Genomic DNA, 72,089 nt, shown 5'->3' on the forward strand with positions numbered 1-72,089 from the left:
GCTCAAGTATGGTATACTTAATGGAAGAACAATAGGTCGGTAGGAGTGGGTCCAATAGAGTGGGAAGTGTTAAAATCAGTGTTCCTTGATAGGTTCTTTCTGAGAGTTGAGTAAAGCTAAGGTGGGAGAATTCATTAACGTTAGGCAGGGTAGCATGAGTGTTATGGAATATGCCTGGAAATTTACCCAACTATCCAAGTATGCTCCATCTTTAGTGACAGATTTGAGGAATGAGATGAGTAGGTTTTTGATGGGTGTTTCCAGTTGGTAAGAAAAGAATGTCATTTGGCAATGCTCCATGATAATATGGATATCTCACATCTTATGGTGCAGCCCAAACAAATGGAGGATGAGAAACTCCATGACAAGAATAGGGTGGTGAAACGAGCTAGAATCAGTGTTGGGAATTTCTCCAATGCTAGATCAGATGGATATGGTCAACCTAGGACCCAACAGAGGCTTTCTAATCAAGTTTCCCCCAATACTCATGGGTACAATCAAGAGAGGGTGTCTAACCCTAAGCCTCAAAGAGGGAGTAATAGTGAATTTGTGTTACTTAAGACTACTTGCACTATATGTGGAAGGAAGCATTATGATAGGTGCCTAGCCGACAAGGATGGTTTCTATGGTTGTGGTAATGATTGCAACAAGATGAGGGATTTACCAATACTTAGGGCTAAATGGAGAGAGGCAAAGCAAGCTTCTCTTAGTGGTCCGGATCCAAATGCTTAAAAGAAAAACCATTTCTATGCACTCCGGTCTAGAAAGTACCAGGAAAGCTCTCTGGATGAAGACATTGGTATGTCGATAGTTTCCATATAGATGTAAATATTTTATTAAATCCCAAGCTGGCAAGGCACTGCCCTAGACCATGAGAGCTGTCACGGCTCGTGGTGCCATCCATGGTAGGGAGGCAGTAGCTCACCAAGGCTGCCCCAAGGTTGGCTCACCTTCATGAGCCACTTCACGGCTAGTGATGAATACCACGACTCATGTGAAGGCTCATGGGGTTGCCTTCACTGTATGGAGGTTTTGTAGAGGTAGCCTAGATACTGGTCAAGGGACAATGGGCACCTTCAAGGGCGGTGGTACCCTTGACGGCTTGTGAACACGGGCGTGGTCCCTGGGGACCCCACTTTAAAGTGGAGGTTATTTTAGGTAATTCCTTTTTAAGTTAGTATTAAATGGGCTGGTTTTGTATAGTTTTAATACACCTATATAATCTCTTTTAAGTCAAAAACCAACCCATTCAATTCATTTAATTCCCAACACCCGAATCAATTCCCAAAAGTTCATCCTCTCCAAAAATTCTCTCACTAGAACCCAAGGAAGAAGAAGAAGGAAGTTGGGGCATAGGATTAGAGAAAGGATTTTATTCTCAATTTCTTGTGGATTCATCACCAAGGTATGGTAGCTCTTCAGCCATGGAGCCCCTTCAAAACCCCCAAATGCAAAGCTAGAAATCCTAAAAGTTAGGGTTAGAATTCAATCTCATGGATTCTTTTCAAATTTGTTTTGAATGATTGAAATTTGTTTTATTATGGATAACTTGATGATTTTATATGGTTTTATGTTGAATTCCCCAAGAATCCATGAATTCCCCCTATTTTTCCAATTTGGATCTCAAAGTGTGGGTATTGATTGATATAAGGAGAATGCTATAGAATTGTGCATGTAGTAATTGAAACACTTGAATTTTGAGTTATTATCCATGTCTAAAGTAGTGAATTCTAGATGTGTTGATTGCATATGTTCTTTTGATCCTAGAATGACAAAGTATGAGAATTTACATGATTATGAAATATATGTAAATGGCAAGAATGGTAAGGCCTTGAGAGTGGAGCTAAGTTGTATGTTGAATTGTATATAGTAATATGGTGGAAGGTTTACCCACATGATCTATATTATGAATGTATGCATGTTCTTATAGAATCTATGTAAAGGCTATGAGTACACTTTGAGAGTGAAGTGTTAATCATTAGGTTGTTATTGTGGGTTGATTGAAAGGTTATTCTCATGAGCTCATAATGAAATTAATACGAAAGGTGTTCTCACATGGTAATGGTTCTACGGTTGAAAGGATTTTCTCACCTAATTGAATCAAATGCTAAATAGCCTTTATAATTAGAACATGGATGGTGATAGTTGCTCACACATGGTTTATATATTTATTTAGTGAATTAACTTGGAGATATTTTCAAGGATATCTTTTCATGAAACTTGAGTCGAAGTATTTACTTAATAATTATCTTGTGGGATTTAGGCCTAGCACCTAGTGGATATTGAAATGAGATGGAGGTTCCCACCTAGTTGAGTTGGAGCTTCCAAAATGGGAAATCTCACCTAGTAGAGTTCGGATTTCCCAAAGTATGCCTCATTAGATGGAAGCTTTCACCTAGTGGATTTTGGGTTTCTAGTACCAATCTCTGTATCCCAAAACTACTTTCCCCGTAGGAAAGTTAACTAGTGGATCCAACTAAGCTAACCAACCGGTTATACCAAGAGAGCTCTCCAGATGTAGTCAATGGTATGCTTAAAGTTTTTCTTCATGATGTCAATGCTTTGTTAGATCCTAGTGCTACTTTATCATTTGTTACGACATATGTGGTGATGAGATTTGATGTTCCCCCGGAAGTGCCATTACAATCTTTTTCTGTCTCTACCCCTGTTGGTGATTTGGTGGTGGCCAAGAAGGACTATAGTAGATGTCCCATTTCCTTATCCCATAGAATGATTTTGGTTAACTTGGTAGAGCTAGACATGTTAGACTTTGATGTGATTGTTGCTATGGATTGATTGCATGCATGTTATGCCTCCATTGATTGTAGGACTGGAGTGGTTAGATTCAATTCCCTAATGAACCTATCCTCGAGTGGAAGGGCAGAAATTCTATGCCTTGAGGTCAATTTGTGTCTTACCTTAAAGCTAGAAACATGATCTCGAAAGGTTGCTTTTACTACATTTTTAGGGTGAGGGATGTAGATTCTGAAATCCCTTCAAGTTGGTTCCCGTGGTTAATGAATTCGTGGAGGTTTTCCCTGATGATTTGTCGAGTATTCCCGAAGAGCGGGAAATATATTTTGGTATTGACCTCCTCCCAGATACGCAACCTATCTTTATCCCTTTTTATAAAATGGCTTCGGCGGAGTTGAAAGAGCAACTAAAGGATTTGTTGGATAAGGGTTTCATCCGACCGAGTATCTCTCCATGGGGTGCTCCCATGTTGTTTGTTAGAAAGAAAGATGGGTATCTTCATATGTGGATTCATTATCGCCAATTGAATAAAGTGACCATTAAAAATAAGTATCCTCTTCCAATGAAAGATGATTTGTTTGACCAACTTCAAGGAGCGAGTTACTTCCCTAAGATTGATCTTTGTTCGGGTTATCACCAATTGATGGTGAGAGGGGATGATATTCCAAATACGACTTTTAGAACGCAATATGGTCATTATGTGTTCGTGGTAATGTCGTTTAGGTTGACTAATGCTCTGGCGGCATTTATGGATTGGATGAATAGGGTGTTTATAAAATACCTTGATATGTTCGTAATTGTGTTTATTGATGATATTTTGATCTATTCAAGGAGTGAGAATGAGCATGTTGACCATTTGAGAATTGTGTTACAACTTCATCAGGACCAACAAGTACTCTTTGCAAAGTTTAGCAATTGTAAATTTTTGGTAAGGTCCGTAGATTTCCTTGGTCATATTGTGTCAAGAAAGGGTATTGAGGCAGATCCTAATAAGATGGATGCGGTCAAGGGTTGGCCTAGACCTCTATCTCCTTCCGACATTAGAAGATTTTTTGGTCTGGCCGGTTAATATAGAAGGTTTGTTGAGGGATTCTCTTCCATTGCGTCTCCTTTGATGGCATAGACTCAAAAGAAAAAGCTAAATTTGTATGGTCGGAAGATTTTGAGAAAAGTTTCCAAGAGTTCAAAGATAGACTTACTTCTGCTCTGGTATTGACCTTATTGGAAGGTACAAATTGTTTTGTGGTGTATTGTAATGCTTCTAGAGTTGGATTGGGATGTGTGCTTATGCAAAACAATAAGGTTATTGCCTATGCTTCAAGGAAACTTAAAGTCCATGAGAAGAATTATCGTACATGTGATCTTGAGTTAGCGGTGGTTGTTTTTGCCTTAAAAATATGGAGGAATTATTTGTATGGGGTCCATGGTGATGTTTTCACCGATCACAAGAGTCTACAATATGTGTTTTGTAACACCATGTATCCGGAAAAGACCAAAAATGCAGATTTTGAGAAGTTGTAGGTGTTACCCACGGACCGTAGGTCAGACCACGGCCCATGCTGGTGGTCCGTTGTTCACAACTACAGCCCCTCCCCAAACCTAGATCAGAAAATTGGCTAAGTCTCGACCCACGAACAGAGCCACGGTCGGTAGGCCAAACCACGGTCCGTGGTCTGTGTCCTTGGATCGAGCCCCTCTTCACCCAGCCTCTGACGCGAACGACGGCTGATCAGCACGGAGGGTCGTTCGATCCACGGTGCATAGGTCCGATCGTTGGTGAAGGTTAGCGCCAATTAGGGGGAAATTGTTGATTGGATAAACTTCAAATGGTCATCACTCCCAGCACAAAATAAATTATGTATCCCATGACGTATGATATGATAGATAATTAAATCCTCTTTCCAATGCCACTGAGTTTGCTAAAATCTTACCTCTGAGTAAAAAGTTATGTTCGTTTTAGTGAAACCATGTCGGGTAGTCTTGACCTGCGACCCCAATCTATGGACTGTAGGTCCCGTCTATCGGTCAGTCCGACGGTAGTTAAGTCACGGGTCTTTTGGTCTTTTCCTATTTTGTTGGACCCCTAAGCTACATCGTTTAGACTCTAAATTATGAGGTTTTAGTTAGTTTAAGCCTAGAAATATAACTAGAACTTACCTAAGTAAAATCAGTAATCAAAACTTAGAAAAATTAGAGCGTAAGAGAAGAAGAGAAGTCAAGACGCTAGTTCAAGAATGCAACAAAGTTTCATTAGATCCAGCCCCGAAATCGAAAGAATTTTTTCGTGGAATTCGTCATCAGGGATGTGGGATTTAACTAGTGGGTTCCTTTCACCCATTAAGTCCCTAGTTTTCGGTTAGTTTCTTGATTCCCTTATTATGATTAGACCTAGGGTTTCTTGAATGTTAGAACTATTATGTTCTTAGCTATTAGAATGATCCAAATCAGATTAGTAAGTTAATATTTAGTTTATTGCCTGAATTTCAGAACCCTAGCTGTGTATTTCTTTAGTTCTTGAATTACACATGCTAGGTTAGATATTTCTATTATTCAGTTATACATGCCTCAATTATTAATGCATCAATATCAGTTAATTATTGCATACTCAGTTTGCATGTCCAGTTTGAGCTATCCAGTAACTTACAGAAATTTACTCATAATGTGTTAATCACTTAATCCATTTGGAGTAGAATAATACCGAGTTGGACTAGGGTTCAACGTACCAAAATAGTCCCAGAACTACAAGCCACGTAGGTTGTAAGTCCTATTTGTGGGCATCATTTCAGTGATCACACCAGCATGCCTATATCTACCTCTGGCAGGGTATACTGGGTCCTCTCGATGGGGCGTATACAACGGACTCCACATTTATCTCATGTGATTTTATTATCCGTTATTAGTATCTCCTACAGTTTAGTCAGATTCTATTGCATTGACCATGTATCAGTATATTCAGTATTCAGTCTCAGCATGCTATAAATTAGTCATTGCATTCAGTTATCTCAATATTCAGTATCTATATCATGTTCAGATTATATCAATACTCATTTGCTATGTTTAGTTATATGTTATTTCAGTTTTATTCTATCCTACATGCTCAGTACCTTTCAAGTACAGATGCATACTTTGCGCCACATCTTCTCGTGATGTAGGTTTAGATTCTCAGCATCCAAATCACACTTCGATCGGTTCCCGATCTCCAGTTCAATAGAATCAGTGTGAGTCCTCATTCTCTAAGGATAATAGTCATGAGTTTCTTTTATGTATTTTTAGACCTTTAGTTTCAGTTTTCCTAGACTTAGCTTGGGCCTATCCCATCATTTCTAGTTAGTTAGATGCTATTTTCAGATATAGTTAGATTCAACTTAGTATTGAGTTAATATCTTCTTTGTATTAAACTCATCAGTTTTCATTTTTCTCAGTTATAGTATATAGGTATTCCCCATCGTTTCATTTTATTTATGATTTATCTTCCGCATCAGTTTATTATCTTTAGTATGCTCGTGAACATGCCATCAGAGTTAGCTTGGGATCACTTGTGGTCCTAGGTCCCGTGTCCGTGTCTCGAGGGTAGTTCGGGGCGTGAAAAACTTAGTATTAGAGCATTAGGTTTAGAATTCCTAGGATTTTTGAAAACCCACATTAAGTATAGTCCTTTTCATGAGTGTGAAGTGCACCACATCCAATGAAAATGAGGCTGCAAGGTGTTTTATGAAGAATCTTCATTTTCTTGTTACTATTATCGTGCGTAGGGTATGATCTAATTCTATTCTAACTCGACGTTTTACGTTTCAGTGATCATGCCTCTCCGTAGAGTTAGGCTAGGAATGCGAATACCAAGAATGCAAACACAGCTCCTCCCGTCCCAGATAAGGAGGTTTCTAATGTAGAATTTAGGAATGCCATTCAGATGTTGGCTCAGAGTGTGGCCAACCAAAACAATCAGCTGGCTCTAGCTCAGGCAAACACTAATGTAGGGTTAGCTGCAGCCAGAGTGCGAGACTTTGTTAAGATGAATCCGCCAGAGTTCTTAGGATCGCAGGTTGGAGAAGATCCCCAGAATTTCTTGGATGAGATCAAGAAGATCTTTGAGGTGATGCAGGTCACTGGGACTGATCGAGTTGAGTTGGCATAGTGTCATTTGAAATATATAGCTCATATCTGGTATACTCAGTTGTAGGAGAATAGGGGTAAAGATGCAGCTCCTATTACTTGGGATTGTTTCAGTGAAACCCTTCTGGATAGGTTTTTCCCCAGATAATTGAGAGAAGTAAGGGCCCAAGAATTGATGAACTTAAGGCAGGGTAACATGAAGATCCAAGAGTATGGGATTAAGTTTAACCAACTCTCCAGGTATGCTACTTACAGGGTTGCTGATTCCAGGGCTCAGGTGAATAAGTTTATGTATGGAGTGTCAGACTTAGTGAAGAGAGAATGCAGGAATGCTATTTTATTGGGAGACATGAACATCTCTAGACTCATGAGTCATGCTCAGCAGGTGGAGGGTGAAAATCTTAGGGAACATGCTAAGGAGAGTAAGAAAGTGAGAACAGGCAACTATGACTATTCTCCACAGAAATCGAGTGGTGGAAATCACTTGCAGAGTCAGCAAAAATTTTCAACTCTAGCTCCTTCATCATCTAGTGTTCCATCCTCGAAGTTCTGGAATAATAAAAAAGGTGGAGCATCAGACTCTAAGTATCAAGGGAGTGTTATAGGTACCAAAACTTACCCAACTTACCCTAAGTGTAGTAAGAACTATCCGGGCGAGTGTCTTTCAAGAAAAGAAGGATGATTTGGTGTGGTTAGTTTGGTCACAGGTTGAGGGATTGTCCTTCTAAACAAGGTCTAGGAGGCAATGCTAATCGAGCCCAGTCTACAACTTCAACAGCACCAACAGGTCGCCCAACTAAGCAGGGTAACTCTTCTGGTATAGTGGCGGACAACGCCAAAATAGGCTCTGTGCTCTTCAGGCTCTCCAGGATCAGGAAGATTCTCCTCATGTAGTCACTGGTACGTTACGAGTCTTTGATCTTGATGTTTATGCTTTATTAGATACAAGGTCTACTCTTTCTTTTGTAACTCCTTAATAGCAGTCCAATTCAATGTTAGTCTAGAAACTCTCCCAGAACCTTTCTTAGTCTCTACTCTAGTTGGTGACCCAGTTATATCTAGACGGGTATACATAAATTGCCCTGTCACAGTCTCTCAGAAATTCACCTCAGCAGATCCTGTAGAGTTAGAAATGGTAGACTTCGATGTCATTCTAGACATGGATTGGTTACATTCCTGTTATGCCTTAATCGATTGTAGAACTAGGGTTGTTCGTTTTCAGTTTCTAGAGGAACCAAACTTAGAATGGAAGGGTAGTAGCTTAGCGCCTATGGGTTGATTCATTTCATACCTTAAGTCCAGAAAGATGATCTCTAAGGGTTATCTTTATCATCTAGTTCGGGTTGAGGATTCATGCTCCAAAACCCCAACTCTTGAGTCAGTTCCTGTGGTTAATGAGTTTCCAGAAGATCTTCCCGAAGTTCCTCCCGATAGGGAAATTGTCTTTGGAATTGATCTCCTTCCAAATACCCAACATATCTCTATTCTTCCTTACAGAATGGCTCAAACTGAGCTTAAGGAATTGAAATAGAAGTTGAAAGACCTTCTAGATAAGGGTTTCATCAGAACTAGTATTTCGCCATGGGGTGCACCAGTGCTGTTTGTGAAGAAGAAAGATGGTTCTCTCAGAATGTGCATTGACTATCGGCATTTGAACAAGGTCACAATAAAGAATAAGTATCCCATCCCCAGGATTGATGACTTGTTTGGCCAACTTCAGGGTGCTAGTCATTTCTCAAAAATAGACCTCAGATCGGGTTATCATTAGTTTAAAGTCAGAGATACTGACATTCTGAAGATAACCTTCAGAACTCGGTATGATTATGAATTTGTAGTCATGTTATTTGGACTAACCAATGCTCCTGCAGCTTTCATGGATTCGATGAACAGAGTGTCCAAGTAATACTTAGACTTATTGATTATCGTCTTAATTGATGATATCCTCATTTACTCTATGAATGAGGAAGAACATGCGAGTCATTTGAGAGTTGTTTTGCAAACTCTCAAAGATCGCCAGTTAATTGCAAAATTTAACAAGTGTGAGTTTTGGTTACAATCAGTTGCCTTCCTTAGGCATATTTTGTCTAGTGAAGGATTTCGAGTAGATTCCCAAATTATAGAAGCAGTGAAACAATGGCCCAGGCCTACCTCTGCTACAAATATCAGAAGTTTCTTGGGTCTAGCGGGCTATTACAGACGGTTCGTGGAAGGATTTTCATCCATAGCCTCACCATTGACTAGGTTGACTCAAAAGATGGTCAAGTTTTGATGGTCAAATGATTGTGAGAAAAACTTCGCATAATTGAAAACTAGGTTGACTACAACTCCTGTCTTAACTCTACCAGAGGGTTCAGATGGTTATGTGATCTATTGTGATGCATCCAGGGTCAGTAGGTTGGATGTTGATACCGTGAGGTAAGGTTATAACTTATGCTTCCAGACAACTTAAGGTACATTAGAAGGATTATATGACTCATGACCTCGAGCTTGCAGCAGTGGTGTTTGCACTCAAGATTTGGAGACACTACTTGTATGGTGTTCATGTAAATGTGTTCACAGACCATAAGAGCCTCTAGTATGTATTCACCCAGAAAGAGTTGAATTTTCGCCAGAGAAGGTGGCTTGAGTTCCTCAAAGATTATTATATGAGTGTGCATTACCATCCCGGTAAAGCGAATGTAGTAGCAGATTATCCATGGGTAATGTAGCACATATTGAGGAAAAAAGAAAGGAGCTATCGAGGGATTTTCATATACTTGCTCGCCTAGGAGTTTGTCTTATGAGCATATCAAATGGTGGTGTATTGGTTCAGAATGGGGAAGAATCTTCTTTGGTAGTGGAAGTTAAGGAAAAACAAGACAGCGATCCGATATTACTTGAACTCAAGGGTGCAGTCCACCAACAGAGAGTTGAGGCTTTCTCCCAAGGGGGATATGGTGTGCTTTACTACCATGGTCGATTATGTGTTCCTAATGTGGGTTAGTTGATACAGTATATTCTTGCAGAGGCCCATAACTCTAGATATTCTATTCATCCAGGTGCCACTAAGATGTACCGCGATCTATGGTAAGAGTATTGGTGGAATGAAATGAACAGAGATATAGCAGATTTTGTGGCTAAGTGCCCCAATTGCCAGAAAGTCAAGGTAGAACATCAGAAACCAGAAGTTATGACTCAGGAGATTGACATTCCTACTTGGAAGTGGTAAGTGATCAACATGAACTTCATCACAGGTTTACCTCGTACTCGCAGACAACATGACTCCATTTGGGTGATTGTTGATAGGATTACTAAGTCTTCTCGCTTTTTGGCGCTCAAAACTACAAATTCAGCAAAGGATTACACCAAGATTTACATTAATGAGATTATGAGGTTGCATGGTTCCTTTGTCTATCATCTCAGATAGAGGTCCTCAGTTTACCTCTTATTTCTGGAAGTCATTTAAGAAAGGTCTTGGTATTCAGGTTAATCTTAGCACCGCATTTCATCCGTAGACGGATGGTCAGACAGAGCGTACCATTCAGACCTTAGAGGACATGTTGAGAGCTTGTGTGACCGAATTCAACGATAGTTAGGATGAGCACCTCCTCATATTGAATTTGCCTACAACAATAGTTACCATTCCATCATTCAGATGGCCCCTTATGAGGGATTGTATGGGTGTAGATGTAGATATCCTGTGGTCTAGTTTGAAGTAGGTGAAGCAGCCTTGAGAGGGTCAGATTCAGTCCATTATGCTATGGAGATAGTGCAACTCATCAGAGATATACTTAAGACAGTCCATAGTCGCCAGAAGTCTTATGCAGATGTAAGGAGAAGTGAACAAGAGTTCCAAGTTGATGATTGGATTTTCCTGAAGGTGTCACCTATGAAAGGGGTGATGAGGTTTAACAAGAAAGGGAAGCTCAGTCTTATGAGTTAGAGTTGCTAGTAGATTTGGCAGCAGTGCATTCGGTCTTCCACATTTCACTATTGAAGAAGTTTGTGGGTGATCCAGCATTCGTAGTGTCATTAGAGAGTGTGGCTGTGAAAGATAGTCTCTCATTTGAGGATGTACCAGTTGAGGTTCTCGATCGTCAGGTTAGAAGGTTGAGAAATAAAGAAGTCACTTCAGTCAAGGTTTTTTAGAGCAGTCAGTCTGTAAATGGAGCTACTTGGGAAACAGAGGCAGCCATGAAGTCCAAGTTTCTTCGCCTCTTTCCTTCCGATTCTATTCCAGCTTGAGGTAATAGTTCCTCTTTAGTTTTTTAGACATTGATGCTCTAATTCAGTCTTAGTATTTTGTTCCTTCAGTCTGCCTTGCATTTTTAGCGTATTTGCATATTCTTGGAACTCAGTTCAGTCAGAAATCAGTTTCTAGTACTTAGTGGTAGGGATTGCAATTTCTTCCCTCCATACTCAACTAGTTTAGTCTTCATTCGACGACGAATGGTTCCAAGGGGGAGATAATGTAACACCCTGTATCAGAAACAGACCAAAAAATTAGATTTTGAGAAGTTGAAGGCGCAACCCATGGTTGCCACCCACGTACCGTAGGTCAGACCACGTCGCATGCTGGTGGTCCGTCGTTTGCCACTGCAACCCATCCCCAAACCCAGCTAAGAAAATCAGTTAAGTCTCGACCCACGAATAGACCTACGGTCCGTAGGCCATACCACGGTCTGTGATCTGTGTCCGTGGATCGAGGCCCCCTTTACCCAGCTTCTGATGCGAACTACGGCCGACCAACACTGAGCTTAATTCGATCCACGGTCCATAGGTCTAATCGTTGGTGATGGTCAGCAGCCAGTTAGGGGGAAATTACTAATTGGGTCAACTTCAAATGGTCATCACTCCCACCACAAAAAGAATTATGTGTCCTATGACCTATGCTATGATAAATAATTGAATCCTCTTCCCAACGCCATTGAGTTTGCTAAAATTTAACCTCTGAGTAAAATGTTATGGTCGTTTTAGGGAAGCCCTGTCGGGCAGACTTGACCTACGACCCCAATCTACGGCCCATTGGTCCCGTCTGTCAGTCACTCCGACAATAGTTAACTCAGGGGTCTTTTGGTCTTTTCCTATTTTGTTGGACCCCTAAGCTACGTCGCTTAGACCCTAAATTATGAGGTTTTTGTCATGTTAAGCGTAGAAACATAACTAGAACTTACCTAAGTAAAATCATTAATCAAAACATAGAAAAGTTAGAGCGTAAGAGGAGAAGAGAAGTCAAGAACCCTAGTTCAAGAACGCAACAAAGTTACAGTAGTTCCAGCCCCAAAATCGAATGATTTCTTGGTGGAATTCGTCACCAGGTATGTGGGATTTCACTAGTGGGTTCCTTTCACCCATTAAGTCCCTAGTTTTCAGTCAGTTTCTTAATTCCCTTATTATGACTAGACTAGGGTTTCTTGAATGTTAGAATTATTGGGTTCTTAGCTGTTAGAATGATCTAACTCAGATTAGTATGTTAATATTCAGTTTATTGCATGAATTCCAGAACCCTTGCTATGTATTTCTTTAGTTTTTGAATTACACGTGACAGGTCAGATATTTAGTTATAAATGCCTCAGTTATTAATGCATCAATATCAGTTAATTGTTGCATACTTAGTTAGCATGGGCAGTTTAAGCTATCAAGTAACTTATAGAAATTCAATCATAATGTGTTAATCAATTAATCCATTAGGAGTAACATAATACCGAGTTGGACTAGAGTTCAGCGTACCAAAATAGTCCCAGAACTACTAGCCACGTAGCTTGTAAGTCCCCTCTATGGGCATCATTTCAGTGATCACGCCAGCATGCCAATACCTCTGGCAGGGTATATTGGGTCCTCTCGATGGGGCGTATACATCATACTCTAGATTTAGCTCATGTTGTTTTATTATCGATTATTAGTAGCTCACACAGTGTAGTCAGATTCTATTGCATTGGCCATGTATCAATATATTCAGTATTTAGTCTCAGTATGTTATAAATTGGTCATTTTATTCAATTAGCTCAGTATTCAGTATATATATCATGTTCAGATTATATCATTGCTTGTTTGCTTTGTTCAGTTATATGTTATTTCAGCTTTATTGTATCATGCATGCTCAGTACCTTTCAACTACTGACGCATACTATGTGCTACATCTTCTCGTGATGTAGGTTCAGGTTCTCAGCATCCAAATCACGCTTAGATCGGTTCTCGATCTCTTATTCAATAGAATCAGTGGTGAGTCCTTATTCTCCGAGGACAATATTCATGAATTTCATTTTAGTATTTTTAGTACTTTAGTTTCAGTTTTGCTAGACTTAGTTGGGGCCTGTCCCAATATTTCTAATCAGTTAGAGGCTATTTTCAGACATAGTTACATTCAACTTAGTATTGAGTTAATATCTTCTTTGTATTAAAATCATCAATTTTCACTTATCTTAGTTACAGTATATGGGTATTCCCCATCTTTTCATTTTACTTAAGATTTAGCTTCCGCATCAGTTTATTACCTTTAGTATGCTCGTGATCATGCCAACAGGGTTAGCTTGGGATCACTTGTGGTCCTAGGTCCCGTGTCCGCATCTCGGGGGTAGTTCGGGCGTGACATGTTTAGTCAAAAGGACTTGAATCTTCACCAAAGAAGGTGGCTAGAACTCTTGTAGGATTATGACATGAGTGTCCTGTATCACCCCGAAAAATGTAATGTGGTAGCGGATGGTCTTAGTGGATTTCAATGGGTAGTGTTGCTCATATTGATGAAGAAAAGAAAAGGTTGGTTCGTGATGTTCATAGGTTGGCCCAACTAGGTGTTCAACTAGTGTATTCCACCAAGGGTAGTGTCATGTTCCATAATGGTTCCGAATCGTCCTTTGTAATGGATGTGAAGTCTAAACAAGGTCATGATCCCATTTTAGTTGAGTTGAAAGACGCTTTACTTAATAAATCCATCGGGGCTTTCTCTTAAGGGGGAGATGGGGTGCTTAGGTATCAAGGCCGTTTATGTGTTCTGAATATCAATGACTTGAGGGAACGAATCCTAGAGGAAGCCTATAGTTCTAGGTATTCTATTCACCCGGGAGTCACCAAGATGTACCGTGATCTACGGGAAGTCTATTGGTGGAATGTGATGAAGAAAGATATTGTGGAATTTGTGGCCAAGTGTCCTAATTGTCAACAAGTGCAAATTGAGCACCAAAGGTCGGGAGGTTTGTCCCAAGACATTTCTATTCCTACTTGGAAGTGGGAAGATATGAACATGGACTTTATTGTAGGTTTTCCACGTACTTGGCGACAAAATGACTCGATATGGGTAATAGTGGATCGAATGATCAGTCCGCCAATGTCATTCCCGTCAAGGTGTCCTACTCGGTGGAAGAGTATGCTAAGTTGTATTAGAGAGAGATAGTGAGGTTACATGGAGTACCCTTGTCTATAATTTCTCATCCAGGTACCCAATTTGCTTTAAAGTTTTGGAAGTCATTCCAAAAGGGGCTTCGTACAAAGGTGAAGCTTAGCAAAAATTTTCACCGCAAACAGATGGGCAGGCAGAGCGCACCATTCAAAATTTGGAAGACATGTTGAGGCAATGTGTGATAGATTTTAAGGGCAATTGGGATGACCATTTGCCGTTAATTGAGTTTTCTTATAATAGCAATTATCGCTCGAGTATCAACATGGCTCCCTTTGAGGCTCTCTATGGTAGGAGGTGTAGGTCTCCTATATGATGGTTTGAGGTGGGAGTTGGTCCCCCTAGGTTTGGAGTTGGTGCATGAGGCCATCGAGAAGATTCAGATTATTAGAGAGGGGTTGAGAACAACCAAAAGTAGGCAAAAGTCCTACGCCGATGTTAGAAGGAGAGATCTTGAATTTGAGGTTCATGATTGGGTTTATTTGAAGATCTCACCGATGAAGGGTGTTATGAGGTTTGAGAAGAAGGGGAAACTTAGTCCCCATTTTGTAGGCCCATTTAAGATTTTGAGGCGTGTCGGCAAGGTTGCATATAAGTTAGATTTGCCAAAAGAATTAGCTATGGTGCATCCGGTGTTCCATGTCTCAATTTTAAAGAAATGTGTTGGGGATCCAACATTCGTAGTTCCGTATGAAGAGGTACCTGTTGAGATCTTAGACCGCCAAGTCAAAAGGTTAAGAAACATGGAAGTTGCCTCCGTGAAGGTGTTGTGGAGGAATCACTTAGTTGAGGTAGCTACTTGGGAGGCCGAGGCGGATATGAAGTCCCGATATTATCATCTTTTTCCTTCTACTCCTATTCCAGCATGAGGTAATGAGTTCCTCTTGAGTTTCTTGTTTTGGGAGTCATGTGTGTAATCTGTGCTTTCCATGATTTCTCTTATGCTATGCATGTTTATGAAACCTTATATTTAGAAACAAAATGAGTTCTTATTATTGATGTTCCTTATATTGTTATGCATTGAGTATATTTTTCCTATTCAACTTCATGAGATGAATTGATGGACATGCTTTTGATATGCTTTTTGAGAGTAAATTTTATATAGGGTCCATGAGATTTTGTTGAGTAGGCTTTAAATCTTGGAGTAGGTAGTTCTTCCTAAAACATGAGAAATGTTGAAATTCATGCATGATAGGTTATTGGATGTCGTTCATACTTCCTTGTGTTGCATTTGAGTATGTTGGGTTGGAGCTGATGTTTCCTCCTTATTTATGTGCATTGCATTGATTAGGTTGGGTTGTTAGTTTCTCTCCTACTCTTTTAGAACCGGTTTAAATCTTATTCGAGGACGAGTGGTCCCCAAGGGGGAGATATTGTAACGCCTCGTATCCAAAAAGAGGCATTTAGCAATTTTCTAAATGTTATTGCACCCAATCACGCCGGCCACCCACGGCCCGTGTAGTGGACCACGGACCATAGGTGTGGTCCGTGGTTAGAGCCCCAAAAATTTAACTTTCTAAATCTGATCGACAGTCCACCAGGATGGTCCGTGGGTCATACCACTACCCATCAATTGGGTTCGTCGTTGGGCACTTAGAAATGGTCCAAGCATGGATCACGGAAGGGACCTACGGACCGTAAGTCGGTCCACGCCCCGTGGTCTAGTGGACGTAGGTCAAGGCCAAATTCTCTGACCACCAACCACAGCTCACCTAGACAGACCATAATTGAGTCTTTTCCTAATTAATTAGTTCTTACACTATGTCATTTTAAATATATTTTGAACTCCTATTTAAGCCCTTTTAACCAAAATTCACCCCATTTAATTCATTTTTCCTAAATCCCAAAAGAAATATAAAACCTCCTCTCAAATATTCTCTCTCTAGAACTTGAAGAAGAAGAAGGAGATTCAGCTAGGATTTGAAGCTAGGGATCCAAATTCTCCATTGACGACTAGTAATTGGAGTTAATGTATGGTAGTTTTCATCCATGGAGTCCTCTCAAAATCTCAAATTTCAAATGATAGAAATACCCCTTTGTTTGGGTTTGATTCCATAGTAATGGGTTCCTAGCAAACTTGATTCTAATGGTTGAATTATGTTATTATAAGCATGAATTGATGATTTCCTATGGTTTTTATGATGTATCCCCAAGAACCCATGAAATTCCCATATTTCTCAATTGTTATGTTATAATGTGGGCCTTTGTTGATGAATGATTAATTTTATGAATTGATGCATGAAGTGATAGAAGAACGTGAAATATAATGAAATCCATGTCTAATGATTGAATTCTAGATGTGATGCTGGAAAGCAAGTTATGAACCTTGGAAGGGTAATTTATATGAGATTATGCATGTTTTCATGAAGTCTATATATATGCTTTAAGAACAATTAGGAGTAAAGTGTCAATGATTATGCTAATTTTGTTGTGATAATTGAAAAAACATTCTCCTGATCACATAATGAACATTATGTGAAAGGTTTTCTCACATAATGATGATTCTAAGAATGAAAGGCTTTCTCACCTAATGGAATCTAAGTTTTACATGTCGACATGGAGGGTGAAAGGTTTTCTCACACATGATCTAATGATCTATCCTAATGAACTAACTTGGATTGGTTGTCAAGGACATCCTTCCATGAGACATGAGTTATGTAAGACTTAGTAAGTACTCTGTGGGATTTATGGTTAGCACCTAGTGGATATTGAAATGACATGGAAGCCTTTACGCTAGTTGTGTCCGAGCTTCCCATGTATGTCTCATGAGATGGAAACCTTTTATGTTAGTTAAGTCCGAGTTTATAGTAGCAATCTTCGTATCCCATAAATATGTGCCCCCATGGGTTATTTAGCTACTAGATACGCCTAATCTAAGATGTTCATGGTTCTACCTTAGGCAAGTAGGACAACCCTTTTTGGTGTGGGTAACACTAGGTGATCATATTATAGCTCACGTGGTCTCATGTCGGCTAAGGCTACTTCTCACAATAACAATATGAGTAATGAACTGTGGTTACTCAAGAAGCTTTGTTTATGAGTGCAAAGGTTTAGAAAGATGATGCTGACTGATGTTGTCTGTGATTAAAACTTATAACTTCTAAATATCTTATATGATGTTTAAACTTGGCAAATTGCATGCTTTGAAATGAAATGTTCCTTTTTGCATGTTTCAAGGATTTTTATGGATGGCTATCATATTTAGTGCATTTTTGTACTAACACCTACTTTTGCCTACATTTTTCCCAAGTGTAGTGTCCGACACTCGAGGTGATCATTCTAGTGGCTAGAGCTTGGACTTTGATTTCTTTCCGAGCTTACTGTGTCCTCATAATTCGAGGACAAACTTTTCCTTATGTAGTTTCTTTTTCATGTAGTTCCTTTTATGACATGATGTATGGGCTAGGCCAAATTTCATCAACTATTGTAATAGATGGCTATGATGAGACAAAGTGTCTAGACTTCTACTTTCTTTTATGAAAAACTTTTAGGACTTTGAAATATGGTTTACTCTTATTATTATATTTCTTATATTAGGAAAGCTAAGTTGCTTGTATGGAGTTCTTCGGGGTTCTATATGCCTTGTTACATCTAAGGGGTACCCCTGGGTCATGATAGCTACTCGGCGAGTCACCGAGTGGACCTTCAGCTCGTGAAAAGTTCCAGCATGCTAGCTCATGGACAAGACCAACTCGGCGAGTAAGCCAATGGTTTGGCAACAGGCCGAATGGACCGACGATGTCGACATTAATTGGCTAATGTTATAGAAGCAAGGTGCTGAAAATCCAAGCCAAGAAGGCGATAGAAAAGAGCACTAGGCATAGTGCCGACCAGGTCGACGAAGCCCGACTTACTTCTTCGAGTGACTCTGAAGCTGAAATTCGGGGAACGTATTAATACTACATTTAATGGGAGAAAAGGAGTTCCAAGTTTTCTTGAGATTTCCCATGTTGTCCAGTTTTGGGTTTTTCATTCTCAACATTCTAAACATTGTTTTTACACTTTTTGAAATTAGATTTAGGGTTGGTTTTGATTTTGAGCTTTAATTGGAACATTTGAAGACTCGTAGATTTGTGTTTAATTAAATGGAGAACATAGTTGGTAATAATTTCTTGCTCTTTACGATGTTTGGCTAAAACCTCATTCTTGGGGTGTGATTATATAATTGAATGTTTCAATTAGCTTATTGGTTTTACTAGTTACTGATTTTACTATTGATTTGAAGTGGGTTCAATTAATAGTTGAGTTTTAATTGATTAATTGTAGTTGCAAATGCAATTCTAGTTCAACATTCTAAACTTGCTTGAGAAAGAAGTATTAGAGTTAAAAGTATTAGTTGATGATTGTAGTGATTGGGTTATTGTAGACTAAACTTGAGAAAGTGGGTCTAAATTTAATCCTACTAATCTAGCTAGAAAAAGTAGATTAATTGAGGTATTGGGCTATTCATAATTATTGTTCTTGTTGAGGTTCGAGAGAACTTGTTTGATTTGCGATAGCTGATTGAGAAATGACTATTGCATCAAAAGCCTAGCCTACTCACTAAGATTCAATGACTTCTAGTAAATAATAGTCATCATTTTGCGAAATTGTCTTTCAATTGATCACACTCCCAAGATATCCCCTCTACTTATTTAATCCAGTTATTCGTAGTGGTTTACTGTTCTTTCTAATCCCCCCATTTGACATTAATTATCAACCCCTTGCCATTTATTTTATTGTTTGAAAATGTCTACATCTACAAATTATTACACCACCATTTTACTTCTTAATTGCATTCTTTATCGTATCACTCCATGTGGGATCGACCTCAACTCTTAGTTGGGTTTATACTTGTTAACGGCTGCCTAAACTTAGAATCGGATGAAGTGTAGTTGAGAGTTATCAGTTGGGTATTTTTATTGACGATGACCGCTTACTCTTTTAATTGATTTTGTAGAGTAGTGTGAGTGTTTTCAACCAGACACACAAACAGTAAGTGTAATGGTAAGCTGCCCGATTCACTAGTTAATATGTACCGATGTGGTACCCGATCCACTAGTTATTATGTAAAAAATGGTACCCAATCCACTAGAAATATGTGCTAGTGTGGTATTTGATACTCTCAGAAATATGTTCCCGCGTGGTACCCGATCTACTCATCAAAGAAACTTCACAATCACAATAAATAGAATCACATTTGTAAACCATGTAAGCACATTACATGCATACGATGAACAACTTTCAACATTTCAAATCATGCATTTTCCTCTTTCACTAATCATATATCATGCTCACAATACTAGCAAAGTAGCTAAAAAAACACATAGAACATAAAGAAAAAACAAACGACCATCACCTACTTCAAAACAAGAATGAATAGTCTAAAGAACTTGAGCTTTCCCTTTTTCTCATGCGTTGATATGTTCTTGTCTAAAATAGTAACTAAGTAAAACAATCAATGAACAGTTGCCTAATTAAAACAAATTATTACTTTATCATAATCATAGGCATAGTTCGTGACCATTAAAAATTAAAACACAAACTAGGGGAGTAAATAACTTACCTTTACTGAAGTAATTGGTGGAAAATGGAGGAAAATTACTTTAAATAGCCTTTTCTTTTCCCAAAAATGAAGTTACAGAATATTTTAGAGGGTTTTGTACTTTTCCTGTATTAATTTGTGATCGTCCTGCTATAGTTCCCCATCCTACCATAACAGCCTAACTCGATATTGTGGCTCAACCCGATATAGCAGATCTGTCATTGTTGAGTCACCCCCTTTAAAAGGAATTCATTTCCCACCTATAGTAGTGTGAAACCCACTATAGCATATTTCATTAGGCATAAACTTATATTTTGTAACGACACAGGGGTACACCCTAGATGTAACATGACGTATAGAATTCCGAAGGACTCCATACAAGCCACTTAGCTCTCATTACATAAGAAATAGAGCAATGGAAGTAAAGCAACATTTCAAGTCCAAAACATTTTATGAAAGAAAGCAGAAGTCTAGACACTTTGTCTCATTATAACCATCTAGTACAATAGAATGAAATTTGGCCTAGCCCATACATCATGTCCAAAGAAGTAAATACAAGAAAAGGAAATTAAACAATAAACTTCGTCCTCTACTAAGGGGGAGCTTCCATCTCATATCAATATCGACTCGGTGCTAAGAATAATTCCCACGGAATAGTCATTACTTACTTATTCCTATCATTTATGGAAAGGTATCCTGGGATAACTAATCCAAGCTAGATTCATTAGGGTAGCTCTTACTCTTGATTGAATTAGGTAAGAAAGCCTTTCAACCTAAGAATCCTTTCTATGTGAGAAAACCTTTCACATCATGGTTGTATGTGTTTATGATAATTTCCTTTCAACAACACAACAACTACATCATCATTGATACTTTACTCTCAAAGCATCCTTAAAAGAATTGCATAGATTTCATAGGAAAATGCACAAGTCCATAATTTACCTTTTGTGATTGAAAACTTACTTTCAGTCATCCTTACATAGAAAACATAGGTTAGATATAGATTTCATCATAATTTCATGTAAAGATTGCAATACATAATTAATTTCATCAAACTCTTCGTTGAAGATCACAATCCCACATCTCATACGATTCATAACTTAAAAACATAGCGATTACATGGGTTCATAAGGGAAAACATCATAAAACCACATTATTTCATCAACACATGCATAAAAGACCATAATCCAATAATTCAAATGAATAATGAAGAGAACCTATGATAATTGAAGAAACCCCTAACTTAATTGGGGAATTCTACCTTTTGACATAGAGGAATTTGGGAACTCCAAGGATGGAAGGAATATATGGATTAAAACTACCATACCTCAAGTCCAAATTCTAGACTTCAATGGAGAAATTGAGAGTTGACTTGAAACCCTAGATGAATCTCTTTTCTTCTTTATGTTCTATAGAGAAAATATTTTGGAGAGTTCTATTTTTTTGATATTGAAAGAATGAAGTGAATGGGGGTGAATTTGAGGGTAAAAGGACTTATATAAGGATCCTAACTATAGGAATAACAACATGGTATAGGAATTAATTAATTAGTAAAAAACCCAACTGCCCCTAAAATAACTGCCAGTTGTTTACCCAAGGACCACAAACGACGGACTGTGGACTAACCTACAGTCCGTCCTGTGCAACCGTAAATAAATTTAGAGATTTGATGGAAATGGGAGCCTTGACCTACGGAACACTAACGACGCACCGTGGTCAGGATGATGAGCCGTCCTGCATGACTATTGTTCGTTGTCAGAGACTAACTTAGGGCCTTGAACCATGTACCGTGGTCTGTCTGACAATCCATTGGTCAGGCATGGTCCCTAGACCTTGGGAAATTTTGGGTGCCCCAGTCCACGGACCCTACCTACGGTCTGTGGTCCACCACATGGACCGCGGTTGGACACCGTGGCTGGCACCTGCAATTTCCCAAAATCTGTTTTTTTCCTTTTTTCGAATACGGGGTGTTACAATATCTCACCCTTGGGATCATTCCTCCTCCAATGTATTTCTAGGCATATCTTTAAATGAAAAGGCTCAAGACTAGTAACCAATCATGCCTGTAAGTCATCAAAATGCACATAACTAAGGAGGAAACATAAACTCCAAGCTAAGCGTACTCAATACATTCTAAGGAAGTAGGAACTACATTTAGCTACCCAATATGTGTGAAGTTTCAATATTTCTCATGTTGAAGGAGGAACTACCTTCTCCAAGCTAAAAGCATGCTCAACACAATCTCATGGAGATAATATGCAATTCATTCTCAAAATGCATTACTAAATTATGCTTATCAATCTATCTCATTAAGTCTATAGGAAATTCATACTTAATGCACAACAACATCAAGAAAATCAACAAATTTACTCATTTTCTCAAAATATAACTTTTCATTAACATGCATAACATAAGAAAATTATGGAAACACATTAAACACACATGACTTCCAAAACAAGAATAAACCATGAGGAACTCATTACCTCAAGCTAGAGTTGGAGTAGAAGGAAATAGATGAGGATATCGGGACATCATATCGTCCTCGGCCTCCAAAGTAGCACCCTCAACTAAATGATTCCTCCATAACACCTTCACGGAAGCAACTTCCTTTTTTCTCAACATCTTGATTTGCCGGTCTAAAATCTCAACCGAACCTCCTCATTAGAAAGATTCTCTTTAACGTCCAAACCCTCTAGAGAAACTATAGATGATGGATCACCAACACATTTCTTCAACATAGAGACATGCAAAACCGGATGCACCGATGCAAACTAACACGTCTCAAAATTTTGTATGGGCCTACAAAATGGGGACTAAACTTCCCTCTATTACCAAACCTCATTACACCCTTCATTGGTGAGATTTTCAATTAAACCCAATTGTGATCCTAAAACTCAAGATCCCTTTTTCTAATATCGACAAAAGACTTTTTCCTACTGTGAGACATTCTCAACCTCTCTCTAATAAGCTGAATCTTCTCTATGGCTCATGTACAAATTTGCGACCTATTAGAGCATTCACCCACCTCAAACCATCCTATAGGATATCTACACCTCCTACCATATAGTGCCTCAAATGGAGCCATATCAATACTAGTGTGATAGCTATTATTATAGGAAAGCTCAATCAATGGTAAATGGTCATCCCAATTACCCTTAAAATAAATCACACAAGTTCTCAAGATGTCTTCCAAAGTTTGGATAGTTCGTTCCGCTTACCCATTGATTTAGGGATGAAAAGTTGTGTTGATATTAACTTTCGTACTAAGAACCTTTTGGAATGACTTCCAAAACTGAGAAGTGAATTGGGTACCTCGATAGAAAATTATGGACAAGGGCACTTCATGCAACCTTACCATCTATCTCAAATACAATTTAGCATAATCTTCCACCTAATAAAAAACATTTAGGGGAATAAAATGAGACAATTTCATTATCCGATTGATGAGTTCAAGATTTAAACTTATTTAAAGGCTTTTTTTATAGTATAAGTGTCCTCAAATGCCTATTTTATGCTCTGAATTGATGTTAAAGTGTGCATTTGCAGTTATGAAGGCTAAAGAGCAAGGGAAGCCAACTACTGGCAAAAAGGACCTAACAAGCTGAAGAACTGAAGAAAACTGATCTTAGTGATCGCCAAGACAAATCGGCAAACCGCCGAGTGGTTATTTAGCTCACCCAAAGTTCCAGGGTACCATCTTTGGGGAAAACCAAAATTGGTGACATGAATGGACAGACAGTGAATCTCTGAATGACTTCGGGATGGCAATATTGATCGCCCAATGTTACAGGACCTCGACGATCGATGACCAATGCAAATTGGCGATGGAAAGGAGCAAAGGGCGGATTACCGACTGTTCGGTGAGGCATGGCTTATTTAGCACAATGGCCTTTCAGGACAAAAATTGGACAACTATAAATTGAAATTTTAAAGGCAGAGACTGGGAGCTCTAATCGCCAAGTTTGAAAGCTAGAGTTTTCTCTTATTGAAACCCTCATTTTCGTATTTGTTTCAGTTGTTAATTGACAAACAAATCCCCCCATCTAACATTTGTTGTCACCCCATTTTAGTTTAAGTCAATGTTTTCGATAATTTCTATAACTACGACCAATTAGAATGCATTTATAGCGTCGTACCTGAATTTGAACTTGTACCACTCCTTGTGGGTTCCACCCAAACTCTTTGTTAGGTTTTATACTAGATAACGATTGACCACACCTAGTATTGGATGAGGTGTGGTTGAGCGTCATCAAAAAATGGCGCCACTATCAGGGAGTGGTGTTTGTAATTTTATTATGGAAGTTTAAGTTGTAGTCTTTTTGTGTTGTAGTAGAATCAACTTACTTTAGTGTGTGTTTTGTTGGTTTGCTTTGAACAGAGGAAGAGATGAGCATGAACGGGAGTAATGGTAGCAAAGTTGGCCTTCATGATAATGTTGGGAATCTGAATTATGTGAATGACTTAATCAGATTGAGTGGTGTTGGTGCAATATCGAGACCCAACTTCATATTGAGAAGAATCAAGAAAAAGACCAAAATATGGCCAAAATGATGGCCCAACTTGATTTATTGCCAAAAAATGTGATGGGTAGTGGGTTGAAGAGTGTAAATGTTATGGATATTGGTGGAGTAAACCCCGAAAAAGAACAAATTGAAGCATTGTACAATGAGAAAGTGAACTTCTTTGCAAATCAAGAAGGAGGATTTCGTTCAAATTACCCAAGGCAGGGTGCAAATCTGGGTTGGGGTAGAGATGATGGATGGAGAGATCGTGATAGCAAATGTCATTACCATAATGCTACTTGGAGGGAAAGGGATAGTGAAAAGGAAAGATACGTCCCACCTCATGAACGCCAAAAGCCTAATGAACAAAGAGCTGACCCGGAGAACTTCTGTACGGAAGTCAGACAGTGATGTCTCACTTAGTCTCTATTAAACAGCTCGAAACACAAATGGGTCAAATCTCGACTCCATTGAATCCAAGGCCAAAAGAAGGGTTGCCTAGTTACACAATGTACAACCCCAAAAATGAAGTTTGAATTAGTATCTCCATCATTCCACAACATTAAATAAGGCGCTTCATGGGAGGCAACCCAAGGTTTATTACTTTCATTTTTGTTGTTTGAATAATGGGTGTTGAATGTGCATGTTGAAAACTTGAAATTTTTTAGAGAGCGGCAATTAGGGTAGCAAAAAGACCGTCGGAACTCACCAAAGAGGTCGGCGAGCCCGACTTGGACCACCGTTGGAACCACCTAGCTTGATGGGAAATTCTTTAAAACTCAGCGAGCTAAAGGCTTAGTTGGTGACTTGTCGAACTAATCAGCGAGCCTGACTTTGGCCGCTGTTTAAACCCCTAAATTGTTGGGAGTTCTGTAAAACTCGGTGAGCCAAAATACCACTGAGTAAATCATCGAGTAGTTTGGTGGACATGACTTACTCAGCAGACTGGCGCGCGAACTAAAAGGTTTTAAATGCCAAACGGTTTAAAATTTCAAAATCCTTTCACTTTCCTACTTTTTAACTCCCGCATTCTCTCATCCAATATTAATTGTTTCATATTTTCACATTTTTACTCTTGTTTTATTGGGATCTTTGCTTGGGATTGATTTTGGGATTTCTTTGCCTCCTAGCGTTTCAAATCTATTTCGGCATAAAAGGTTAGTTTTCCGAACCCCAAACTTTATAACTGGTTCAACTTGAATGAAATCAGTATTTTATTGTTGACATATCTGTATAGTGTTGTTGGATTGATAATGTGATTGTTAGATTGCCCGTATTTAAATGAATTAGTTCTTAAATGATCATAAATGGTTGATTCCCGTGTTAATAGTTGATTAAATTGTTGGGTAATGTTAAAATTGTGTGGGGTCTAGCGGGGTGAAGTAACCATTGATTGTGCTAACTATCAAAAATTGCTTGATGATAGAGCGGTTGAAGTCATTCTTAAGGTCAAAAGACGTTAATTGGCCAATTCTGGCCAAATCAAGGGAAATTTGAGTACCCCGAGGGAATGGATATTATTGGTATAATGTCAATTTCATAGTGTAAGTGTTTAATTTTTATTTCGTCGGCTGCGGGCTTGATTATGAAGAGGGGTGAAAATCTGGCACGAAGGGCTATTAAGCGAGTTGGGTCGAGCTTGCTGAGTCGTTGAGCGGATCGCCTAAGTCCCCCTACACTGCCCTATATTTCTCTTGTTTGTGGTTTTAAGTTCTGTAACATTTGCCGATACGCTTGAGCTCACCGAGTTCACCCGGTGACTCGCCAAAAGTATCTTTTGATCGCCTTTCTGTGCCCCTTTTCCCAAAATCTATACTATAACTTTGAGCGAGCTACTTTTAGTTCACCGATTGGTGTCGGCGATCTGCCAAAAGGCCTTGAAAATTGCCGACCATCTTAGAATTTAGGCACTTTTTGCATTAGAACTTTCAGCGAGCCCGACCTAGCTCGCCAAAGTGGTTTGACAACTCGCTAATCGGTTCGGCGAGTGCTCGTACAATTCTTTCTCTGAGGTTTTTCTAAACTTTTTCGGATGTTTTTCACTTGGTTTTACAAGCACCGCTAGACCCAAGGTAGCAAGTAGAGACATACCACCCCAGAAGCGGGCACTTGGAATCAACATTAATGAGGATGCAACTACGTCCTGGGAAAAGGTAACTAAACTACCTACAAAGGGAGGTAAAGGTAAGGGCAACAGACCCGTGGTTGTGACACCGGAGGAGGCCAACTTAGACAGTGAGGGGGTCTACAAGACAAACCTCACTACCTTTGTTAGTGAGTGTAATTCATAGAATGATTCCAAGGCTTCCATCTCTAAGTTATAGGGTGACCAGTTATTACAGGACCAGAGAGCGAAGCTACGCTCCAAAGAGATGAATGATCTATCTAGGATCCCGGTGCCTCCAACTCCTCCTACTCCTTTAGCTTCAGCTCCAGTGCCTTCTCCAGCACAGACACTAGTGCAGGCACCTCTTGTCCAGGGTCCTCCTCCCTGGTCACTCAACCGACTAAAGGCCAAGGGTTTGTGGACCATTCTTGAAGAAAAGTTATTGTCTACCGACAATGTGGTGGACAAATATCCGGAGTTATGGAACACTATCAAGTTCTACAAGCTTGAAATTTTAACCAAACCCCAAGGCCCCTACATTCCCAATTGCGTTTGGGTGTTCTATTCAGCCTGTGGTGCACTGGTCCCTAAGGGGAAAAAGTAGACCAGCATGTTCAGGATGGTTGACATCGTGATGGTTCGTGGTAAGAAAGTTAGATGTCACTGATTTGATATTAATGTTGTCCTGGGTGCTCATTGGACATCATGCACATGTACATTGTCTTGGTCCAGAAGAAGACCTTGGAGGACCTAAAGGTAAAGTTGGCTCCCCTGATGTCCGAATTCACCCCGAGGTGGATAAAGGTAGGTGCTCCCATAGAGAAGAAGGCCGTGAATATTGCTGCCATATACTGGTTCGAGTTCGTCAATAACACTATCATGCCATCCCAAAACGAGTTCATTCTCAAACACCCGAAGGTAGCTTGTCTAGGGTCCCTAATTTCTCGCCAGAAGATGAATTTGGGGTTATTTATTTACTTGGAGGTATCCATGAGGTCAAAGTTGTGACATACCTCACTCATATTCTCAGTGCTGATCATCGAGTTATGCGGATGGGCTCGTGTTCCTAGAGATGAGAAAACGGATGTGGAGGTGACACCCACCTCTTCTATTGATTTCCGACGTGTTGAGATCGACTACTTATGGGATGAGGCTGATCATAGGAGGACAACACCGATGGATACTTCTTTGTAGGTTGTTACTGACACGTTGCCGACGATGCAATCAGGCACCCTCAGGTTAGTGGGCCATTAGGTACTTTAGGACGTTCTATTTCTTATGCGACTGGTGCATTTTCTTGTACCCCCTCCCCCTAGATCTTCTGATATTGCTTCTGTCTCCCAACCTCATATCACCCTGATAATACTTTACAAAATGGGCCATGTGGCCTAATTTACCGATGTACGTGCCTCCCGGGTAGAGGCCACTATTCATGGGATGATAGAGAGAGCTATTGTTGCTGCCTTAGCCCCCATTAGGGTTGAGATGAAGGAGTATGGTGTCTCGATTGAGAGCCACAAGTTGGCATTAGATGCACTTATTGTGAGGGTAGAGGAGTGTGAGAAGACCAGGGTGCCAAATATGTTGTCACGGCCCTGAAGGCCGATATTATTGAGTTGAGGAACGATGTTGACCAACGGAAGTCCACTGATATGTCTATAATTTTTGGGACGGTGAAGATTCCCGACATGCCAAGTGCAAATATTCCAGCTTGTTCTGATGTGCCTCCGATTACTACTGGAGATGAGACTAGAGCTGTTGATATTGTTGCGGAGTTTAAGGCTTAGACAGATGAGGAGCAGCTAGGCGTTCATGAGGAGACAATGTATGAGGATCTAGCTTACTTAGAGGGTGCTATGTTTGAGGCTTCTAGACAATCATCGCTTCGAGACACTTCCATGGTGGGCTCCAGTAGAGCAAAGGATGTTGAAATACCAGGAACGGATGCCCAAGCAGAGGGAGCTACGCATATGCAGGCTTCACCCCAAGCCTAGCCTGGCAGGATGATTTTCTTTGCCTCCTTTTCTATTTATTTTTTAAACTGTGTTGGTTTTAGTTGCATTTGAGTACAACTGTGTATTTTGTTGGTGAGGGTGAGGTATTTCAGTACCTACGTCTTTGTGACTGTTTTGTGAATATTGGGTTGATTTTGATTGTGTGTTTGTGAATATTGGAACTTATTGTTTTATATATGTCTTGGTTGTTTAATTGTGGTTTTTCATAAAGTGTAGCCTATTGTTTTGAACCAAGTTTTAAATTTTTGCCACTTCTTTTATGTGTATTTGTGGTTGTTCTTGTGCACATTTGAGTGTCGATTGTGGTCAATACCAATGACTTAAATAGTGCTCTTAATTGAACAAAATGAATGTGCAGTTACGACGATGCAAGCTTACATAGAAAATATGTGAACTTTTAGCATCTCAATCGCGACACTCTCCAAAATAGGATTTCAAACATTGCCCATTTACTTTTAACGATGGTCCTTTTTTACCTTCAACTTCAATTGCCCCATTTGTGAACACCGGAGTTACTTTGAATGGGCCTTACCACTTAAATTTGAGCTTACCCGGGAAAAAACTTAAACGAGAGTTATAGAGAAAAACTAGATCACCTACACAGAACTCTCGCTGAAGGATTTTTGCGTCATGCCACTTTTTTGCTTTCTACTTATAAAGAGTAGAACTCTTATACGCCCTCAACCGAAACTCCTCCAATTCATGGAGTTGGTTGACTCTTCCTTTTGAAGCATCCCCCAATTCATATTTAACACCTTGAACGCCCATAATGCTTTGTGCTCAAGCTTGATTGTCAACTGACATGACTTCCCAAATACTAGTTGGTATGGGGACATGACACTTGGTATTTTGAAAGCGGTACAGTATGACCAAAGAGAATCATTGACTATTTTTGCCATAATACTCTTGATTTATGGATTTGATACTTCAACTTGGCCACTTGTTTACGGATTATAAAGTGTGGCAACTTTATTGTTTATTCTGTATTTTCCCAACAATAAGGTAAACAATTGGTTGCAAAAATGAGACCCACTATCACTGATAATTACACGTGGGGTACCAAACCTTTCAAAAATGTATCGCTTCAACAACTTCACCACACTTTTTCCTTCATTTTTGGGTAAAGCTACAACTTATACCCACTTTGAGACGTAATCAAATGCTACCAAGATATACTTGTTTCCAAAAGAACTCACAAACGGTCGATGAAGTCGATTGCCCACACATCAAATAGTTCGACCTCAAGAATGGGCTAAGGAGGCAACTCATGTGTTCTTGACACTCCTCCTTGCCTTTAGCATTGTATGCATAGTTTAAAAAATCTATGAGCATCTTGATAAAGTGATGGCCAATAGTATACACTTCGAAGAATCTTAGATGCTGTTCGCACCCTGCTATGATGTCCACCAACAGGCGTAGCGTGGCAAGAATTTGGAATTGCAGTGGTTTCCTCATCCGGTATGCATCTTCATCACTGTTTCATCATGAAACTTAGCCACATTGTCCCTCTCATTGGTATCAACCATGTTGGTTTCTAGCTGAGACAAATGATCCGCCAAATCGTTCTCACACCCTTTCCGATCTTTTGCCTCGAAGTCAAACTCTTGCAACAATAACACCCACGGAATCAATCTTGGCTTTGCATCTTTCTTATCCATCATATACCTAATGGCAACATGATCCATGTGCACCACCACTCTAGTTCCTAGAAGATATGCTTTGAATTTCTCAAACGCATACACCATTGCTAGCAGTTCTTGGTCCGTGACTGTATAATTCTTGTGAACCACGTTCAATTTCTTACTTTCATATTAAATCAGATGAAATAGTTTACCTTTTTGTTGACCAAGAACAGCCCCCAAAGCAACACCTCTAGCATCACACATGAGTTCATAGGGGTTATTCCAATTGGGGGAAAATAATTATTGGGGCTGACACCAATTTTTCTTTCAAACACAAAATCTCTTTTAGGCAAGTTTCACTTTGGAAAAATCCTTAACAAATCTCCTATAGTAGCCCACATGGCCTAGAAAACTCAAACTCCTTTTACCGAGATAGGAAGAGGAAGCTTGGCAATGACTTCAATTTTGGCTTGATCCATTTGCATTCCCTCTCCTGAGATTTTGGGCCCCAAAACAATTCCCTCCTTTACCATGTAATGACACTTCTCCCAACTTAGAACTAGGTTGGTTTCCACACTCTTTTGTAGGACCTACCCAAGATGTTCAAGACATGTTTGAAGCGAATCACCAACAAGTGAAATATCATCCATGAATACCTCTACTGAATCTTCCACCATATCTGTAATAATTTAAAGCATACATCGTTGGAATATGGCTGGAGCATTACACTATCCAAATGGCATCCTTTTGAAAGTAAAAGTCCCACTAGAATAAGCGAAAATAGTTTTCTCTTGATCTTCCGATGCAAAGGAAATATGGTTGTACTTGGAATAGCCATCTAAAAAGCAATACCATCCATGTCCCGCAAGCGTATCATGCATTTGGTCCATAAATGACATTTGAAAGTGATCTTTCTTGGATCATGCATTTAATTTCCGATAGTCAATGCATACTCTCCAACCGGTGACCGGACTCATAGGTACAAGTTCTTTTTTTTCATTTGGAACCACTATGATGCCTCCTTTCTTTGGCACACATTGTACGGAACTTACACATTTGCTCTCTGCAATAGGATATAACACTCTAGTGTCTAGCCACTTGGTGATTTCTTTCTTCACCACCTCTTGCATAGGAGGGTTCAACTTTCTTTGTTGCTCAACACTTTGTTTGCATTCACTCTCCGATGGGATTTTATGATTGTAAATCCATGGAGGAATCCCTACAATATTAGCAATTGTTCATCCGATGGCCTTAATAAACCATTTTAGGACCTCAACAAGCAATTTCCCATTCAAGTAAGTCTGCTGTGATGATGACTGGCAAGGTGTTCTTTACTATCAAGAATACATAGTGAAGATGAGATAGAAGCACTTTCAAACTCAAGCTTTGGGGGGTTCTTTCGTGGATGGTTTTGGGGGGGGGGGGACTTTCTTGATTTTTTAAATTAATATCAAGCTTAAAGGGATATTTAGACTGAGAACCTAATCCCGATAGAGCAGCCACAAATTCTTCATACCCTTGGACCCCTTCATCATTATAATTTGTACAGACGGAGGTAAGGGGTTCACCCATACAGAACATTTCACACATACTAGCCATTGCTTCGTTAATTACATCAACTGTTGAGACTAAAAAAATATCACTAGGTTTCTTCATCAATTTGCAGACAATGAAGGTAACCTCTTCCGTATTTACCCAGAACTTTAACTCACCACTTTCAACATCCACAACATCTCTCCTGATCACCAAAAATGGCCAATATAAAATAATAGGTACGTCGACATCAATTTCACAATCCAAAATAACAAAGTCGACTGGGAATATGAACCTTTCCACTTTCACCAAAATATCGTAAAGTATGGAAATGGGATGTTTGATAGAATGATCAGCCAGAAGGATTAGTATTGTGGTTGACTTAGGTACACCCAATCCAAGTTGTTTGTAAATGGCATACAACATCAAGTTAATACTGGCCCCCAAATTACATAATGCTTTGGCATATTAAAGCACTCCAATAGTGCATGGGATGGTAAAGGCCCCCGTATCAAATTTCTAGATAACCACATTGCTAGTCATGATAGAGCTACAACTGTGAGACAGTTCAACTATTTCACAATCCATACTCCTTTTCTTGGTGAACAATTTTTTCATGAACTTAGCATAACCGGGAATTTCCAACAATGATTCCACCAAAGTAAGATTTATTGAAAACGTCTTAAGCATGGAGATAAATTTCTTGTGCTTTGCATCCTCATCCCGCTTTTTGAGTCTTTGAGGAAATAATGGGTTCCTTTTGGGCAATGATTTTACCATCTTTGAAGAAGAAGCAGCCCCCTACTTAGATGTTTGCAATTCCTCGGTGATACTTTGTTGTGGAATTTCTTCAACATCTATGGGTGTGTCATTCTACGGTACTTGGTTGGACTCCTCTACATCAATGGTGTCCTCCTTTTCCTTACTAGTGTTTGCCTCACTGTTCACTTTCACATCACTACCTACTACCTTCCAACTTTGGGTCTATACCGCTAAGCATTTGTCATGATCTCCTTTTGAATTCACCATATCCTCATTTACACACCTCTCTAATGGCTTGGATTCTAGTTGGGCTGAAATTTAACTCATTTGATATTCGAGTTGCTTGATAGATTTTGAGTGAGAGTTTACTTTGTTATTCAAGGATGAGATGTTAGCTTTCATCTCTTTAAGCATTTTGTCTGATCCTTCAACCTTATTTAGAATGCGGGATATCAACTAATCCACCCGACAACTTTCAGAGCTTTCTCTATACCATGGGCTACCACCCCTTGGTATATAATATTCATCATAGTCAATTAACTCTCGATTGTATCTTCTCCATCCATTCTCACCAAGTATGTTCCAACCTTGATTCTTACCCGACATTAAAGAGTCCGGGCAAGAACCCTCCTCTAAACTTGACACCTTGTGCACCTCGTTGTTTTTAGAAATACTTCCCATGACCTGTTTGTTAAGCAAAACCATTTGAGACATCATCTTGGCTCTATTTTTATCCTGTTCTTGGTTTTTGTCCACTTGATTTTTTTTCATCCCAAAATTCAAGGGAGACACTTGGTCTTCTTTGGTTTACCAAGAACTGTAGACTTTTGTCATTTCATCAAGGAGAGTGGAAACTATAGCGAACGATTGTTGCATGTTTCCTCCTCGAATAAGCTGGTAAGCCACCCCTTTGTTGACTAAATCGAGGCTCCGTTAGAAGTATTGCAACAACACATTGTTTGGGAGTTCATTGTTCAGACATTTGCAGCAACTTCCAGAACCTCAACCATGTCGTGTGAATTGGCTCCCAATCTACTCGCTCAGAATTCTGAAAATGGTCCTTCAATATCACCATTTTTTAAGGAGGGAAAAACTTTACATAAAATGCCTCGGTGAGCTCCTCCCAAGATCTGATTGATTCTCTTGGTAACTCGGCTAGCCACTTCGTTGCCTCCTTCATTAGAGAAAAGGGAAACAAACGAAGTCGAACTGACTTTTGCGAAATGTTCTCGAAGGTAATTAGACCACATGTGTCCACAAAATTTTAGATATGTTCATGGGGATCCTCATGAACCAGCCCTCCAAATATTCCCTTCATTTTCAAGAACTACAACATGGTTCTAGTCACGTGAAACACCGTATTTCCTATAACTGAAGGCAATTGAATAACACTTGCGCTTCCCAAGTGATTTGCATTGACATCATGAAACTTACCGATGTCATCATGGTGTCTAAGTTGGCTAGCATTGCTCCCGTTAACACTCATTTTGTCAACTATTCAAGAGAAGCCAACGACAAACAAAAGTAAAATGATTCAACTACAACTGGACTTGTTCACAACTAAACTAAACTAAAAAATGTTCTAAACACCACTCCCCAACAGTGGCGCCATTTTTGATAACGCTCAACTACACTTCATACGATTCTAAGTGTAGGCGGTCACAATCAAGTATAAAACCAACCAAGAGTTGGGGTCGATCCCACAGGGAGTGATAGGGTAGAGAATTCAATTACGAAGTAAATGGCATGTTCTAATTGTTTGTAGAAGTAGACATTATCAAAACAATCAAAGTAAAATTCTAGGGGTTTGACAATTAGTGTCAATTGGGGGGATTATAGTGAACGATTAACAACTACGAAAATAGGGGAGTAATTAAATAAAGAGGGATCCTTGGGGATGTGATCAATTAAATGCCAATTTCACTATATGGGTGATTATTATCTACTAAAATATGTAGAATCTTAGTGGGTAGGCTATACTTTAGATGTAATAGCCATCTCACGATCAACTACCACCAATCAAGCGAGTTCTCTCGAACCTCAACAAGCATAAAAATATGAGCAGCCTATAAACTTAATTAATCTACTCTCTCAGGCTAGATTTGTAGGATCAAATTCAGATTCCCTTTTGTAAGCTGGATCAACACTAACCCAATCCCTACAACTATCAATTGATAGACTTAATCCAAAAACCTCTTTCTCAAGAAAGCTTTGAATACTAAGTTAGAACTACACTTTTAACTACAATTAATGAGTTAAAACACAAGTATCAATCAAACCCACTTAAAAACAACATTTAATTCAGTAAATAATAACACCCATAAGCTAATCAAATCATCTAATCACATAATCACACCACAAGGGATGGGGTTTTTAGCCAAACATTACAAATAGCAAGAAAATGTTACCAACTATGTTCTCCACTAGTTTGGGTAATAATTTGCAAGTCTTCACAATGATCAAAATTAAGTCTCAATCAAAGCCCAACTCTAAATTACTACTAAGAAGACTAAGAACAATGCTTTTAGTGATCTAGATAAAAAAACCAGAGTTAGAATGCGTGTGAACTCTCGGAACCACTTTTAATATTTTAAAAATCACATTTATACTGTTCCAGATTTTCAGCTTTTTGGACCAATCGGCGGAGTAAGTCGCGTCTCATTGAATGATCGGCGACGCGCCGATTAAATCATTCCATCACCTTCTTGGCTTGCCTTTGTAGCACTTCCTCATTCTGACTTTAGGTGATCAAGATTGGGATCGCTAACTTGTTCGGCGATTCACAAAGTCTTCCTTCTTCTTCCCTTTTTGGCCTGCTATTTCACCAACCATTCTTTAACTTTAGGCGATCTCAATCTCAATGACCAATCTAATCGACGGATAGCCTAATAGTCCATTCCATCATCGAGTGGACTTCATCTCTTGGTTAGCATTCTGTAATTTTTGGTAATTTGAGAACTACTCAAAGACTGGAAGAGTGGCTTTGGTGATCCTAATCCTTTCTTATCTTCAACTTTTTCAGCTTTTCGTTTCCTTTTTCGACAGTAATGTCCATGCTTTTTTTATTTTTCCTTCATTGCTGTAAAGTTAATACTTTAACATGAGCTTAGAACATAAAATAAGCATTGAGGACCTTAGAAATCTCTATATTAAGCCATAAACCCGACTAATCAAAATCCAAGGCAAAAAAGGGGGCCAACAAAGTGATACCATGGTTAACCCAAAGAATGAAGTTTGAAAGCATGTATTCAGTGTGCCACGACATTAAATAAGACGCTTCTTCAGAGGCAACCCAAATTTTGCTTTTAGTCGAATAACATTTGTTGGATGTGTTGGTTAAAAATTTGAAGTTCGGGAGTAGAAAGAGAAAAGGGCGAGCTCATACCCTACTTAGAGAATCACTGAGTAGATCGGTGAGACCGACTTACCTGACCTTTCTGACCTTTTGTAAAAGGCGTGTTTCGATGATTTCGGTGGGCAATTGATCCACTCGACGAGTCGGTGAGTGGATTGGCGACGTAAGTGCACATCGTTGATGAAGGAACGAGATAAAGGGTAGTGTTTTTTTAATAATTTAAATCAAATCTTTCATCATTTCAAACTTTCCAACCCTTGCACTACCTCAATTTTATTTTTTCGCATCTAGTTCTTGCATTTTCATCTTGTGGGTCCTTTTGTGTTTGTACATTTGGACGCATCTCTTTTCGCCGTTGCACCCTAATCGATTGTTAGTCTTGAACTGAGGTTAGTTTTCTAATATTTAATGTATTTGATGTTAAATGGTGATAATAATGCATGTGTTGCTCGTAATTTTTTGATTGGTTTGTTGAAATTATTATAATTGCTCATTGAAAGAAGAATTGGGATTCAAGCATGCTCGTTTATATGCCAGCCTAAAAATGTAGAATGTTTTGCTTAAAACTGTGCAAATTATGGTTGTTATGTGTTGGGTTTGTTAGGGTGAAGTTTGAGTAGGTTGTCTTTGAATCAAACAACAAATTTTCCCAATGATGGAATGGGTAACGTCATTTTAAGGGAAAAATCATTGTTCGGAGTGAATTTGATTAGAATGGGGGAAAACTGAGTACCCCAGTTTGAAGTTGGTTAGTGGGTAGGCGTATATTGTGTTCAGTTGTTCATGAATTTGATCATCATAGGCTAAGGGTTATAAAATTGAAGGTGGGTTGATATTTTGGCACGATGAGCCAATCATATAGCTTTATCGAGCTCACCGAGAGGATTGATGGATCGCCGAACACCCTTTTCATCATCTTCTTAATTGAGTTTGTTAATCTTGGGTTCTGATACTTTATGCTATGTGATTTTTGTTGCCGTGTTTATTCAGTGACACACTGAATCTCTTTAACATCACCCATCTGACGCCTAAATTTTGAGTCTTTGTTTGGTCACTTTTGGCACGACCCTTTAGCATTGTCGACTCGATTCGATGACTCATCGAGTTGTGCTTGGTCTCGCCATTTTGATGTCTTGTTAATGTGATATGGTGCTGGAACTTTCGACGAGCTCGTTTTGCTCGCCAAAGTGATTTCGGTGACTCAACGACCTGGTTGGCGAGCTTTATTGCAGTTTGTTGCAAAGATTGATTGACTAACCCATTACAAACATATTTGTTTAATTGTCTTGTTTTGCAGATATGGGTAGACAAAAGTTCCTGGGAAAGGTTCACCACCTCAGAAGAAAGAGAAAAGGGTGCTTATTGCTACAGAGGTTGCTCCTCTAAAAGCAATTCGATCCAAACTTCCTCCAGCAAGAGGAAAATCTTCAGAAAAAAGAAAGTAGCAGGGTGAGCCCACTTCGAGTAGCTCCAACTTGGACAACATGGGGTTTATTTAACTCACCTCACCACACGTTAACTTCTGAAAGTGATGAAGATGTGGGATTCAAAACACTAATACATGCATCGGTTCATCATAGCGGGTCAACTTAGAGGAATTGATCAGAGATGTGTTCTAAGGCACTCCATGATCCATTGGCTCAACAGCCAAGAATTGTGATACCAGCTGCACCTCCACCCCCTCAGCATCTACAACAACCCTAGTACCACATATGCCTCTTGTTCCTCCTCCTCCGCGATAGATGAACAGATTGAAGGATGCCGAGTTGAGAACAATATTATAGGAAAAAAGATTGTCCACATATGGTGTTGTTGATCAATATCCAACGGTGTGGGAGACAATCTGTTTCCACAATTTTGAGTGTTTTACATAGCCCCGAGGCTCATATGTCCCTTCTTGGGTCTGGGAACTTTATGAGGGGTATGGTAAAGTAATCCCAAAAGGCAAGAAGAAGGCCAGTTCTTTAGCACTCGTTTAGTGTTTTGTAGTAAGGGGTAAGATGGTGAAGTGCAGCAACATTGACATAAATGAATTGTTGGGTTGCACAGTCCAGACAATCTATTTATTGGCCTACAAGATCTAGAAGAAGACTCTTGACATTCTTAAGGGGTGGTTGGACCCATTGATCTCCGATATTACACCTCTGTATATTGAGCCTGGGGTCTATATTATGAAGAAGGACCCGAACGTCGCTTCTAGATACTGGTTCGTGTTCATCAGCAACACACTCATGCCCTCGCGAAATGAGTCTATCCTCTGTCACCCAAAGGAAGCCTTGTTGGGGTGTATTATTGACCGAGATAGATTGAACCTTGGGTCAATTATAGAGAAGGGGATGGCAATGAGGGCCAAGAAGAGCAAGACCTCACTACCATTCCCGGTGCTTATCATGGAGCAGTGTCGACGAGCTAGAGTCCCATTCATGGCAAAGATGAATGTGGAAGTGACCACCACCTGCTCTACTGAAATCTAGAGGATCGAGGCAGAAAACACTAGAGATGAGGCTGAGCGGAGAAATATAACTCCGGCAGACACATCCCCAGCTGTAGATGTAGTGACTTTGGAGATACATGCTACACCTTCCGCTCTGATCGGTGAGCTATCAGCGACACCTAACTCTTTTACTCCTACTACTTCTATTGTCTCTCGACCTCCATTGACACATTCCATGCTATATAAGATTGGCCATATAGCCCATTCAACCGATGTGCATTCCACTAGTGTTGAAGCTACTCTCCTGGGCTTGATTGAGTGAGCGTGCTCTTGGCCCTATCTGAGATGAGTTGCGAGATGAGAGAGAGTTGATTATGGCCCATAGGTTGACCTTGGATTCCCTCACTGCGCGGGTTGAGGCGTGTGAGCAGGGTGGTCACACTTGGAGGATGTGACAGCCTTGAAGCCTGATGTTGCTGAGTTGAGGCGTGATGTGGATGAGCTCAAATCTACTGATATTTCTATGTTATAGGGTGGAGTAGAGATCCCCAAGGGTCCTAGTTCAGGGATGCCAGTTGTTACCGAGATACCTCTGACTACTATGACCGGAGAGGCTCTTGCAGCTGATGTAGAGGATGAGTCGTATGCTCCTTAAACAGATGAGGAGGATATTGGGAACCACGATGTCACAGTATATGATGAGCTTGAGGACTTGGAGGGTGCAATAATGCAGATGGTGACAATGGCTTCGCGGCATGATACATGGATGAATGGATCGAGCAAAGCAAGATATGAGCAGGGCACTAATGCCATGGTTAAGAGAGCCCCAGACACACAATATTTTTCCTAAGGGGGGGACCTAGATTCTTTTCCTGTTTATTTTTATTTGCTCTTGTGACATTTATGTTGTTTTATATTAACGACAATGCCTTATTTTTTTGGTGGGGTGAGGGTATCTTGATACCTATATCCTTGGGCTATATTGAATTTATTTTGGATGATTGTTTTACTACTATTGGTTGTGTTCGAAATTTATCATTTATTACGGTAAAATTTGTGAATGTGGTTTTAATCCTATTGATCCATCTCCTGATTTCTTGATTTGTGATTGTTCTCTTGAATATTTTGGTATCGATTGCGATCAATATCGATGACTTCAATCATGCTCTTGATTGAATGATATGTTTATGCAAGTCCAATGAGTCAAATTTAAATTGCATAAGTCATGTGTGAACTCTTAGCACCTTATTGTGACTAGTCGATTATCGAAGTGAGTCTTGTAATGATCATTGCGCGTGAGCCTAACTTGTAGAGTCATAATCGATGATTGTGTTGAATACCTTTTTATGTGAGGTTTTCTTGGAATATGTGCTTTGTGATACCTAGAACTTGTCTCGTTGGTCCAATCATCTAGCATTGTTGAATGAAAGAAATGATCTTAGGCACACAATTTTGAGAGTGAACCAAATTGCTATTATACCTCTTTGTGACCACCTTGAGAGAGTGTGAACCTAGGTTAAAACCATTTGAGTCTAACCGTTTCTTTGGATGAAACATGAAAATATTTAGCCATTCTCCTCCCCACCTAAAACTTACACGAAGTCTTGATCCGTTTGAATAGCCAAATTAGGCCAAAAGCCTAAGTTGCCGGGGTGGTGAAAAATGAAGAAAGAAATTGAGCAAGAAGTTTGGGAAATTCAACCTTGAAGAATTGTGTTGAAAAAGATGGAACCCCTCTATATATTAAAAAAAAAAAGGAGAAAGAAAGAAAAGCAAAAGAAAAATATTGAAAAAGAATTTTTCAATTGTGCATTGATAGAAAGAAAAGGGGTATCCAATGAACAATGCAACAATTTTTGTTCTTGAAAATAAATATGTTGGTGGATTGTGAAGATTAAAAGAGTGAAAGAAAAGATAGAAGTGAAATGTAAGAAATGCTTCATGAAGGTACAAGTCACTAAGCAAAAATGATCATACTTTTACAGTCGGCCATGTTACAAGCCTTGAAAGACCTTGGTGATCTTCAAGAAGCCGAATTCTATGCATTCATGATGAGCTTTGTGACCATAGAATCGTTCTTGATATGAGGACATTCAAATACTCTTGTTGAGCTTGTATTTGCATTTGAAGTGAGCATTGTGAGCTTGATCTTTATTTGATGATGGCTAGTCACAGTTTGAAACTTCTAGTGCACAATTGAACATTGCATGGGTAGATTGCACCTCATATGCATTCATGCTGAGTCTCAAGTAGAACTATTTGTAGGCATCTTTGTTGACCTGGTTGATCTTGCATTTTACTTGAGGACAAGCAAAAGTTTAAGTTGGGGTGTTGATGAGTCGGGTTTTTTGACTGATTTAGGGCTTAATATTCAAGGATTTAGTGTCCTCAATTCCTATTTTATGCTCATAATTGATGTTTAAACGTCGATATGCAGCAATGAAGGATAGAGAGTGAGGCAAGGACATTACAAGGCAAATAGGATCGAAAAAGCTGAAAATATGGAAAAAAGCAAAGTTGGTACTCGCCAAAGCCACTTGGCTAGTCACCACTGGACTTTCAGCTCGCCTAAAGTTCCAGCATGCCAGCCCTGTGGACAAACATGAATTGGCGAGCATACAAGTGATCCAGCAACACGCTGAAGAGATCGGTGATGCCGATCTTACTCGCCGAAAATCAAAGAAAGAATTCGTGAAAAGCCATGCAAAAAAGGCGAGAATAGGAGCACTAGGCGCATCACCGACCAGTTCGGAGAGCCTGACTTACTTCACCGAGTTGACTCTATGTTGATATTCTGAGAACCTATAAATCCAATTTTGAAAGGAAGAGAAGGAGTCGACACATTGTTCACTTCTAGATTTTTGAGTTTTTTACATTATAGAACATTGTTTTTACACTTGTGAGTAGAGAATTGAGTGATTGTGAGATTTTTTGCTTAAATTTCTGCATTTGGGGATTGCAGATCGTTGTCAAATTAGATGGAAAATTTTGTTGCTAACAATTTCTTATTTTTTACTATGTTTGGCTAAAACTCCTTTTCTTGGGGGTGTGATTATGTAGTTGAATGCACTAATTAGATAATGGGTATTGTCAGTTACTGATTTTATGGATGTATTCAAGTGGGTTGAATTAATTGTTCTTCTTTTAATTGAAGAATTGTAGTTGCAAATGCAATTCTAGCTTAGTACTCTATACTTGCTTGAGAACAAGATATGAGAGTAGAACTTTCAGTTCATGATTGTATTGATTGCATCTTTAAGAATCTTGCTTGAGAACATGGGTTTGATTGCATTCTTACAAATTCAGCTTGAAAAAGTGAATTAATTAAGGAATTGGGTTGTTCGATTGTGTTTTGTATGTTGAGGTTCGAATGAACTCTCTTGATTTGCACTAGTTGATTAAGAAATTTTTATTGTACTCAAAACCAAACCTACCCACAGAGATTCAACATGTTTGACTAACTTGTAATCACCCATTATGAGAAATTAACATTCAACTTATCACGCTCCCAAGGAACTTTCTCTACTTCTTTACTTGCCATTTAGTAGTGGTAAATTGGTTTTTTCCAAATTCCCCCAGTTTATACTAATCATTGAAACTTTGTGATTTAACTTAATGTTGCAAAACCTCTACTTCTACAAATGATTAGGACACAATATTACTTCATAATCCAATTCTCTACTGCTTCACTTCCTGTGGGATCGACCCCAACTCTTAGTTGGGTTTATACTTGTAAGAGACTGCCTACACTTAGAGTTTGATGAAGTGTAGCTGAGTGTTATCGTCCACTACATCAAATAAACAACTAACCACATAGTTACACCTCTAGAGTTGTGGTTTTTAGCCACAAATCATAAAAATAAAAGAATCTATACGTATGGTATTGGCAGCCATTAATGTGTTGAAATTAAGCAATCATCTTTAAAACCTACTTCAATTGTCAATTACAAGAGTGTTATAAAACCCTAAAATTAAGAAAAGAGTCTTTCTCAATATCAAACTAACTAAGAAATTAGTCAAAAAAATTTCTCCAAAAGACTTCCTCTTTTAAAAAAATTCTCTCTCCTTTGGGCTATTTATAATGTCACTAAAAATTTATAAAACTTCCATACACGACTCATTCATCGACGTTAGTCATGTTTTCTTAACCTGTTCGGCATGTGCTAATTTTCTCTTTAGCTCACATTTCTTTTGCTTCGTGCTTAAGGTGTTTGAACCATAGTTTGAAATCCCAATCGAGTCATCCTTTCATACTCGTCTGATCAACTATTACCACCTTATTCTCCTTTTTTCATAATGCATTTTTACTTATAATTTTTTCACCTTTGATGATGGCCTTGTAGTTTGCCTATTCAGCTTCGTCGAATCTCCTCACCGGCATGCCTTGAAATATTTTCAATCGTGCACATTGTCAACATAGGTGAGGTCATGCCGATTGGGCGATCCTATTTTGGTTAGGTGACTTTCAGTTGGGAGTTCATACTCCTTTCGATATTTTTGGCCTCTTTCTCATGTATTCATCCTTAACTTGTCCTTTATCCTTGATACCTTCAAAATGTAAAAATATCATTATAATAGGACTTAAACAGGCATTAAGGACGCTAATTATTTAACTAAAGCGGCCTCAAATTAGTGTAAATCTACCACTCATCATATCCACACAAATCCATCTCAACATATTTATTTCTGCAACATTCAGTTCAAGAACATGAGATTTCGTTACTGAACAATATTTTTCTCAACACGATATAGCTTGTCTTACTACTTCTCCATGATATTGTATTTAAGTTTTAATGAAATATTCTTATCATACAAGACATTAGTAATGCGCCTCCATTTTATTTACCATTCATTAATACAATGTTTGACATTCTCGATGATTTTACCATTAATTTTATAATAGACAAGATATTTGAAACTTCCTTTTTTGTGGATGACTTGTATATAAAATGTCATATCCATATCATCTTAAGGTGTTACTTCATTTAACTTGCACCCCAAGATTGATGTGTTTGTCTTTCTCAACATCAGTCTTTTAAATTTTAGTGTTTGTCTCCAAAACCCCAAACCTAGAATTAACTTTGCCGCCAATATTGTTGATAAGACCAATGTCATTACTTGGAAATAACAGACATAATAAAACATGAAACCTCTCCTTGTATTCGCTATAAATTCATCAATAACCATTCAACAATACAAGTAAAAATGAATTAATTAAAAATTGAACTATGATGCAATCTTATCAACATTGAAAAATATTATCAGTCTCTATCTCCTATCATTACATAAATATTAACTCTATTGTATATGTCCTTATATTGCCTTAGTATCAGATAACAATGCAAATCACAATTCCAACAATAAGTTCTTTTTATAATATATATAATCTATATTCCCAATTGTTATTTGTCAAAAGGACATTCACTTAAAATCATAAGGACAAATTGTAACACCTTAGGAAATATAAAGTTGAAAGGAAAGAAAAGTTTCTATTTTTGGCAATGAGGCAGCAAACGGTAAGTTCTCACCCTTGTATCAAATATCAACAATTTGCAAAAGACGGCACGAAAGATCACTACTAATTGCTAGTATTATGACCTTCATAAAAAAATATGCAGAGTGTAACATAAGTACAAATACAAGGTACTAAGTAGGTATCATAGGCCGACCGAGCAACAAAGGTAAAAACAATCAGAAAATGTAGAATCTGACACAAACAGAGATCAACAAGAATATGAAAAGAATGCACACGAGCATACCGAAAGTAAATTTATGTACAACAAAACTAAACCTAACAGGACCTCACAATCCCAGAAGGTACACTCTTGGAAAAAATTAAATAATACCCAAATGAACTGTTAGAAGCTCGACAGGTACACAAATTAGCTATGTCTACAAGAAAAAAGAGAAATCCATATCTGAATCCAAGAACATTGGTCAGGCTCCTAGCCTAGGTTACAAAGAACTAGGCAACTCCCAGCCAACTAGAAAAAGATACAATCAACCTAACCAGTCGACTCGAAGCCCAGCTAGAAATAGTGATAATCAATAAAAACTGCCCAGCCATACAGTCCAGTCCCAGGTGCGTAAGTCACCCACCTAGCAAGAGTGACTCGGGGGCATGCCAACTCCATAGAGGATCTTAAATACCCAGGCCGCCAAACTAGCTAAACCACTCACAGGGGCGTCAGCCGCAAAACTTGCAAGAGTTCCTGTGGTGTATCCACTTCGAAGAGGATCTCAAGTAGGCTCCAAGACACTATGGATCGATGTCCACTCAAAAATGTATCAAAAAAGGGAGAATTAACTAGGCACCCGGCCACAATAGGGAGAGAAGACAGAAAGGGTAACAAGCAACCCAAATATCTAAGCTAACGCTAATACTATCAGATCTAGTCTCCTATACAAGTCTACAAGGACCTAGTCCTTATGAGCGGCGTAGGAGACATACATAAATCACAAGGTGAATCGGTCTAAGCCACACTAGTCTATCCTAAACTATGTCCAAAACATGCTAAAAAAACAAGTCATCAAACAACTAAATAACATAGAATGCTATAAAAAATAGAAAACCCTCTACTAACTTGGTACTACCATCAAAATAGTATTAATCAACCATAAATCATGTTTTTAAGACGAAAAGTAGAATTAACTAGGCACCCACCCACAATTCACCCTAATCATCATGAATCTACACATTCATGCTCAATCAATATAGAAAGAAAGTTGTAGCCTATAAGGCTGGAGTTTATCTCTTCTAAATGACCTCTAAATGCTTCCACGCTATCAATAATAGGATCAGAACGTCAATATGATCATTTAGACACCAAAATCACACGAAATAGTGACATACCAATTTTTGAGTTAATAGGAATTGTGGGATCTATACCGGAAGTTTCGGAATTGACTCCGTCAAAAGGTCCTAAACCATGCCTTGAACTTGTGTCAAAAACTAGGACATAATTCACAACACAAAATTTAAAAAAAACAACACACAACGATAACAAAAATTAAAGGAAAAGGGGCAACAAATATTGCACAAATATTACCTCAAACAGAGTGTCACCAACAAAATAAAGTCACTCCACCACGTATCCCCACCAATTACAAGCATGTGGGACTTGAAAAAACCAAAATTTGAGTTAAAACGAGGAAGTAATAACAAAAATTCTATAATAACCAAGGCTGCCTCCCGACCAGCCTTAAATTGAGATGCTTGAATATGGGTCCAATACCAAATTTCTATTTTAAGCCAAAATCCACGAGGGACTTGGAATTAACCCGGAAGCCTCGGGAGCTACACAAAACATCGTTCTAGACAAAACTCAACCTTCCTAAGATAACAACACTGACAAATTTATCATTCGAGGTTGTTTGCCCATAATGTTTATAAAGTCAAACTTAGGTGCCAACTTGAAAGTTAAAATTCCTAATCACAAACACTCGCACTGAAAGTCTCGCTAGTCGTGTCGACTATGTTATTAGCCTAATATGACCCATCTAGACCTAATAATCATTAGAATTGTATTTTAGGGTCATACACACTAATTTTTTATAAAAATGATTGTTCAAGGTTCAAAAGCATTGAAAGTCACTAAAACTCGACAAAAAACAAACGAACAACCAGGTTACCTAACTTTCAGTCCCAGCAAGTCAGAAATGACTTAGGTCACTATAAGAAAGCTCAAAATGACGAATAAGAGTTATAAACACAAAAAAGATTTGGAGGTCATTACAATATACCCTACATAAAAGGAGTTTCATCCATGAGAGTAAGAGTCAAGAATTAGCTGAAGGCTCAAATAAACCAAGAAAGTACTCTCGCATATCATGCTCGATCTCACAGGTAGCCTTCTCAATAGGACGATGCCTCCAACAAAACTTAACCACATGAACGACTCTCGAATGCAGCCACTGCAGATTTGTCACAAGAATTGCAACTGGCTCTTCCACGAAGGTCAAGCGATTATCCAACTCTTATGCATCATTCTAAAGCACATATGACTTATCATGAAATTACCAGCGCATCCTCGAAACATGAGAGACTGGGAGGATAGCTTAGAAAAATGGAGGCAAAGCTAACTTATAAGCAACCTGTCCAACTGTCGGAAGGATCTTAAAAGGACCAATATACCTGGGCTAAGCTTGCCCCGCCTCAAAAATATAATCAAGACCTTCATGGATGACACATGAAGGAAAACCTCAAAGGCTGCCACCTATGATCAACATAACTCATCTCCATACTCAGAACTATCCAAAGTCTATCCTGAATCACCTTTACCAACTCCAAAGCCTTCTCAATTAGTTATGTACCATGTCTTTGTAGAATCAAACCTACAAACTCGAGAGAGACAACAGATGTCGTATATGGCCTCAAACGGGGTCATCTGGATGCTAGAATGGTAGTTTTTGTTGTATGCAAACTATGCAAAGGGTTTGAAATGGTCCCACTGACCTTCAAAATCCAAGACACAAGCCCAAAACGTATCCTTAAGAACCTAGATAGTACGATGTGAAAAATCATTAGTTTGAAGGTGGAAAGTGGTGCTAAGGTCAACACAAGTGCCCAAGTCATCCTGATAATATCCTCCCAAAGCTAGAAGTGAACTGATCACCTGATATGATATAATAAAGACTGTCACACCATGAAGAAGAACGACTTCAAGAATGTAGATAAGGGCTAACATTTTGGTGAAGAATGAAGACTGAATAGGAAGGAAGTTTGCTGATTTGGTCAATCAATCAATGATGACCCGAATGCGGTAAACACCTCAAGAAGTTCAAGGCAAACCTTCAACAAAGTAAAAACTAATGTGATATCACTGCAACTCCAAAATGAATAATCTCTTGACTCACCACCAGGTCTCCATTGCTCAGCCTTCACCTACTGGCAACTCAGGAAATGAGACACATAGTCTACAATATCTCTCCTCATCTCAGCTAACCTGTAATGCTACATCAAGTCACGATACATCTTTTTCGTGGTGCCTAGATATATAGAATATCAAGAATCACAGACCTCAAAAAGCATCAGCTAAATCAAATCACCTACTCTTGCAACAAAGATACGCCCTACCAACCTCCAAAACCCCATCTGAATCTAGAGTAACCTAACCGAATTAATTGTTAATACTCAATCTAGAAGTGTCACCAAGGCCTCATCCTCAAACTGACAGTTACAGATCTAATCAAGAAGAGATGACCAAAGTCCACATAAACTTGAACACACCTAAAATCCGAAATATCCAACAAACCATCTGATTATTGAGGACAAAATATCCAAAGCTGAAGGCGGCTCCAAAGTAGATATGAAGGATAGACTACAAATATTCACTACCTTCCAACTGAATGCGTCTGCCACCACTTTTGCCTTGCTTAGATGGTAGAGAATAGAGAGGTCATAGACCTTTAGAATCTCAATCTAGCAATGCTACCTCAAATTATGATCCCTCCGGATCATGATGTACTAAACGATCTTATAATTAGTGTAGATCTTAGGATGAACTCCTGATCTTTAGTGTGAAAAGTACCGTCACCAACTCCAAGTCATAAGTAAAATAGTTGTGATAACGTAGAACAAGTTGCCTCAACACATAAGAAATAACCCAACCCAGCTGTATCATACATAACCTAAACCAAAGGAGGATGCGTAACAATAAAATATAAAGCCCTCACCCTCAACTAGAAGATATTATACATTAGCAGTAGTCAGCAACTCTCTGAGCTTCCAAAAGCTCAACTCACACTCCTCAAATAACTTAAAAGGTAAATCAAAATGAGACAACCGGATCAAAGGTGTTGTAATGGTGGCAAATCCCTCCACAAATCACCTGAAGTAGCCTTCCAAATCGACAAAGCTCCAAATCTCAAAAACTGAAGTAGGCTTAGTCATATCACAAATAGAATCTATCTTCATCGAATCGACAATTATGCAATCCTTGGACACCGTGTGCCCCAAGAATTCTACAGACTCAAGGCAAAACTCGCACTTAAAGATGTTGGCATAAAGCTATTAATCCTTCAATGTTTGGATCACAATCCTCAGTTGATGCTCATGATCACTCTTGTTCCGTGAGTATACTTTAATGTCAGTTATGAACACAATGACAAACATATAAAGATATGACCCGAACACCCACGTCATCAAGTTCATGAAGATGGCAGGGGAATTAGTCAACCCGAAAGACATCACTATGAACTCCTAGTGGCCATATCAAGTAATAAATTCCATCTTAGGGATGTCCGGTGCCTAATAATCCCTAACTGATGGTAACCAAACCTATGATCTATATTTGAAAAAATTGTGGCACCCAGAAGCTAGTCAAATAGATTATCAATCCCAGGCATAAATTTATGGTTCTTCCCTGTCAGCTTATTCAATTGTCTATGATAAATACATATGTGTATCATACCATATTTCTTTTTCACAAAAAAAAATAGGAGCGCCCTAAGGTGACACACTAGGCCTAATGAATCCATTACCCATGAGATCTTAAAGGTCAACACTAGGCTCTACAAGAGCAATCCGATATGGCGACATAGAAATAACTCGAGTAAGGGGCTCAAGCTTAATAGGAAAATAAATAATGGGCTCTAGAGGTACGCCAAGTGGGTCGGTAGGAAAAACATCTATAAAGTCACAGATGATTGGAATGGACCAACAAGAGGGACCTCCCTATGCACATCACAAACATAGGGAAAATAAGACAAGCACCAGCTTGTCACTAGTCTCTGATCATGAACAAAAGAGATAAATATAACTAATATGCTACCAATAGAGCCCTGCCACACAACTGGGGAACAACATGCATTTCTAAAGTAACGTTCTTTGAGAAACAATTTAATATTGCATGGTAGGAAGATAACTAGACCATGCCTAGATTCACATCCAAATTAAGCTTATCTAACATTATAAGGTCATCTTGAGTATCACGCACCAGGATAATAACTAAGCAAGGTTGAAAGACTTGATCCACTTCTAAAGACTCACCCACGTTGCTCGACACATCCAATGGTGCTGCCATAGGCTCAAAATTCACACCCATATGAGAAGCATAATACACAGTCAAATAAAAATAGGTAGACCCTTGATTAAATAAATTAGAGATGAGCTAATGGCATAAAAGAATCGGACCTATGATCACATGATCTGATGCTTCAGCCTCCGCCCTTGCTAGAGCTTCGTAGAAATGGTCCTATCTACCTTTGCCCTACCCATCAGTCTTACAACACGACATGCCTCCCTAGGGTACACCCCTAAAACCCTCTACTGCAACGGTCCAGACCCTAACCTTGGCCTCTTAGTGGAGGTACTGGTGGTGGAGCTGGTAGAGATAGTTGTGGAACTAGAGAGATCCGTTCACGCAAAAGGCAATCTCTGGCCCAATGACCTAACTCACCATAAACAAAACAACCTGAAGGTGATCTACTTCAAGGAGCACAACCACCACAAAATAAAATAGTTGTCTGGTAACCATGAATCGGACTAGAGCCACCCTCACTCTAGCGATACTAATCACCCTTTCAACTATGCAATGAGGCCTCAACAAGGCGAATATGCTGACCCTACTAAAATAATTGTTGTGCCCTTTTATGTGCATATTTGGGCTTTGAATGACACCATCTACAACTACCATCATATATAACTCTCTTGTCACTATCTCTTTTGCCTTCACGATAGAGATTCTCAATAGTACGAGCATGATAAACAACACTGAGAAAGAAGGAACCCTTTGAGACTATAGAATTAGTTTCAATTCGCAGCTACAATCTCAACCCAAGAACAAAACACTGAATTCTCTCCTCCTTAGTAGGTAGAATCATGGTTGCATGAAGAGAGCTTTCATTAAATCTTGTGTCATACTAAGACATTGTCATAGAACCTTGCACAACCTTGAAGGACTGATCCTGAAAGTCATCTTTGATGATGTGCAGAATTAATCTTTCCAAGAAGGCCTTAGAAAACTTGATCCAGGTCACTAGAGAAGACCTTACTGATCTAGTCTCAATATATATGCCACCACTTCCTGGCAGGCCGATCTATTGGTACACAATAAGGTTATTTCCTCTCGACTCCACCAAAACCAAGGTATATAGTTACTCATGGAAAGTAGTCAAAAACTTATAGGCATCCTTACCCACAACCCCTGAAAACCTCGTAGGTTAAAGCCACAAGACTACTCAAAGAATCTTCTGCTTTTCTAGAGCATCGCTCCGGCCGCAATCATGTGTTAGCCACCCTCAGGTTATTCCGAGGCCCGAGGTCCCTCTACTGAAGGCTAATTCTTGTTATCTAGTGTTGGTGCTTGTGTTGATGAAGGTGCAGGTACTGAGGCCTGGTGCATGACACCCAATATAGTCACAAGATGTGTAATCGCTTAATCAAGGTCATGCGTCATAGACGGTCCAAATAGTGGCTAAGTTGGTCCCAACCCCACGGGAAGCTTTGGAACATAGGCTTCTACAGTATCCGCTCAGGACTCTGGACCCTGCTCTAGAACTAGGGGTTTTGTTTAACCCCTATAAGGAAAGGGAGGTTGACCCCTACCTTAAGTAACATCGCATCGCGTTTGAGCCATCTTGAGAAAAAGGTGAAAAAATTGAGATTTCAAGAAACTAATAACTCAAGGATGCATGAAAACAATACAAAAAAGTAGAATTCCTAATGATACCATATAACTTCCCAACAATAGGATATGGAAGTCTCTGCACACATCCACAAAACTCTACTATGTATTAGATTTGTAGAAGTGAGATCGGGGAACCTTGGGCTCTAATAAAATTTTACGACCCGACATCCTGAATCATGATGGCACCTACATAAACCCACCATAGGAAATCCAAACCCAATTTTTGATGCTTCAAACTAAACAACAAACCCATTGGTTTCTTCCGGTAAAGTCAACACCGAAGCGGAAGTAAGTCTCTCTTTCAATTCCACAATACTTGTTTCAAAAGTTTCCGACCATAAAAGTTTGGCTTTCTTTTGGGTTAATGCCGTCAATGGAGAGGCAATCGACGAAAACTCTTCCACAAACATTCTGTAGTAACCGGCTAAACTGATGTTTGTGTAATCAAGACACAACTTCCGATTCAAGTGTCTACGATCATACAATAGTAATATAACCCAACTAAATGGGTTGGGGTCCAGTCCTAAGGGAGCGGTTTCTGAGAATTAAGAGTTAAGCGTGAATATGCTAGAGTTAACCATAGCTAAAAACATTAGCGAGTAAGAACATGATAAATCAAGGGGTTGACACGAATGTCAATTATCAAGGGGGGTTTGTAGTCGATTAACAAGTAAAACAACAAAAATACAAAGATGCGAATATAAGGAGACGATATTCATGGGATGTGATAGAAATACGGGATAAAATACACAATCGGGTAAATGTTATTGATAGACAATTTCTGAACATTTGTAACTAGGCTAGACTTTAGTGGGGGTAGTTTCTCTCTCGAGTAACTTACCACGAATCAACTCGGTTTCTCTTGAACACCGAGTTGCCACAATTAAGTACAGCCTCCGCCTTAGCCCATTCACTCTCTTGAGGTGAATATGTGGGAAAAAGCCTAGGATTCACTCTCTCGAGCTGAACCCATGTCAACCCAATAACCACCGGCTATCGATTTAGTAGTCTTAGTTTTAAAACCTCTCTCGAGCAACCCAAAAACACTAAGATGAAATCGTATTTGCAACTACAATCCCATTAAGTTCAAACACAACTACTAAATGAAATCACATTTAAACAACAAATAGACTAACAAGAAGCAATACCCAATAGGAAATTTTACCCATAATCACAAAATCACACCCCAAGAATTGGGGTTTTAGCTAGACATAGAGAAAAAGAACAAAATGATACCAAATCGAAACAACATTAACTGGGTATGATTTATATTCACTTCAAACGAATCTAGAATGAAGATTCTTGGATACCCACTTCCAATTTCATGGAGTTGAAAACCCTCAAAACCTTCAAGTTGAAGAACAATATCTCACAAAAACTCTAAGAACTAAGAACTGAAAATATTCTCTACAACTTGATTCTAAGCTACATAATTGAATGAATATTTATAGTTTTCAAAAATTTATGCTGCGAAAGATCACTTGGCACAGTTAGTCAGGATCACCAAAGCACTCGGTAATCCATCCTTTGGTCTATTTCATCGCCTTTTAGCTTTTACCTTCATAATCATCGCATTTTGGATCATTGGGGAGTATAGTACTGCTTCGCGGAACTGTTCAACGACACGCCGACTGCTCCTTTTCATCACCAACTTGATATTTTCCTTCAAGGCTCAGCACAGTGGAACTTTGGGTGAGGTTAAGGCCATTCGGAGACTCACCTAATGCATTAGGCAATCCTCAGGCCTTCTTTTCTTCGTCTTTTTAGCCAACATGTTTCTTTTTTCCAAGTAGCGTCCATGCTTTGTCTCAAACTCCAAATACCTAAACTTAAGGATTTACATTAGTTATTGAAACAAAATATGCATTTGAGGACACTAATTCTATTAAAATAAAGCCCTAAATGAGTCCAAATTATGGACTGATCAACACCTCAACTTGAACTTTTTCTTGTCCTCAAGTAAAAGTAGTTTAAAAGGGATGTCTCAAACATTGCTACACAAGACTCAATCATGAATGCACACACATGACTCAATTTACTCATGCAAAGATCCAATGTGCACTCAAGGTTTCAAGTTGTGACACACCATTATCAAATAATCTCAAGCTCACTATACTTGCTTCAAATGCAAGTTCAAGTTCAACTAAAGTGTTCAAATGCCCTTACACAAATAATGATTCCATAATCACACAATCAAATGCAACACTCACACTCCAAAAGATGAACATAATGCATGCTTTCACCCGTAAGTTTACCCGTATTTTCGAATAGACAATTGCTTCAGCTTACTAAAGATCAAAAAAGTATTTTCTAGGCTTGTAATGGGGCTGAGTGCAAATGTATGGTCATTTAGGCTAAGTAATTTTCATCTTTATGAAATGTGGTGCTCACAACACTTCCTTTCCTCTTCTTTCATCATTTTCTTTAGTGCTCATAAGTCTTTCCATTATTCACTTTCCATGGATTGTTTGGAAACCCCATTTGTTTTGTACTTTATTCCACAATTTTTTCATTCTTTTTATTTCTTTTCTTTCCTTTTTTTTATATGGAGGGGTTCCATTTTTCTCAAAACCATGGGTTACATGAGACTTTTCTTGCACTTCTTGACTTGCCTTCTCTTTTAACCACACCCCCAACTTAGGCTTGTTTCCTAAGTTGGTTATTCAATCAACCACAAATCAAGAGGATTATGGGTAGTGGATTTAAGAAAGGTCATGTTTTCATCAAGTTTCTTTCAAAGAAGGATAAGTCTCAAGGGGTGTTCAAAAGAGATTCACACACGCCCACAAGGTAGGTCACAAAAGAGGTATATGTCAAATTGTTTCACACTCTTTAAAATTGCCTAAGATAATATCATGAGATAGCCGTACTTATCCAATGCAAATAATCAAGTAACACCGCTCCCTTGGGACTCGACCCCAACCTATTCAGTTGGGTTATATTACTAATGTACGATCATAGACACTTGAATCAGAAGTTGTGTCTTGATTACGCAAACATCAAAAATAGCGTCGCTGCCGGGGAGTGGTGTTACTTGAGAATTTCAAGTGAAGTCAAATATTACTTTTGTTAGTCGTAGTTTACTTACTTAACTTTTAGTTTTGTTTTGTTTGTTATGTGAATATTTCAGGAAGTATAAGTGTGAACGGCAACAATGGCAGCCAAGTAGGCCATCAAGACGACATCAAAAATCTTATTGATGTAAATGAGCCTCATGCTAATGACCCCCATATCATGGGCGGTATTGGTACCATTCGCTTGCCTCCGGCTGACGGGAATGTTGTATTTCACATCACGAGTACAATGTTGCAACTCTTGCAACTAAAGGGGCTTACTTCAAATGCAAATAAAAATTATTCAATAGTGAAATAAAGCCGAACAGAGAAGGAGGTAAAGTAGGGGTGTCCTGTCTACACAGTCGCTTAGTTTGTTTGGGCATCAGTGCCTGATGCCTCATCCTGAGTTGGGCATCAGTGCCTGAGGTCAGGAGGAATAGTAGTGCCAGATTCACCAAGTTCTGTTGAGTGTGAGTACACCAGAAAGACATGCACTGCCCTGCAGAATCCCCGGGCCCATGAAGGAATATTAAGGTCTAGGGTAATGATCTTCCTAGAAGAAGTGGGCCTCTTGCCCTCGTATTTCCCAGTAGTTGTGGCAAGTTTCGTAGCTTTGCCTTTTGAAGTAGTTGCATCCTCATTTATCGCAATCCCTTTGGACTTCTCTTGGGTTGATATTCCGTGAGTTTACGGTATTTCTAATACATTTCACCTACAAGTTATGTGTGTCTAGGGCCTTTTTGTATTGGTTTTTATGTGTTTTTATCATGTTTTACAGGAAAGATTTTCAGGCGCGAAAGTATGGAGACAGCTGAAATAAATGCAGAAANTGTGTGTCTAGGGCCTTTTTGTATTGGTTTTTATGTGTTTTTATCATGTTTTACAGGAAAGATTTTCAGGCGCGAAAGTATGGAGATAGCTGAAATAAATGCAGAAAAAGGGCATTCACGGAGGTGATCTACGGACCGTAGGTCCATTGACGGTCCGTAGGTGATGACCGTAGATCAGCATGAAAGATATGGAAGACAAATCAAGGAAATATGACCAAGTGTGGAACCACGGTGGACATTGACGGTCCGTACTGATTGATCCGTAGATTGATACTGCGAGGGTTCTAGTACATGATTTTTGAAGATTCTAAGTGTGGAGCTATGGAGGGGATTGACGGACCGTAGATCGATCTGCGGTCCGTACTGCAAGTCCGTCGTTTGCTTCAGAGAAGCTGATTTTGGGAAGCTAAAATATTTTCTATGTCCTGGCTGACGCAAGGGACTTACAGACCGTAGACCCATCGACGGTCCGCAAATCAGTCTCGTGGAATGAAGACGCGTGCCTGAACAAACTTTCAGTAATTTATTTTCCTTTTAATTTAGGATTTGTTTTCTATAATAGGGCATGTAAACCTCATTTTTAGGGGTTAGACATTATTATTCTAGTTTTACTTTGTCACTTTGGAGATTAATTTGCAACTCTAGCAATTATTGATTTCCTAAGTTCGTTTTGAAGACTTTGGCTTTGCAATTCAAGTTGGATTTCTGGGTTTATTATTCTCTTTACGTAAGTTCATGATTTCTTCACCTAAAACTATGAATTGTGTTCTTGCTAATATGGGTAGTAGCTACATCCACAACAAGGGTTGTGGGAACCATGAGCGATTAACAAATTATGAATAGTAAATAAGCAATTCTTGAATAGTGTTTTGCATGTATTGATAATTCTTTCGTTTAGAAGTCTTTTTAACGAGTGCACGCATTGGAACTCGCCTTGTTGGTACTTGCCGGACCAAGGAGGTAATCAACAAGAAAAGAATTATCAACCTAGATTTAGTGTGATACTATCTAATAGGCTAGTGTCGATTGGTGAAAAGTAATAACTAAGCCAAATATCGATTATAATGTCTAATATGAGGTAAAGGTAAGGGTTAGTAAATTATACACACATAGACGGACCAAGGTGCGGGCTGAAATTCTCTAGATGCTGGACCAAGGATTTAGAGTTACCTAACTTATCACTTTGCATGACATACACTAGGAAAGGATTGTTGTTACTCGGATTATTGCGTTATGAGCTTGTGGGGAACACGTATAACCTAGTCATTTCTCCTATTTTGATAACAACCAAAAATGAGTTTTTATTACTGATTACTTATTAAATTCTTACTATTTGTTTCACACAAACAAACCCCCCTTTAATTACCTGTTTCTGGAAGTAATTTGACTAATTGAATATAATTATTGGTTAAAGTAAAGTCTAAACCATTTGTGGGATCGACCCCAACCTACAAGTTGGGTTCTTTACTTGATAACTATCGCTTATACTTCTGTAGGGAGGTGTAATTTGAGCGTACCAAATTTTGGCGCCGCTGCCGAGGAATATGGCTTTTAGATTTATTTTAACTACATTATTGAACGTTAGTCAAATATTTCCTAATTTTACTTTTTCTCTTTGTTTTTGTCTCTCTCAGGTTGTAACTCTAGTGTATGCCAAGTACATGGAGCCAGGGTGAACCACTTACTCCTTACGATACAGAGCCGACCGCACTTTGCGAAGAATGAACAATCCAAGAGATTCAATTGATCCTATCGGAGGAAATCTAGATGATGCAGTTGAGTTAAAACAACAGAGGGTAGTTGGTGGGGACAACCAGGTTCCAGCTTAGAATCGATTGGGGGATGCGTTGAGGGCACAGGATCCACTAGGCCCACAACAACATGACAACTATCGGGCAACATGAATATAGAAGACTCTGATGGACCTATTGTCTTACCCCCTCTACCTTCAGTGCACACATTTGTGATGACTAGTAGTTTGATGCAAATGCTTACAGCAAGAGGCTTATTCTCAGTATCGCCATCGGATGATCCACATGCTCACTTAGCCAAGATAAGAGTGGTTTGCAAAAGTTGTGTAGGTAGACCATACTTGGATCTGGATGTCATTAGATTGCGAGTGTTTCCTCTATCACTGACAGGTGATGCTGCAGTATGGTTCACTGAGCTTCCTTATAACTCAATCATGGGACCAACTTGCGGAGGTATTCCAATCGAAGTACTATCCAGTGTCCAAGAAGCTCAATCACATAGATAGGGTCAACAATTTTGTAGCATTACCTGGAGAGTCTGTGAGCAACTCTTGGAACAGATTCACTGCATTCGTAAAAGGTGTTCAAAATCACCGTATTGATGATGAGTCGCTAAAGGAATATTTCTATCGAGGAAAGGATGATAACAATAAAGCAGTACTTGACACTATTGCTGGAGGTTCACATGGTGATTGTACATATGCACAGATTGCTGAAAAATTGGAGAGGATTTCTCGCAACAATATAGCATGGAGCACTAGGAGGTCAAATACTGGGAGAAACACATTTGCTGTTCATAATACAATTATCAATTCTGCAGATGATATTCGTGACGAGATAGCCCAGAAGAGGATAGAGTTGGGGTTGGTATTGAAGCATGTGAGCGGAGGAGCAGAAAAGGTAAATGCTGTGAACTACTTAACTAGAACTCCACCACCAGTTGAGGAGTGTTACTATGAAGAGGATGTATATTCTGTGAATGATCAGACGGGGGGTTTCCGACCAAATGCCCAAGCATCCAACACAGAAAATTGGCGCCAAGGTCAAGGGAACCAAGGTCAGAACTATGGAAATTACAACCGAGAGGGTCACTATGTCCGGGATTGGAACTTCAATCGCGACAACAACTATAACAGGAACAACTATGGCAACAGAAACGATCGGGTTAGACCCTATGTTCCCTCTCAAAATCGGGAATCTGGTGCTAGGGAAGCTGGAGGTAATATGACACGTATTAAAGATATGATACAGAAGATGATGAGAAGGTTTGATGCAATTGATGAGAATGTGAAGGAGATGAGAAACGACTTGTCTGGTATTGGTCAAATGGTTGATGCCTATACAGTGTCAACAAAACATCTAGAGCAGTAGATGAATCATTTGTCTACTACAGTGAACCCACGTCAACCTGGAACTCTTCCTAGCAACACCATCCAGAATCCAAAGAATAATGATCATTGTATGGCAATTACTACTCGAGGGGGTAAGCAAACCATAGATCCACCTATGTCGTATGTGGTGGATGCTAAGATTAGAAAAGAAGATGATGTGGTGGAAGTTAGATAAGAGTCTGAGACTGCGACAGAGCAAGAAGCAGAGATATCTCAAAAAATGGTCTCCATATCTAGACCCCCACCACCTTTTCCTCAGAGGTTAATGAAGAAGACCGAAGATTGTAAATATCGCAGGTTTATTACTATGTTGAAACATCTTTCTATCAATGTTCCTTTGATAGAAGCCTTGGAGCAAATGCCTAGGTATGCAAAGTTTATGAAAGATATGGTGACAAAGAAAAGGTCTGTGAGTTTTGAAGATGATGATAGATTGCATCATTGTAGCGCTATTGCTACAAGATCTCTGGTGCAGAAGAAGGAAGATCTTGGTGCTTTCACGATCCCATGTACTATAGGGTTGTTACACTTTGCTAAGGCATTGTGTGATCTTGGTGCTAACATTAACCTCATGCCCTTGTCTATTTACATGAAGTTGGGTCTAGGGGACCCAAAGTCCACTGCAATATGGTTACTAATGGCCGATCGAACTGTGAAGAGGCCCATTGGTGTACTCCATGATGTGCTAGTGAAAGTAGAGTCTTTTATCTTTCTAGTGGATTTTGTGATTCTTGACTGTGAGGTTGATTTTGAGGTTCCCATCATCCTTGGAACACTATTTCTTGCCACAAGGTGTGCGTTGGTTGATATGGAAAAGGGGCAGATGAAGTTCAGACTGAACAATGAAGAAGCAACTTTTAATATATGTAGGTCCATGAAGCAGAATGGTGAGCTACAAACAGTATCTGCTATAACTTACAGAGTGGAGAGTGGGACAGAAGTACAACTTGAAGAGCGACTAGGTGTTGAGGCTTTAGCAGCAGTGATGATGAATTTTGATAGTGATGATATTGAAGAGTATGATGAGTTGGTAGCCGCACTCGATAAGTGTGAATATCGGTCCAAACCAAAGAAGTATGAGTTAGACATGAAGAATCGTGAGTCCCCACTCACAAGACCATCAATTGTGGAGGCACCGATATTGGAGCTTAAGGCTCTACCACCGCACTTGAGGTATGTATACTTGGGCGAAGAGAATACTTTGCCGGTCATCATTGCGGCAGATTTAAATGCGAGACAAGTAGAGTACTTGGTGACTGTGTTAAAGAGGTTCAAGCGAGCTATTAGGTGGACTAATGCAGATATTATTGGGATTCCCCCCGGTATTTGCTCTCACAAAATCCAACTCATGCCAGATCATAAGCCCAGTATTGAGCACCAGAGAAGATTAAATCCAACTATGCAAGAGGTAGTTAAAAAGGAGATCATCAAGTGGCTGGACGCATGAGTTATTTATCCCATTGCAGACAATAGTTGGGTATGTCCTATGCAGTGTGTGCCAAACAAGGGAGGTATGACTGTGGTTCCAAATGAAAGAAATTAGCTTGTTCCAATGAGACATGTTACTGGATGGAGAGTTTGTATGGATTACCGGAAGTTGAATGCATGGACTGAAAAGGACCACTTTCCCATGCCATTCATGGACCAGATGTTGGATCGACTTGCAGGAAAGGGTTGGTATTATTTTCTTGATGGGTATTCAGGCTACAATAAAATTTCTATAGCTCCAGAATACCAAGAGAAGACCACCTTCACTTGCCCATATGGGACTTTTGCTTTCAAACAGATGCCATTCAGGTGGTGCAATGTTCCAACAACCTTCCAGCGGTGTATGATGTCGATATTTTTTGATATGGTGGAGGATACTATTGAAGTGTTCATAGATGATTTTTCATTTGTAGGTGATTCTTTTGATCATTGTCTAGATCATCTGGCCGAGGTGCTTAAAAGGTGTGAAGACTGCAACTTGGTGCTGAATTGGGAGAAGTGTCATTTCATGGTTAAAGAAGGTATAGTGTTGGGTCATCGAATTTCAAAGAAAGGTATTGAGGTTGATAGAGCTAAATTTGAGGTAATAGAAAAGCTTCCACCACCTATTTCTGTAAAAGGTGTTAGAAGTTTTCTTAGGCATGCAGGTTTTTATAGATGATTAATCAAAGATTTCTCCAAAATTGCGCATCCGTTATGCAAACTGCTCGAGAAGGAGTGTAAGTTCTATTTGATGATGATTGTTTTAGAAAACTTGGAGAGTTGAAGAAGAAATTGGTAACAGGATTGGGAACAACCGTTTGAGGTAATGTGCGATGCGAGTGGATTGGCGCTTGGTGTAGTATTGGGACAAAGGCGAGAGAAAATTCTTCACCCTACTTACTATGCTAGCAAAGCTCTAAATGTGGCCAAGAAGAACTATACGGTGACCGAACAGGAACTTCTTGCAGTAGTTTTTGCATTCGAGAAATTTTGATCCTACTTACTTGGTACTAAGGTCATAGTGCATACTGACCATTCTGCATTGAGGTATTTGATGGCGAAAAAGGATGCGAAATCGAGATTGATTAGATGGGTATTGTTGCTGCAAGAGTTTGATTTCGTGGTAAAAGATAGAAAGGGGACCGAAAATCAAGTTACCGATCACTTGCCCAGATTAGAGGAAGAGGCTATGCTAAAGCTTGGAGATAGGGCTGAAATTAATGATATTTTTCTACATGAATAGGTATTGGCTGCTTCTCATGATTTGATTCCTTGGTTTGCAGACTTTGCTAATTATTTGGCAAGCGATATTGTGCCCCCCGATTTGTCTTTTCACCAAAGGAAAAAGTTTATGCATGATGTGAAGAGGATTTTTTGGGATGAACCTTACTTGTATCGTAGTTGTGCTGATGGGATTATTCGTCGCTGTGTACCCGAGGTTGAGATATTGAGTGTACTTGAAGCATGCCATTCATCACTAGTTGGTGGGCATCATAGTGGTATTCGGACTGCATATAAGATTTTGCAGTATGGGTACTACTGGCCTACCATCCACCAAGATGCTCATGATTTCGCCAAATCTTGTGATCTTTGCCAAAGAGAAGGAGGGATTTCAAAGAGGCAAGAACTCCCAATGAATCCTATATTGGTGATAGAGTTGCTTGACGTATGGGACATAGATTTTATGGGTCCATTTGTAAGTTCATATAGGATGAAGTATATTCTTGTTGCGGTTGATTATGTATCGAAGTGGGTGGAAGCAGTTGCGCTCTCTAACAATGAAGGTAAAAGTGTCACCGCATTCTTGAAAAATAATATCTTCTCCAGATTTGGTACACCGAGGGATATTATTAGCGATGGAGGTTCTCACTTTTGTAATAAGTTGTTCAAGGTACTACTTGAGAAATATGGTGTCTGTCACAATGTAGCCACTCCTTACCATCCACAGACTAGTGGTCAAGTTGAAGTATCCAACAGAAAGATCAAACAGATATTGGCAAAGACTGTGAATGCTAATAGAACGGATTGGTCAAAGAAGCTTGATGATGCTCTATGGGCATATCGCACTGCATACAAGACCCCCATAGGTATGTCTCCTTACCAACTTGTATATGGGATGTCTTGTCATTTATCAGTAGAGCTAGAGCATAAGGCTATGTGGTCAATGAAGAAGTTAAATTTGGATTGGGGCGCCGCATCTAATCAAAGGATGAATGACTTGAATATGCTTGATGAGTTTCGCCTAAAAGCTTATGAAAGTTCAGCCTTGTACAAAGAAAAGATGAAGAGGTATCATGATCAAAGAATTGAAAAGCGAGGATTTGTGGCTGGTGATCTTGTGCTTCTATTCAACTCTAGGTTGCGCCTGTTTCCAGGCAAACTCAAGTCCAAATGGATCGGGTCATTTTTGCTCATGAAAGTGCTCCCTCATGGAGCGATTGAGCTTGAAAATAGGGATGAAACAAGGATCATGGTAAACGGGTAAAGGAACAAGATCTATCTAGGAAATGCTGAAACTGTGCAAAAAGTGATTGAGTCCTACAATCTTGATGAAGTCTGAGTAATCAAGACACTTGCATCGTGCCGCGACGTTAAATCAAGCACTGCTTGGGAGGCAACCCAAGATGTACTTTGTTTTATTGCTTCTTTGTATCAATTTAGGTAGGTTTCTTAGTATGTTAGTTCTTAGTGTTGGCTAGAATTATTATAGGGTCTGTGTCTAAAAAGTGTCCAAAAAATGTAAAAAAATAATAGCCTATTGGTTGCTACATATGTAGCTACACCACGAAAAATCTGCAGAAAATGGTCTGGTGCAGAGGTTTATGGACCCCATCGACGGTCCGTTGATTTATCAACGGACCGTAAATGGTGTCCGTAGATCACAATAAGCCTCTAAATTTTTCAAAGTGTAAGAGAGATCTACGGTCCTGATCTACGGACTGTAGATCGACTCATGGACCGTAGACGGGGTCTCGTGAGTCTAAACCATAAAGCTGTCTGACCCGACCCGGACCCCCTATTTAAAAACCGTCTTAAAGCATTCCACTTCCCTCCATTACTCCCAAAACCATTTCCACCATCCCATAAACTCCCAAAATCACTCCATAACTCCCCCATAATATCATCCATTCCATAAATTCCCAAATTCCCTTCCATTTCAAAGACAACCCATTCCATATTCTACAAGAAGGGTCCGACGTTTGGTTAGTAGCGAAGAGGTGATTCCTTGGTCTTGCTAAGCTTCATGTCATCACGCAATCACCCCACTCTTCATTGCTTGTAAGGTATGAGACTTTCCCCTCACTTTGAATTTCGATTCATAGATTGAATATAGAAAGTTAGAAGTTGGATCTTGACCTTGGGTAATTGTTAGATGGTATTGCATGATAAACTTGAAAATTACAATGCCCTTGGAACGATAGATAGTGATTGTGTAGCCTTATTGTATGTGATAGTAAGTCTATATGTTAGTTTCAACTTAGGGTTCCAAAACTAGTCTAAATTGTTTGGTAAAATGATCAGTCGAAATCTTAAGAATGAAGAACTAGCATAATTGAATGTTGAAATGCATGATGAGACTTCGTTAATGTTGAAAAATAAGGCCAAATATGTATGATCAGAGTAAAGAATGGCTGAAACGTGGCACAAATGGCATCCACGATACCCCGTCTACGGAACGTAGATACATCTACGGACCGTTGATGAGGTTCGTAACTGGATGAACATAAAAAATTTGACCAAGTGTGAAACTACGAATGTGGACTACGGTCCGTAGATCAATCTGCGGACCGTTCTGCACATCCGTGGTTTCCATCTGCAACCTATATTGTTGGCCCCCTGATTAACGGAAGAGTTCCATGGACTGTAGATCAGTCTACGGACCATAGGTACCCTCCGTGGATGACCACTGTAGTCTTTGTCCGAAAATTTTTTTAGGACTTTGTTACTGTTCGTTTATAGTTCTCAACTTTTTCTTAGTATATTTATGGGTAGTCTTGGACACTAATATCGCTCCCGCAGGTACGATGGTACCCAAGAAGCTAGTCACCTACTCAAAACGGGGCAAGTCTAAATCTGTTGCCCCTAGTTTTCGGTTAATCGATGAGGGCACAGACACAGACACAGATCCAGCATATTTTCCTCTCAACACTAGGACTTCTCGCACTGCACCTCGAGGCACTAGAGGCACCCCCCGGAAGGTGCTTCCCGACGTAGTCACTGTCTCCCAGTCTGATGAGGAGCACACACTGATCGGATCACTAACTGGGGCTGCTTCCAGTTCAGAGGGGTCAATGTCCGGATCCGAGTCTGCCCATGCTTTAGGCTCCTAGTCTTCCCATTCTTTAGGATCTGAGTCTGCTCATGCTGCAGGGTCCAGTGCTAAATCAGCCACAGGGTCTGGTGAGAATTACAAAGCAGCCTCGTCTGATGAGGCAACTAGCTCGGAGTCCATACCTACACCACGAAATGATGACCCCACTCCAGTAGCCGGTGAGCTAAATAGGTGGTGTGTAGAAGGCCAATGGCAAATTTATCAGGATGCAAAGATGGTAAACGACAAACAGAAGATGGCCCGACTAATTACAGAGGAGGGCAGAGTCCTCACGGGGAGCTTGAACACTATTATGGAGATTCACCGGTTGTTCAACCTTCACAAGTGTGACTGGATGGCTCGAGACCCAGGGACGTATAGCGAGGAGATTGTGCGGGAATTCTATGTTTCCTATGCTGCCACTCTTCGCGGTTCAATTTCCAAGCGGTCAAAGCCCCTAGCTCAAGACCCTCTCACTTCCACTTTGGTTCAAGGTTGTCCGGTGGACATATCACCTGCCACGATTAGACGTTTTCTCTATGGTCCTACCACGGGTCACTCTTGATCTCTCAACACAGCAGATTTTGATTACAGATGGGACATCGTGCAGAGTGGCGCTTTCCAGAGGAACGCTGAGCAGCGAGAGGATGTTCTACTATGATTGGCCAGGTACATTATTGCAGATGGCGAGCGTGCGAAATGGGTCGCCGCTCTATGGTTGGGCATCCGAAAGGCCACATTAAATTTTGTGGCCAAGTTCTTCTGGCTGCTAGTACGGAACAGAGTGTCGCCTACAAAAGCTGACAATCAAGTCACGTGGGACAAAGCGGTCGTGGTTGTGACATTAGTAGCAGGAGTGGAGATTGACTTTGCCCGCATGCTGCTGGCAAAGATTCACGAGAAGGCACTCAGGACCTCCACTACTTACCCCTTCCCATGTCTAAATTTTCATTTGTGCAGGGACTCTGGAGTGCCGATCTGGCATTGTGACAAGTAAGTCCACCCTACAGGGGCATTGGACATCGGTCTTATTTGAGATGAGGAAAATGTGGCAGCACCTCGCAAAGAGCCTCAGGTTGAGGTACCTCCCTTGGGTGTTGATCTTGCAGATACAGTGGGGCAGGCACAGGGCGGTGACCTCAACATCCCAGATCAGACCGATACTGTCCTGGGCTTCTCATCTCAAGTAGCTAGTATGGCTCCTAGCTCTTCCCAGTCCACACCACAAGTAGGAGCTATTGTTGTCCCGTTGGCCAGAGTACAGAAGTTAGAAGCTCAGTTGGCCACACTGCTGCATCACATCCAGCCGTGGATACAAAAGTCAATAGCCGAGTCCGAGGCTAGAATGGAGCACAGGATGGAGGGGATGATGAACTAGAAGGTCCAAGCTGTTAATAAGGGACTTGATACTTTTTAATTACGCGTCCTCGAGCGATCAACCCCAGCCAGAGATCTATCTGCTTTGCAAGCTGACTTAGCCAGCCTTCGGACCGACGTTGATGCCATTCTTGCTGCCCCTCAGTTGAGCCTCAGGTTGCACCTACAGCACTGGCTGATGATACAGTGCTAGATGCTCTATTTAGTGGGACTGTCGAGGAGGGGTTTGCGCCTACACATGCCAAAGGCAAGCGGCACCGTTCTCATCACACTGACGAGGAGAAAGCTCACAAGAGACAGTGTAAGCAGGAGAAAGAGGCAAGGAGGGCCTCGATTGTAGATGAAGAGTTGCGCCAGCAAAGGGTGCATGAGAGAGTGTCAGGGGCATCGAGCTCTGCCCCAGTTGTAGAGGCCCAGCCTATTTTGGGGGACGTTGTGAGCACTACTGATGGTGCAGAGAGATTGATAGAAAGCACTACTCAAATAGACCATGGACCCTTCACGGCATCATAGACGGTTAATGTAGGGGACCACGATCTATTAAGGATGTCATGAGTGACCATCCAGTACTACCATGGGAAGGGTTACCTAGACTACCCATGGTGACTTGGAAGGCCCGTCTAGGGGTCCGTACAAGTCGCCAAATCAAGGAAGTTGCACCAAAGTCAGGTCTTGAGTGTTGGGTCAACTTCAAACGAAGATATGTGTTAGCACAAAATGAATTTGGTGGCCCAAGACCTATCATATTAAAATTCTTTGACTCCTCTTTCCAACGCCACAAAGTTTTCCTAATTTCAAGCCTGGAGTAATAAGTTTTGCTTGTTTCAGTAAAGCCTTGTCACAGTGAACATCTTCACGACCCACTTGATGGGATGTGGTGCTCTAGATGACCCGTGAAACCTTTCTTGAAGTCACTTTATTAGTTTTTACGTGAGGTTTCACCCCAAAAGTCACTTGTTAAGCACCACATAAACATTCTGTGAAGCTCCACACAGATCGTGAAGTCGTCCGTGAAGGGGACTTGTCATACATAGAGTTTAGGGTCAACATTAAACGACCAGATATTTAAACATAAAATTAATTAGGTGGCCCATGCCCTATCAAATTAAAGATCTATTAGTCCTCTTTCCAACGCCACCAAGTTTCCTTAATGCCAAGCTCAGGGTAAAAATTTATGCCTGTTTTAGTGAAGTCCTATTAGGCAGGGCATCTTCACGAGCTGCTAGACGACACTTGGTCATCATGACGTCCCGTGAAGCCTGCCTTGAAGTCACCTCGGCTGCACTGCAATTAGGGTCACATTAGTCTTTTCTTTTATGCGTTTGGTTCTTAAACTAGGTCATTTAATGCTTAAACTACGTCATTTTACTCAGTCTAAGATTAGTAAGCTTGTCAGAAACTACCTAAAATTCTTATTCTCTTAAAACCATCTAACTTAGACCAAAAAGGATAGAAAGAGGCGACGATTTCTCCCAAGAACAAGTGAGATTTAACTAGTTGGTTCCTTTCATCCTTTAGGTCCCTAGAGTCCAGTCAGCTCTTTGATTCTTCATTGTTTATTTAGACCTAGGGTTTCTAAAACCTTGAAGATTCATTGTGTTTTATCTACCATTGTTTTCATAGTTTAATTAGCATGTCTTTTTGGAAATTTTGCATAGTTCTATGTATAGAAATCAGTACCCAAGCTTTCGTTAATCATCAGTACTCATGAATTCTAGCCATAAGATCATGATTTAGAATTATAATGTCATACTTTTCTGTATATTTATGTGCATTCCCAGATAGCATGTCAGTTTTTAGCTACAAAGTACTTCAGTGCATTTCAACTTTTTATTCAGTTGGGAGTAGACTTAGGATCAAGTTGGATTAGGGTTCAGCGTACCCTCACAGTCCTAGAACTATGTGCCAACATAGGTTGAAAAGTCCCCTTTATTGGGCACAAGTACTAAGTCATCACGCCATAGTCATGCCTCTATACCCATGGTAAGGTATATTGGGTCCTCTCAATAGGGAGAATACATTAGACTCCACTTTTAGCTCACGTGGTTTATGTCGCTTAATAGTAGCTCCCACAGTCATACTTTTATAGCATGGACCATGTTATCAGTATTTAGTTCAGCATATCAGCTACATGATTAGTACTTGGTCATTTCATTTAGCTTACTTTTTCAGTTACACTTCATACAATCCATTTCCATGTGCATTATTATATTGTTGAGTTATATCATTGTTTAGCTTAGTATCTATATCTTGCATACTCAATATATTCAATGTACCGATGCATACTTCGCTCTATATCGTGTTATGATGTAGGTTAATATACTGTGAATTTACGGTATTTTTAATACATTTCACTTAAGAGTTGTGTTTGTCTAGGGCCTTTTCATATTGGTTTTTATGTGTTTTTATCATGTTTTGCAGGAAAGATGTTTTGGCGCAGAATTAAAGAGACTACTGAAAGATATAAAAAAAAAGGGCATCTACGGGGTTGATCTACGGACAGTAGATGGTTATCGTAGATCAGCAGGGCAAGGCATGGAAGGAGAATCAGGGAATCTGACAAGTGTGGAACCACAGTGACCATTGAATGTGACTGCGAGGGTTCCAGTACCTAATTTTTTGGAGAATTCTAAGTATGGAGCTACGGAGAGGGATCGACGAACCGTAGATCGATCTATGGTCCATACTGGTGTTCCATCGTTTGCTTCAGAGAAGCTGATTTTTGGAAGCTAAAATATTTTCTAAGTCCTGGCTGACGGAAGGGACTCACGGACCGTAGATCCATTGACGGTCAGTGAGTCAGTCTCATGGAATGAAGACACGTGCCTGAACAAACTCTCCTTNTTCTAAGTCCTGGCTGACGGAAGGGACTCACGGACCGTAGATCCATTGACGGTCAGTGAGTCAGTCTCATGGAATGAAGACACGTGCCTAAACAAACTCTCCTTATTTTGTTTCCCTTTTAATTTAGGACTTGTTTTCTATAAATAGGGTATGTAAACCTTGTTTTTGGGGGTCAGACTTTATTATTTTATTCTAGGTTTTGGCTTTGCAGATTAATTTGCAACTTTAGCAATTCTTAACTTCCTACGCACGTTTGGGTGATTTTTACTTTGAAATTCAAGTTGAAATTCTAGGATTATTCTACTCTACTACGTAAGTTCATGATTTATTCTTCAAACATTATGAATTGTTTTCTTGCTAATATGGGTAAATAATTCCACAACTAGGGTTGTGGGAATCATGAGCGATTAACGAAGTATGAATAGTAACTAAGTAATTCCCAAATAGTATTTTGCATGCATTGATAATTCATCTAGAAGTCTTTTTAATGGTGCGCAACGTAAGAACTCTCCTTGTTGCTACTTGCCGGACCAATGAGGTAGTTAATAAGAAAAGAATTATCAACATAGATTTAGTGTGATACTATCTAATAGAATTAATGTCGATTGGTGCGTGGGTGAAAACTAAGCCATACATTGATGTGACATCTAATATGAGGTAATGGTAAGGGTTAGTAAATTATACACACGTAGCCGAACCAAGGTGCGGGTGAAATTCTCTAGATGCCGAACCAAGGATTTAGAGCTACATAACTTATCGCTTTGCATGTAATACACTAGGAAGGGATTGCTATTACTAGGATTATGCAGTTATGAGCTTATGGGGAACACGTACGCCCTAGTTTCCTTCTCAAATTGATAACAACAAAATTTTGAATCTTTCTTACTAATTACTCTCATAATTTCCAAAATTTGTTACACAAAGCTCCCCCCCCCCCCTTTTACTTATTTGTCTCGGAAATACATTGGCTAAACGAATATAATCATTATTGAACTTATGTCTAAACCATATTCCTCGTGGGATCGACCCCAACCTACAAGTTGGGTTCTTTATATGATAATGATCGGTTATGCTTCTGAAAAGAGGTGTAATTTGAGCATATCAAATTTTGGCGCCGCTGCCGGTGATCGAACCTAGGTCACCCACGTGACAGGTGGGAATACATACTATTATTATATTGTTCAGTTATATCATTGCTTAGCTTAGTATCTATATCTTGCATGCTCAATATATTCAATGTACTGATACATACTTTGCGCTACAACGTGTTATGATATAGGTTCAGGCACTCAACATCCAACAAATGCTTAGTTTCCAACCTATACTCAGCAGCTTCAGTGGGGAGTCCTCATAGTTCGAGAACATTTTTAATGCTTAGTTTAGTTAGTTTATTTTCATTATTTTTAGAGTTAGCTGGGGACTTGTCCAAGCAGGTCATCAGTAGTAGAGGCTTTCAGACATAAAGTCAGTATTCAGTTGTTTGAGATTTGCTTCTCGTTGACATGTTCAGAATTATTAATGGTTTGGAGTCCTTAGTTTTGGACTCATTTATAATTTATGCTTCCGCTTATCTTTGTATCTATTTAGCATGCTTGTGATATTCCAGACTCAGGGTTAGCATGAGGTCACTCGTGACCGTAGGTCTCGTGTTACCTCTAAGGGATAGCGACGAGGCGTGATATAATTGGTATCAGAGCATTAGGTTTAAGAGTCTTAGGGTGTCTGAAGACAAACAAAGTAGAGTCTCTTTCATGAGTGTAAAGCGTGCCACATCTATGAGGGGGCGTTTCCAAAATGTTTTACGAAAAATTTCACTTTCTTTGCATTCTTATTGTGTTTGAGTTGTGATTCAATTTCTCCTTTCTAATCCATCATTATGTCTTTCATAGCATGCCTCCTCGTAGAACGAATACATCAAATGCTAATGCACTCAATGCTAACATAGTTGCTCTAGCCCTGGACCATGAGGTCAAAAATGTAGAGTTCCAAAATGCTATCCAGATTTTGGCACATGCAGTAGCCAATCAGACCAATTAGCAGACCCGATTCCTGCTAACACCAATAGTGAATCAACTGCAACCAGGGTTTGGGACTTTGTCTATATGACTCTACAAGAGTTTCTAGGGTCGAAGTCTTATTGGGACCCTAGAACTTCATTGATTAAGTTAAGAAGATTCTTAGAGTAATGCAAGTAACTAATACAGAGAGTGTTGAACTAGCATCCTATAAACTCTAGGATGTGGCTTATATCTGGTTCACATAATGGAAGGAAAACAGGGGTGAGAATTCATCTCCTATGACATGGGAGTGTTTTACTGGAGCTTTTTTGGCAGGTTCTTCCCGAGAGAGTTGAGAGAGGCTAAGTGTTAAGAGTTGAACTTAAAGCAGGGCTCAATGTTAGTCCAAGAATACGGACGGATGTTCATCATCTCTCCAGGAATGCTCTACATATGGTTGTTCATTCGAGGGTACAAATGAGAAAGTTCTTGTGTGCAGTATCCGATTTGATAAAGACCGAGTGTAGGAATGCTATGCTCTTAGGGGTTATGGATATATCCAGAATAATGACCAATGCTCAGCATATTGAGGGAGATAAGGTTATGGAAATGGCTAAGGACAACAAAAAGGCTAGAACAGGAAATTGTGAATTCTCTTAGCAAAGTCGGGTGGTAAAGATCTTTCATAAAATCATCAGAGGTCTACAACCCCACCGCCTTTATTAGCTTGTGCTCCACCCAGGTTTCAACAGGATAAAAAAAGGTAGGGCATCATGCTCTGTCTTTGAGGTGTACTTCAGGTAACAAGAATTTCCCAACCTGTCCAAAGTGTGGTAAGAACCATCCCCGTGAGTGTCTTATAGAAAGGGAAGGGTGCTTTGGGTGTGGTCTGTATGGCCATAGGTTGAAGGATTTTTCTTCTCCCAGGTTGGGGAAAAGAGGTAAAAACAATAGGGCTAAGTCTACAACTCCAGCAGCACCTGTAGGTCACCCTACTCAGCAAGGATCTTAGTCTAGTAGAGGTGGTAGTCATCGCCAGAACAGGTTGTATGCTCTCCATGCTTGACAAGGAAGGTTTTTCTGATGTTGTCATTGGTACATTACGAGTCTTTCATTTTGATGTTTATACATTATTAGATCCAGTGGCTTCACTGTCTTTTATAACTCCTTATATAGTAGTAAATTTCAGTGTTAGTCCAGAACTCTCTTAGAACCCTTCTAAGTCTCTATTCCAGTTGGTGACCTAATTATAGCTAGTCGGGTATAATTGTCCTGTCGCAGTCTCTATGAAAGTCACTTCATTAGATCTTGTAGAGTTAGAAATGGAAGATTTCAATATCATGCTATGCATGGATTGGTTACATTCGTGTTATGCCTCAGTCGATTGTAGAACTAGGATCGTTCAATTTCAGTTTCCAAACGAACCAGTCTTAGAATGGAAGGGTAGTAGCTTAGTCCCTATAGGTTGATTTAGTTCATACTTAAGGCCATGAAGATGATCTTTAAAGGGTGAATCAATCATCTTGTTTCAGTTAAGGATTCAAAATCCAAAACCCCAACTGTTGAGTCAATCTCAGTAATAAATGATTTTCATATAGTGTTCCCAGAAGATCTTCCTAGAGTTCCTCTAGAAAGGAAAATTGACTTCAGAATAGATCTCCTTCCAAATACCCAACCTATTTAGATTCCTCCTTACATAATGGCACTAGCTGAGCTTAAGGAATTGAAGGAACAGTCATAAGACCTTCCAGATAAGGGTTCATCAAACACAATATCTCTCAATGGGGTGCTCCAGTATTTTTCATGAAAAAGAAAGACGGTTCTCTCAAAATGTGCATTGACTATCATCAGCTGAACAAAGTCATAATCAAGAATAAGTATCCTATCCTCTGGATTGTTGATTTGTTCAACCAACTTGAGGGTGCTAGTTGCTTTTATAAGATAGACCTCAGATTCAACTATCATTAGCTTATAGTCAGAGATAGTGACACCCCAAAAATAGTCTTCAGAACTCGGTATGGTCATTATGAATTTGTAGTTATGTCTTTTAGACTGACAAATGCTCATGCGCCTTTCATGGAATTAATGAACAGGGTGTTTAAATAGTATTTGGACTTGTTTGTTATCATCCTTATTGATGATATCCTTATTTATTCTCGAAGTAAAGAGGAGCATGCGACTCATCTGAGAGTTGTCTTGAAGACTCTTAAAGATCGCCAGTTATTCACTAAGTTCGAGAAATGTAAATTCTTGTTACAGTCGGTCTTTTTGATTTGTCATGTGATATCTAGCTAAGGGATCCGTGTGGATTCGTAGAAAATTGAGGTAGTACAACACAG

The 72,089-nt window shown here is 39.6% G+C and overlaps 1 protein-coding gene across 1 annotated transcript; it reads left to right on the forward strand.

Annotated features, from left to right (window-relative positions):
• Positions 1-871: 871 nt before the first annotated feature.
• On the forward strand, positions 872-23,368 carry LOC125869646 (uncharacterized). The gene is made up of 5 exons (XM_049550104.1): positions 872-940; positions 6,575-6,796; positions 6,935-6,999; positions 7,108-7,472; positions 23,310-23,368. The coding sequence occupies exons 1-5, from the start codon at positions 872-874 to the stop codon at positions 23,366-23,368; spliced, it is 780 nt and encodes a 259-aa protein (XP_049406061.1).
• The last annotated feature ends 48,721 nt before the right edge of the window (positions 23,369-72,089 follow it).

The sequence above is a fragment of the Solanum stenotomum genome, chromosome 7 (assembly GCF_019186545.1).
Source record: "Solanum stenotomum isolate F172 chromosome 7, ASM1918654v1, whole genome shotgun sequence".
NCBI classification, from domain to species: domain Eukaryota; kingdom Viridiplantae; phylum Streptophyta; class Magnoliopsida; order Solanales; family Solanaceae; genus Solanum; species Solanum stenotomum.

Coding starts and splice junctions, on each gene's coding strand:
- LOC125869646 (XM_049550104.1), top strand. CDS start 872: ATGAGAGCTGTCACGGCTCGTGGTGCCATCCATGGTAGGGAGGCAGTA. Junction 941..6,574: donor CTCACCAAGGCTGCCCCAAG/GTTGGCTCACCT, acceptor CCGTAGAGTTAG/GCTAGGAATGCGAATACCAA. Junction 7,473..23,309: donor GTATCAAGGGAGTGTTATAG/GTACCAAAACTT, acceptor GTGCATTTGCAG/TTATGAAGGCTAAAGAGCAA.